The sequence below is a fragment of the Megalops cyprinoides genome, chromosome 12 (assembly GCF_013368585.1).
Source record: "Megalops cyprinoides isolate fMegCyp1 chromosome 12, fMegCyp1.pri, whole genome shotgun sequence".
Taxonomy (NCBI): domain Eukaryota; kingdom Metazoa; phylum Chordata; class Actinopteri; order Elopiformes; family Megalopidae; genus Megalops; species Megalops cyprinoides.
The window spans coordinates 7828863-7898759 of record NC_050594.1 but is presented as its reverse complement, the minus strand read 5'-3'; the positions used below and the strand labels follow the sequence as shown (position 1 = coordinate 7898759).

The 69897-nt window shown below is 46.0% G+C and overlaps 5 protein-coding genes across 7 annotated transcripts in view; 2 read left to right on the top strand and 3 right to left on the bottom strand.

Moving 5' to 3' along the window:
* Window positions 1-3177, bottom strand: part of iars2 (isoleucyl-tRNA synthetase 2, mitochondrial) — a 12114-nt gene extending 8937 nt beyond the window's left edge. For both annotated transcript variants that reach the window (XM_036543061.1, XM_036543062.1), the window contains exons 1-8: window positions 2780-3177; window positions 2331-2453; window positions 1972-2125; window positions 1291-1439; window positions 1002-1051; window positions 743-852; window positions 504-594; window positions 136-251 (exon numbers count right to left, since the gene is read on the bottom strand). In XM_036543061.1, the coding sequence (XP_036398954.1) occupies window positions 136-251; window positions 504-594; window positions 743-852; window positions 1002-1051; window positions 1291-1439; window positions 1972-2125; window positions 2331-2453; window positions 2780-3031 (1045 nt within the window). In that variant the 5' untranslated portion in view covers window positions 3032-3177. The remainder of the gene's footprint in view (window positions 1-135; window positions 252-503; window positions 595-742; window positions 853-1001; window positions 1052-1290; window positions 1440-1971; window positions 2126-2330; window positions 2454-2779) is intronic.
* Window positions 3178-9346: 6169 nt separating this feature from the next.
* On the top strand, window positions 9347-11562 carry LOC118786854 (kazal-type serine protease inhibitor domain-containing protein 1-like). The gene is made up of 4 exons (XM_036542195.1): window positions 9347-9812; window positions 10276-10436; window positions 10579-10726; window positions 11453-11562. Exons 1-4 carry the CDS (start codon window positions 9347-9349, stop codon window positions 11560-11562), a joined length of 885 nt encoding a protein of 294 aa, XP_036398088.1.
* A 4306-nt stretch (window positions 11563-15868) lies between these two features.
* si:ch211-195o20.7 (cytospin-A) lies at window positions 15869-36013 on the bottom strand. The gene is made up of 12 exons (XM_036542193.1): window positions 35632-36013; window positions 30912-31044; window positions 28934-29440; window positions 27473-27546; window positions 21609-22117; window positions 20991-21087; window positions 19759-19825; window positions 19187-19277; window positions 18576-18672; window positions 17632-17748; window positions 17183-17242; window positions 15869-17000 (listed from the first exon to the last, which is right to left on the bottom strand). The coding sequence occupies exons 2-12, from the start codon at window positions 30952-30954 to the stop codon at window positions 16911-16913; spliced, it is 1752 nt and encodes a 583-aa protein (XP_036398086.1). The 5' UTR covers window positions 30955-31044; window positions 35632-36013; the 3' UTR covers window positions 15869-16910.
* A 2041-nt stretch (window positions 36014-38054) lies between these two features.
* Window positions 38055-47083, top strand: polg (polymerase (DNA directed), gamma). Of its 2 annotated transcripts, none has more exons than XM_036542139.1 (23): window positions 38055-38292; window positions 39014-39619; window positions 40447-40642; window positions 40947-41114; window positions 41391-41537; window positions 41642-41721; window positions 41894-42076; window positions 42163-42299; window positions 42540-42666; window positions 43009-43230; window positions 43305-43422; window positions 43534-43614; window positions 43726-43833; window positions 43916-44076; window positions 44214-44267; window positions 44606-44723; window positions 44823-44958; window positions 45045-45291; window positions 45410-45532; window positions 45610-45778; window positions 46099-46307; window positions 46408-46568; window positions 46967-47083. In XM_036542139.1, the coding sequence occupies exons 2-23, from the start codon at window positions 39039-39041 to the stop codon at window positions 47029-47031; spliced, it is 3591 nt and encodes a 1196-aa protein (XP_036398032.1). In that variant the 5' UTR covers window positions 38055-38292; window positions 39014-39038; the 3' UTR covers window positions 47032-47083. The 2 variants fall into 2 exon arrangements, with proteins under 2 accessions (XP_036398032.1, XP_036398033.1); XM_036542140.1 differs by lacking the exon at window positions 38055-38292 and adding an exon at window positions 38391-38457.
* An 11-nt stretch (window positions 47084-47094) lies between these two features.
* Window positions 47095-58554, bottom strand: fanci (FA complementation group I). The gene is made up of 37 exons (XM_036542141.1): window positions 58465-58554; window positions 57986-58058; window positions 57773-57903; window positions 57507-57660; window positions 57219-57276; window positions 57087-57128; window positions 56859-56982; window positions 56621-56706; window positions 56208-56346; window positions 55402-55482; window positions 54816-54952; window positions 54562-54727; window positions 54351-54438; window positions 53978-54108; window positions 53764-53834; window positions 53529-53643; window positions 53085-53207; window positions 52933-53001; window positions 52597-52698; window positions 51709-51879; window positions 51394-51512; window positions 51149-51295; window positions 50839-51018; window positions 50583-50749; window positions 50245-50324; window positions 50043-50159; window positions 49645-49696; window positions 49317-49444; window positions 49164-49229; window positions 48885-48995; window positions 48619-48786; window positions 48456-48512; window positions 48313-48372; window positions 48082-48135; window positions 47770-47865; window positions 47466-47567; window positions 47095-47248 (listed from the first exon to the last, which is right to left on the bottom strand). The coding sequence occupies exons 1-37, from the start codon at window positions 58552-58554 to the stop codon at window positions 47186-47188; spliced, it is 3918 nt and encodes a 1305-aa protein (XP_036398034.1). The 3' UTR covers window positions 47095-47185.
* Window positions 58555-69897: the final 11343 nt, after the last annotated feature.

The following is a 69897-nucleotide window of genomic DNA, read 5'->3' as shown; positions in this document are numbered from 1 at the left end:
AGGTGTTTGGGGATCGGCTCTTTTTTTCCCCGCATTTAAACCATGGAATTACACACCATCTGCTTCCCCTTCCCTGCTGCATTCTTCGTGGTCTATAATCAGGGTAAGAGCAGATCATTCAGAGAGGCAGTTTACCTGTGAAGGAACCCACGGTGTCCAACTGTGTTCCCAGCATTGCAGCAAGGTTTGCAATACGCTCTGTGGCCACTAGGAGGAGTTGTGCATTGTCCCCTCTCTTCACCAAAGAGTATCTGGCAAAGAGGGAAGAGTTTTGATTATTACTCACTGGTGTGTGTGCCAGGCGGGATTACGTGTACTGATTTATGGGACATTCATGTTGCTCCCAAATTAATGCGTGCATTGAGAATGTGATGCGTCAAAGCATTTGTGGTGTCAGCGAGGAGTCTAAATGAGTATACGCGAGTATGCATGTAGAGTGTGTGAGAGTGTGCATAGTGGGTTTGCAGCGAGTGCAACTGTGTGCACAGGGATGCTTGACTCACTGTGAATTAGGCATGTAACAGACAGCCTGATTGGCTGGGAGTGTCCAGGGTTGGGTTGTCCATACCAACACAGCCACGCTGCCCCATTCCTCTGAGAGAGAGAGAGAAACACAGATAGGTCATTTTGCCAGTCAGGCATAACTCACTTTCCCCCAGGTATGTGCAGTGTGTGTGGAGCCTGTGGGAGTGGCTGTGTGAAGTATGGGATGTGTAGACTCTGTAGGAGTGGACTGGCTCACCCGCAGCTGAAGCCAGTTTGGGGGGCGGGGTCTTGACAGGGAAGGTGGCGTAGACTGCCCGGCTCACGTGCTGAGGGTTGTACTCCAACTCAGCCTCAGCCAGGGCTGTTCTGTAAGTGACAGACAGGGGGAGACAGTGAGTTTTGGAGGGAGACAAGCAGACTCCGTCAGAGAGAAAGATAAAGTTAGCGATTACAGGGCTGTTCTATGGGACACAAAAGGGGAGACGGTGAATTTCTGAGACAAACAGAGACCTTACCCAGAAGAGGGAGACCAGAACACTGGCTTATAGTCCTGATAGATCAAACCCTGTCGAGGACAAGAGAGAATCATTTCCATGAGTTAGAGCTTGAGGTCGGTGTATCAGTGACTGCTCAGATACCGGGTTTGTTTGGTGAATCAGTGAGAAGGTCTGGTGCAGACACCATGTTGTTTTGGTGTGTCAGAGTGTGTAGATACTGTTATTGTCCAGTGTACAGTGTGTCAGTGAGTACGTATGTGTTTCTATGGTGGGTGGGCAGCAGTGTGTATGACCCTATGTCACTGACCTTGCTGTGCATCTCCTGGAAGACGCGGAGCTGGCTGGCCTCGTATTCCCCATCAAAGGTGTAGTAGCATTTGTCCCAGTCGGCCATCACACCCCAGCGCTGGAAGGCAGCTCGCTGGCGAGAGATAGCCCCTTCAGCAAACTCCCGAGCTACAGGTGAAATATGAGGGTAACAACTATTGAGCACTTTTGGTAGAGTCAGTTCAATAGCATGCCTCTGTTTTAGATTTGTGTGTGACATCACACATTTATATCATTATATTTATTCATTTGGCAGATGTTTTTATCCAAAGTGACTTACAAGTTAGGCAGAGTACAACACTAGCAAAAAGCCATATAACATCATTCATGTCTTGGTCTTTGGTGTGACACCCTCCCAATTGTAGCATAACTCAGTTTTTGGTGAGTGATGTCAACAAGTCAATGTGGAATTAATGTCTTTGGAGGCATCTGCACTGCTGTAACACAAGTGGGAAAGCTCCATATAAATATTCACGAGTAAAGCTGCATCATTGACTTGTACTGTGGAATGCTGAAAGCCAAGCCCCCACCATCCCACAGAGGTCAATTAGGAAATTGTTTTCACCAATATGGTATTTTAAACCCTTTGGGAACACCAAGGACCAAGGAACACCAAGGAAACAACCCACATTCTTTGTCCCTTGACCCTCGAAACTCTGACCTTTCTGTCTGATCTGAAGAGGGGTCAATCCACTGGTACCCAGGTCCCCCAGGGCCTTGATCTCAATCGGAAGCCCGTGGCAGTCCCAGCCCGGTACGTAGTGGACCTGCCTACCGCGTAGCACCTCAAATCGATTCCGGATATCTTTAAGGATCTGAAATGCACGGTGACAGCACGTTAACAAGCTTAGCGATGACTTTCTGACATAATCAAGTGCTCATTTAGCAACATACACAGGCTATTATGTGATCGCAACCGTTACACTAGGGCCATTTGGTAACATGTGGCTTGGTGGCAAAATAAAGCTAACAGGTTTTGATGAAAAGTCTAAGGAATGAGGAAAGGAAGCTGTCAGCTACCTTGTTCAGAGCGTGCCCGACATGGGGGTCTCCGTTGGCGTAGGGCGGGCCATCGTGGAGGCAGTATTCCTTCTTGGCCTTTCTCTCCCTCTGCCAGGAGTACAGCTCGGGGAACCGACACAGCTGCAAATACACACAAGTTAACTGCCGATTACTTCACCTGCGGTTATCGCCACAGTCCCTTGTCCAACTATTGGAGCATCAGCTCGGTGGGTAATCAGAACTGCTACTGTATTCCATTTCGTTTGCAAATAACTGTGTTGCTGACCCAGGCAAATAGCTATTTAGCTAATATGCAGACTAGTTTTGAGCCAGAAACGTACTGCAAGGCACAGCCGTATAGTCACAAACCGAACACAGCAACCTACATAAATACCTAACATATCAAGACGTCTAGCTCGCTCAGGTATTTCCTCATTCTACAGCAGTTAGCCAAGCTAGCCAGCTACCTGCTGTATCTCCAGTTCTCGGTCAAGAAGTTTCTGTCCTGTTAGTTTCATTGGGAAATCGGTCCGAGGAAGCAGCACGCTATCCTGGTACTTCCCTTCTCCCTGAACGGCTGAAGGCTGTGCGGTCCCACCCGACGACCCAACACTCTGACAGCGGCTCGGGTTGTAAGACAGCCCGGGGTGAAGGACGCCTCTGCGGGAACCCCATCTTGCAACACTACCGCAAACCCCTGCGATCCGGCAAAGCAGCATGGGTGTGTGTAAGACTGTGTTTATTGTGCTCTCCAGACGGTTGAAGTAAACTCTTATGTCAGATTGTTTTGATCATTTACGTAATTAATGTTTATCCTTTAGCTCTGTCCCATGCCAGTCTCGTTAGCCACCACCTCAGTATCTGGCGGAAGAATTTCAGTGTTGCACAAGTACGAAGACTAGTCCAGGACAAACTGAACGAGAGTGTTCGATCGTGCTGTTGGCACGCATCTTGAATACCAGAGTTGAGCGGTAATTTACAAATAAAATGAATTAGATGCAAATGACATCTGATAAATTTGCTGGTTTGAGTTTTCATTCCAACACGCATACAACACACACACTTCAGTAAGGGCCTGTAAATATATAAATCACATTTGCTGTTGTCTTGGTATGGGGTATGCCCCCCTAATCTGTAACTTCTCAGATTCACTGTCCAACCAGTTTTCAGGCTGAGATGGTATGTAGGTGTGTGAGGGCTTGGCTTGCAAATGTGCATGGCCAAAGCTCATCTTCTACATGGTAGTTCTTCATTGTATAAATAAATAAATAATTCTATTGTGACTGAGATGGCTTGAACCGTCAATGGAAGTACATTGCTATCTGTATATAAGGCAGTCCTCATTATTCTGCCACTTCATTATTACTATTATTATTTACACATATTTAAAATGACAAGGTGGCAGTTTTCCGCTAGAGTGCCGTTATAGTCAGAAGTCTCAGTTTGCAGTCTCAGGGTCTATACTGTCATGCAGCCCTGCGGATGCATAAACCAACTGTAAAAGTTGGTTTATTTGTCTGAAGCCATTGGGACCAAGACCTTTGGCTAGCTATATTTTTAAGCCCCGTTCACCCCTGGAGTGAACCACTCTACTGAAATCGCTGCCTTACTAAATTATGATGTATAATTTTGAATGAAAATCAATACACATTTAAACATCAAGGAAATTAAAATCACAAATAAACAGAAACATAATACAATAAGTATAGAAGTATATCAAAAACATATTATAAAACAAAAGGAATTCTGGTTTTCAGCATGTAGGTAATTAGTAGAAGTGCAAAGTGTTGTGATGTCATAAATGACATCACAGTATTGTTATGTTCATGCACAGTGTTTGCAGAATTGTTGCAAAAAAAGCAAGGACAAACAGTCCAAACTCCAGCACAGTGATTGATGAGGCATCATCTCTGAGAAGTTGCAGGAGGCTCCCTCAGCTGCCATGAGCAAGGATAAGAATATTCAGCTGGAAGAACCAATTGTTGAAGAAGGTCCAGGAAAGGCCAAGGCAAAATAAAAGCCAGTGGCAGACATGCAGGATAGGTTCAATGAACCAGCTACAAAAAGGTATAGATGGGGAAGAGGATCAAGCCATCACAAACCCAAAGCTCTATAAGCGTTAGCAGTGTGAGAACACACAGAGTGAGATGCCTCTGTGGAAACTAAAGAAGGAACTGTTGACAATTTCTTGGCTGTCTAGCATTCATGGTATGGATGGCTTCTGACATTCCACTTATGTTAACAAATGGCAATAATGATTTTAAAAGCTGCTTTGTGGATGGCATATCTGCCAACTATTTGATAAACACTATTAAATTCAGTTCTTGTGGAATAGCTTTGATTCCAGCAATTCCGACATCAGGAATCAATTCTAGACTCAACCCCAAAAGGCTTGGAAAAACCCATCTCTGGTCATTACTTTAATTTGTTAACAGCCAACAAAACAGAAGCCATCTATTTTTTGTGTCCCTTTGACTAAAATAGTACCACATTCGTACATGTACATGGATTGCACACGTGGAAATAGATTTGCAGTTAGTGAACTCTGCAGTTAATGAACAGATTTTGCTATTACGGGAATGCAAGAGAGTTTAATGGCCTGAAGTGTTATTAGGGGTACTGTAAGATGTATCTAAAATGCTTTCAAAAGATGATTGATGGTAATAAAGTCAATGTTTGTAAATGCTTAGATTTCAAGAGTGGTGCTTAGAATGTCCATAGTAGTTGCACTCCAAATTTGTGTGATGTCATAAGTAGTGTTGTTATGTCAGTGGGCAGTATAATAATTGTTGCACTTGATCAAGGACAGACAGTTCAGATTGAGTTCTTTATGCACAATTTGCAAAGTGCCGTGACTGGGAATATGGTATCACCTCCTCCCACAATCTCAGCTGCTAAGAGCATGGATAAGAATATCCAACAACTGGAGGTACGACTGGAGATTGAATTAACAACAGGTATTGATCCTGGATTCAGTTCTAAAATGTTTGGATTCACGCAGCTCTTTTGGCTGAACCAGCGTCACTTGTGCATGTGTCATTTAGCAGATGCTCTTAGTCAGATCACATTCATTAGTTGTACAATTATATTATATTTGGAGGCAGACTGTCAGTGTTGTCTTATGATTTGCAGTTGACTACAATATTGCTATTGGGTAAATGAAAGAAGGGCCAATGATCCAAATTGTTGTTAGGAGTAGTGGAAAGTCTGAGATCATTTATGTAGGAAACTTCAATAAGGGCCTATAAAAATACAAATAACATTTTCTGTTGTCTTGGTATGGAGTATGTCCCCCTATTCTGTAACTTCTCAGATTACTGTCTTCACTGTCCAACCAGTTTTCATGCTGAGATGGTACTAGGTGTGTGAGAGCTTGGCTTGCAAGGGTGTGCATGACAAAAGCTCATCTTCTACATGGTAGTTCTACATAAAATCCAAACATCTGAAACATTCAAACATCTAGCTAGCTGCTACTTAATACTGCAGTTGGCAACTAGTATACCAGACATTTTGCAAAACACAATTCACCTTCACAAGCACACAATTAGCAGGCTAACCTAACACAATTCATAGTTATCTAGCTTCTGATTTTAAAAAATCATATTTGAAAGACTATGGATAACATAGCTAGCCCATAGAGATACATTACACAGTGAGGCATGGAAGTCTGGTGCTTAGAATGCTTGTCATAGAATAAAACTCAAAATTGTTGTGATGTCATAAGTATTTTTGTTATACAGTACAGTACAGTATGTACAATATAAGAACTGCTGCACAAGAGCAAGAACAACCGGTTAAGAGGGCACTTCAACAACCTGTGGTTCATAAGGAGTTAAGCTTTTGACATGGCAAGTATGTTATCATATAGCAATAACTGAGTGCATTGTCTACTTTTAGACCTTACAGAAACCAAGCGATGGCGAACATTAACATCATTTATCCGAGCTGTTCTCCAGTAATAAAGGAACAGGTTGTCATTATTTTTTTCCCCTAATTTCATCTGCTATGGCCTCATGCTGACATTCTGTAAAAGGGTTAGAAGTTGACCCTCTTCAGGACACCTGGTAGGTGCGACCTGAGAGGGGAGGCAAGACCCAGCTGAGAACAGAACTCGAGATGCTCATAGCTGCCAAGGTATACAGGAGGACAAGGTGATTTACAATATCAAAGGCCGCAGAGAGGTCTAGGAGGATCAGGACAGCAGATTGGGAGGCAGCTCTTGCAGTGTAAAGGACATTTGTGACAGAAGAAGTGATGCTTCAGCTGAATGCGCAGCCTTGAAACCAGATTCTATGGGATCACACAGACCATTCTGTGTGAGAAAGTCAGACAGCTGGTTCAAAACCACTTCTTCAATGGTTTTGGAAAGGGAAGGGAGAAGGCAGACATGATAGTTTAAAACAGCAGAAGGGTCCAGTGTTCATTTTTTGAGAAGGGGCGTGACACGGGTTTGCTTGAAGATAGAGGGAAAACACCAGGTGGTTAGGGAGTTATTGGTAAGGTAAGAAATGAAGAGGGAAGTAGGTCCAAGGAGCAAGTGGTCGGACGATGAAACATCAGGAGTTGTAGCTTCCACGTGTGTGAGTGGGGAAAATGTGGATAGGGCAGGATGAGCATCAGAGGGCTGGTGGCTGAGTGACTGGGGTTATGGGCTGGTTGAAGGAGGTTTCAATGATGGCAACCTCAGATGACGGCAATCCATGAAAATACTGCATAAAGGCCTCTACAGTGAGACAGGAGGGAGGAGGAGGCTGGGGTGGGAGAAGTAAGGAAAGAAGAAAAGGTGGGGAACACACTTGTGGGGACTGTTGGTGGATAACTACTGGATAATGTTATGAAACTGACATGCTTTAGCAGACGAGAGAGCAAATGAGATGGTTGAAAGAATAGCCCGGTTGGTGGTGAGGTCAGTTGGATTGCCAGATTTTTTACCCTCATTAGTACTGTGAATGGAAAAACTACCAAACAAGCCACTTGGGAGTCAGATTGTGTTTTCATACATTTCAGTGAAAGTTGTACAGTATGCTAGGCTACACCTGTAGATTACAGTAGCAGAGAGCTGTGGAAGCTACTCACTTTTAGGGTAAAGGTGTGCTTTTCAAACTGGTTATGGGAACTGGTGATGTTTTCCTTAGAGCATATGAATGGGTCAGCACTCTACAGGATCAGAGCTCAAGGTGACAGGACGAAATGCAGTTTATTTTGGGGTCAGACCTTGTTTGCTGGGGCAATCCACCCCTAGGTCACACTGGCTAATAGACACAGTTGCCAGCTCGCTGTCAGTATGTAACACATTAATTGGATATGTAGGATTGTAAGATAGGTTTGTAGGATATGGGGTTAATTTCTCCATATTCTACAAACAGTATCCAACATCTCTGTGTACATCTGTTTGTTAGTTTCTGGTAGATGTTGCTCAACAGCTCAGTGAGAGCACAGACAGTGATAATATTCTATCTTTGAAGTTGATTTTTAAGTTAGATTTTGTTATTTGTTGTTTTGTTATACATGATTTTGTATTTGTATTGTTTGGTGTGGTGATCTCACTGTGATCTCTTCATTTGCTTCTTTTTTTGTGATAATGTATTTATTCTTTGGGTATGCCAGGCTTTTCTGAGGAGCCGTGCCTGTCCGCTTGCTTCTCAGTGCATCTGTCTTTGTGAAATGCCAGATTATTACTGGTTGTTAGTACATGATTCACCGTTTCCTCTGGTTCTGTTCTTGTCATTGAATAAGATTATTTCAACTTGGGCAAATTTTTCTGATTCCAGTTAGAAAACCCCCCCATCGCAATAAAAGGAGAAGAAAATTGTCCATGTATTTGGTTTAAGAAACATTTTGATTAAGTCAAGATGAAAAACCCGTGGGTCAAAATACCACATTGCTTGTTTACCATAAATATCGGTCTTTCCAATTTGCCAGGGGAGTCATTGAAAGCTATTCAAGAAGCTCTCTCTCTCCCATTAGAGAAAGTGTGACACACACACACACACACAAACACACACACACAAACACACACAGCAGTGGCAGTGCTGTAAAAAGAAAACATACAAACACACACACAAACGCCCATCCATACCCAGGAATTTCACAGTGCTGCACGAAAAGCCCATAGCTCCACAGAGGAAGAGAGAGGAGGAGACAAAGAAGAAGGAACACCGCGCTCCTTATACCTGGTTCCCATGTAAGTGTTTGCATTTTTCAGTCTATGCATTTGCACATCGGCACGGGGCTGCCGGCCCCTGGGTCGAGCCCATGTGAGATGACGGCCAGACGTGTTTAATGTATGTAAGTGGTGCGGCTGGCATTTTTTTGGGTGCTCTGCCACTTTTGAAACCCCCGTGCCAGTTCTGCTCTGACCACAACCACTGGCGCAAGAAGAAAGAGAGATTGGTTGCAGAAGAGGGGAGGAAAGAGAAAAGAAAGGGGAAGAAGAAAGTACTGGGGAAATTAGTTTCCCTCAATTTTCTATGCAACTTTTTACCTCAACAGTAAAAGAATATGGAACAGATGAAGAGAGGCTGAGTCCATTTAAACAGAAACATGGACTGCCAAAGCATCTGAAGAAAAAGTAAGAGAGAAGGCATTGAAGCATAAGAATTCAATGAAGACAATAGAAAAAAAAAACTGGTTGTGTCATTACAGGGCAAAAGAACTAAACATGAAGCAAGTTTCTCAGATGAACAGGGGGATTGGAGGGTTTTCATAGCTATGTTCTTGCTTGGCGGGGGGGATTGCTGCTGTTAATGCTCTTTGTGTTCCAGGCCTCTCTGAAAAGATCCGGCTGGGGCCAGATTTGATCTTGATCAGCAAGCCTTCTGCAGCCTCCCCTGGTTCTCTGTGAGTCTGTGCATCTCTGTGGGGAAGTTTATCTCCCGTGAGGTGTCTCTCTATCTCTCTCTCTGTGCTAGAGTGTGTCATCTCTCAGAGTAGGATCTAAAGCAAGGTTCAAGGCAGAGATTAAGAGAAAGACTCTGTAGCCTGTTGACCGCGTTTGGGCTTTGCTTCTCGTCGTTGCGCGCACCCCCAGAGGAATGGCCTGGGTCGGGTGCCTGCTGTGTGTCTGCGTGAGCCTCTGCTTTCACCCGTGCCTCGGGGTGCCCCCCCAGCACCGCGGCTGGCTCCGCCTGTGGGAGGAGGGGGAGGGCTGCGGGGAGTGCGAGAGGGACCGCTGCCCTCCGGCGCCCCCTAGCTGCCCGGCGGGGCTGGTGAAGGACAGCTGCGGGTGCTGTGAGCAGTGCGGCAACGCCGAGGGCCAGCCGTGCGACCCGGACGGGGCCCAGGCCTTCTATGGCCACTGCGGGGAGGGGCTGCGCTGCCAGAGGCAAAGGAGGCGAGCCCGCGTGGCGGACGACCCCGAGCCCAAGTGCGTCTGCCTGTCCCAGGGGCCCGTGTGCGGGTCCGACAGACGCACCTACCCCAACCTGTGCCGCCTGCAAGAAGTGGCCAACCAGAAAGACCCCACCCTGCGGTTAGCTGGAGACGGGCCGTGCTACTCTGGTAATTTTTTTTTTCTTGTATATACGTCACTGTTGCATTGCATGTGTGGCATGCAGGCATGAAATGAATTAAGCAAATGAGGTATTAACAAACACTAGAGCAATCTGTCTTCCATTTGTGGAAGACTGTCACCATTTGTATATGTCCTTGGGATCCCTCTGAATTGGGAAACCTGTTAAAACTGTTGTGTACTGATAAGAAAACTTGTCCAGTTAGTAATTTGCAGCACAAAGACACATTCAATATAATGTAATGATGTTATAAACACTTTATGTCAAATAAAGTTTAGAGTGTACGCGTTCTGTCTGGGAACAGAGTGAGAGAGTCTCCCACAAAGCAATGCCATGCTCCCACAAAGCCATTAAAGCAATGCTTACTTCCTGACCCCAGGTGCCAGTGCTGCATTTTCTTCTTGCAGAAGTCGAGTTCCTGCAGTAATCTGTGCTGTCGTTTCTGCCTTCAGTTCCCCGTATCTCCCGAGCCCCGAAGGACATGATAAACCACACAGGAAATGACATCGTGTTCAGCTGTGAAGTCTCTGCCTTCCCCTTGCCTAACCTGAGCTGGAAGAAGCAGGGCAGCGACAACTTCCTGCCGGGAGACGATCCCCACATCTCTGTCCAGGTGTGATCCCAGCTAAAGATCACATTATCCCCATCCCCCGCCTCCTCCAGTTTGCACTGTGAATGCAGTGTAAAGACCAGTGTATTCATCCGGTGTGTGCGTTTCCTCTCATACCCAGACTACCTCCCTCTCACCCTCCCAGGCGCGTGGAGGCCCCGAGAGGTACACGGTGTCCACCTGGCTGCAGATTGAAGGCCTGCGCCTTTCCGACGCCGGGGTCTACTCCTGCATTTCCCACAACGCACTGGGAGAGACCACCGCCTCAGCTCGCCTCACGGTGCTCAGACAGGGTGAGTCAGAGAAGAGGCTTGTGATACACCATGACAGATTGTAAAACCTCCTTTGAGGAAATGCATGTGAAAGATTTTGATGGCACTGACATCGACATGACAATAGTAATTATGACATCACAATACAGCTCTACAATTACATTGTAAGCAGAATTCCACACATCTGATGTGCTACCTCTAGTCTACCTGTCTACATCTGTTAGAAATTAAAGGCTGTGAAATTAAAGGTTGGGGTCACCCTGCACCAAAAGTGTGCTCCTTTTAGGATGTACCAATCACCCTGAGATCTGACTCCTTGAAAACGTTTACTTCTGTCATCTAATCTCAGATGAACAAATAGAATTTGGATGCAGCTTCATATGGCAACTGGCCACTGTCAGGCTGTACAAATGACAAGTATCAAACAATCAGATTTTACTTGTTATAGTACATTTTTATAATCAAGATTGTCACAAACGACTGTACATGTACTATAGTGATTTTTAGAAACCCAGGCCAGGTGGGAAAAAATATTCCCAATGGTAAACTAAAATTATTCCCTGAACCCAGGAAAAGGCAGGTATCTGTTGTGAGGTACAGAATCCTCAAATGCATTTGCTGACAGCGCTTAGCATAAACGTCACCCGTGGATGTACGGAATGTACTCCAAAACACAGATATGGATATATGCAGAGATGGCTTGTTCACACCAAATTCCTCCTTTGTCTGGCTTCCTGTCTCCGACAGTGAAGGAACTGTACGATGGCTACCTGGAACAGGAAGGCGGCTATTTCTATGACGACACCGAGGAGAGCGGCGACGACAGGGAGCCTGAGTCGGGGGACAGCCTTGAATAGAGCATTAGAGCCAGAGGCGGGAAGGGGAGAGGGGGCACATGGGCTGTTTTAGTGCTTCCCTTCTAATCTGTTCAAATGTATACCAGATCAGTAACATTAGTTCTGTGCATCTTGTTTACATTGATATAAAACATACATAAAATCCATGTTGTAGTTGTAGTTCATTCACTAAACTATCTAGAAAACCAAATGTCAGGCTGCTTCATTAAGTGACAAAAACAGTTTTTTTTCCCAAAAGCAAATAAATTGATTAATTGTCGTATTCTGTGTGTATTTATGAGACCACCTGTGACACAACACTTCAGGCCAGCTTAATACATTCTCTCAATATTAATGAGAGAGAGAGAGAGGGAAAGAGAGAGAGAGAGAAAGAGAAAGAGAACGAGAGAGAGAGATAGAGAGAGAGAGAGAGAGGGATAAAGATCTGGGAGAAGGAGGGAGTGGCACATTGTGTCAGCCAAACAATATACATAATCGCACGCACATCAAAAATTGGCTTAAGGTGCGGTACTAAAACATAACAGCAAAAGGAAAAAGAGACCCATACATTACTGTACTGCTCCCAGGTGGTCCTGACAAAGATCTCCAGGAACCCAAATGCTGCCTGTGTTGTCTCTGTGTGCAAACAAAACCACGTGGGATCGCTGGATCAGTGTGCGGGCTGTGTTTCTTGTTTGTACAGTGTGCCAGTCCTCATTCTGCACATCTCTGCGGTGCCAGCCACGGCCCCACGGAACTCCTGAGCTAGAGTGTTAGAAGCAAACAGAAAATCAGATGCTCAAAGAACCAGGGATCCTGCAGGGATAAAACTGACTTCTCGAGTGACATTGTTGTTCTCCTTATTCTCACCGTCGCTAGCATTTCTTATGAAGCAAAAGGGCGCACACAGAGCACCGCCATGTGGCTGCAAAAATAAAACAAGCTTCACCATTCCTTGAAGTTTTTAGCCTTAGTTATAACAGCGCTCACAACAGAATATGACAACAGAAAATGAAATTTTATAGCTTAGAGATTCAAGTCCTTGTTGTGGGATTTTTATTAATACCAGTAAATAAAAATACTGTAGCTGTTTTTTCCAGTAAGAGAACTCATTCATGTGAGCTGCACAAGCATATTATAAAACCTAAAGCATGAAGTGAATACGATAAAGTAATAAAACATAAAGCGTGACAGTCATAAAGTGTAAAAGTCAATTTAAAAACAGTGAGGGTCTTGATCCTAGGCTGGCTGCGTTTGTGAAAATTCTAGTTACTGATTATTTTGCGAGGAAGTGTTAGCTGCTTCCTCAGATACGTTAATGCAATTGACCCTCCAGCCACCAAGAGGGCTTTTGCATACACGCCCTTTCACAGTTATCTACTCATTTCTACTCATGCTCCCAGAATGCAGCCACTGGGGGATAATTTCAGACACTACACTATCATCAGTTTTCAGACACTCTCATCCAGATCAACTTACACAGGTTACATTTTTTACATGCTATCCATTTATGAAGTTGAATATTGCCATCATTGGCAATTTTTTTCCTCACAAGAGGGTGGTAGGAAAGTGCCGTGCTTCATCATGACATTGTTGAACATGTGTCATGACATTAAACGTTGTGACCTAATCACATACATTAGATTATCGGCATTTTGCAGGCGCTCTTATCCAAAGCGACATAGGTTACATTTTTTTACATTATCCATATATACAGCTGGATATTTTCTGAGGCAGTTTTGGATTAAAAGCACCTTGCCCAAGGGTATAACAGCAGTGCCCCATTCGGGAATTGAACCTACAACCTACAACCTTTGGGGTACAAGTCCTGGTCCCTACCACTATGCAACACTGCCACATACACAGCAAGATTTGTCTGTGCAAATGTTAGTCTTGTGTTAGACTGTATTCTATTAGATTTTGATGAGCAGAGGCAGGGTCTGGCCCCAGCGGAGCTGAGCTATGCTAACCATGCAATGACAGCTGATATTGTAAGCAACACAAACCACAATGAATGGCACAGAGGCGATGCGGGGGGGAAATATTCACGCCGTTTCACTTTGGAGATCTCCCAGATTGATGGTAAAAGTGTTTGATTTGTCACTTGGTGCTTTTGGGAAAAGACGGTCTAAAAACTTGATAGATTTAGTGAACTAAGTTGACCACATTGTTCATTTCCCTAAGGCTGATGTGGTACAGTTGGAATAGCCTTTTGTCAGCATAAGGGCACGTGATAACAGTTTTGTACCAGGAAAAACAGGCAAATACTAGAATCTCTGTGAATTATTTTTAAGTTCATAAATGAATAACAAACATACAAGGAGATAATTTCCTTGTACATTATTGAACTAGCCAGTGGCTCCCTACATTAAGCATTGACTGCACAGGGTTACTGAGAAATGCTTGTTGCAGATTCCCAAAGTAGTGATGCTGAGCAGTCAAATGGATCTTGAATCAATTCATTCAATAATTTTTTTTTTTTTTTCAAAACATATTGCGGTCAAACAGTAATGATGTATTGAAGCTCCAGCTCATGGACGACTGTGACCCCAGGCTTAAACACAAGGCAAAACTAAATAGCTGCACATTCACAGAATGAGACCAGGTGATTTTCAAGCTTTGAGACAGACCAGTGATAAAGAAATGAATGTGAGAGTGTGACTTGGTTTGTACAGTGGGTTAGATCTTCCATATAACCCTCAATTTCTTCTGCTCCTTTGAAAGGAGCATTTTGAGAGTTTGTTTTGCCCCATTCACACTCCTCCATAAGCTGTCTTTTTTGCCAGCTTTGGAACACATCCAGCGCCACCTTAACTTCAGTGTGAAATGGTGTCCACACTAGCAAACTTTTTGAAGCAGTCTTTGGTTTGAAGGTGGTTTGTTGCCGTCTCTGATCCACTGTCTGCGGCCGTGTGAACGGAGCTGACGAATTGCCAGAATTTATTTCACACGGAAACATGTTTAAAATGTTTCAAAACACTGGATGACTTTTGGACAGTTTCGGTCGGAGACCACAGGCTGGTCAAACATGCCAGCTCCACAGACAAATAAGGGAATGCCGCCGCTGCCTCAAGTGCTCTTGCTTTGTTCTTTCCACTGGCGCACCTCTTTGCAGTACACTTCAGCGCTAATCTTTTACACTGGTGTTCTCAGTCAAGTGCGTAAAGTAACCATTGCGTTTGCCTTTACAAAACAGCACTGTACAGATCAGTGGCAAGTTCAACAACGGAAAGTGATCACTGTTTGTAATGTCAGTGGAAAGCGGATATCTGCAAACAGACGGTTTGTCTGGATGGCTACAAATGTCTTTTAGTCATGGACAATCACAAGAAGGAAGAGACACAGCCCACGGTTGCCTTCAAATAAGTTCTCTTTAATGTAAGTCTTTGGCACCACAATACATTTCCACTATTTACATACACATTCAAACACTCATTTCTTTTCATATTCAAATTAAAGAACCATGACCTCCAGTGAATCTCCAAATACTTTCGATCCTGGGATCAGAGCGACCACAAGCGTGCATGGCTGTGGTTGTGATGATCTACTGTGTGGCCTCCACCCTCCCGTCCTGTGACAGAAAGAGTCAGTGACAGTCCAGAGCAGGCCTGTCCATCTTGCTCTTCTTCCAGGACGACGTCTTTTCACCCTCTCTTTCACAACCATGTAAATCTTGACAACACTCTGAATCATATACAAAATTTTTCAGCCACTGGGGTAGTTGGTGGGAATAAAAATGATCAATCCCAGTGTGTGCTGGTGAATTCCCTTATAGCAGAGTCTTTTCACCGAACCGCCAACTGTCTAGAATTGTCACACTTCCCCAGGATGCTTCATGCTCTGAGGCATCGAGAAGTATATGTTTTAATCGCTACTGCAGTCTCAGACCACCAGAGGGCAGCATTTCTCCCTAAATCCTCCAAACTTCCATAATAGATGAAAATCTCTGCACGAAATCACACCATATGAAAAGGGGACTGGATGTTGCAGGTTTTACAGAGGTGGTGATGGGAAGTGAAGTCCATAATCGGTATTAACTTGCTCTTAAAACTTTCAGTGCTTTTTGGGACTTCAATGCCCATGAGCACCACTGTGTCATCCGCGTGCCTCTGTGCTTTATGGCATCAGCCAGAGCCTTTACCATACAGAGTCTTAAAGGAAAGGCAACGTTAGCTGTGACTTCACATGTACAGAGATTTTATGCATTTCTCTACTATACTCAACCTCCCCTTTGCTTAAAACATGTGAAGTTCATTTGAAAGTGCATATTTAAAGAGTTTAAAATTAAAAAACACAAACTAAGTTATTACATGCTAACAGTGTGCTACAGAACAGAAGGGGCGTCCCGCTCAGTCAACTGTTGAAAGGGGACACGGCAGAGAAAACAGAATACGGCAAACTGAGATGTGTGTGGGGGGGGGGGAGCAGTGCTTACCCACGACACAATAACTCATGACCAGTGCCCTGCCTTCTACTGGCTAAGATGTGCACATAACAGAATAGAAAGGAGATGGAATGACCTTCACCTACTTTGTTCAGAAAGAAAAAACAAGTACAGACAGTGACCAGCTAAGGACCAGTATGGCAAACAACACATGAGGGTTTCAGCACATAGCATTCGAACTTCAGTATCTGAAATGCACATGTCAGCGACTCCCCTGACAGACATTCAATTGGCATAAAATACTCTTCTACAACAGAAAACAGTGTTATAAGGCAACAGTGTTGAGTAATAGTGAAGTGTGAGGACTATACAGTTGTTGTACCTCTGAGACAAGACAAATATCAGTGGGTAACTTGCAAAATGGGACTCATAAAAGCCAGCATCCCTGAACTACGGCATTAAAAATAACCAGGAGCCAAGCAAACACGTAATGTACAATGGAGAAAATACAGGATTTCTTTCGACGTGGTATCCGTTACCCATTGCTGGCAACCACCAAATGCTGCTGCTGATGTGTAAGCAGTCTTGTCCTGCGTTTTCCACAAAAGGAGTTGAATCGGATCCTTTCAGTTTTTAGGGACCGTTGCTCTTAAGTGCATTCTGGACAGTTAAAATGCATCCATAAAGCCAGGTGATAAAGCTTTGAGAAAAAATGGCTTTGGTTCATGTGTTCAATTACAGCTGGTGATTCTTCAGCTCGGCTGGAAAAAAAAAACACAGCGGGCCTGACAAGGTCATCGTATATAGACGTCCAATGGCAAAACAGCCACTCAGGAGGTGTACATCCATCTCAAGGCCAGTCCGAGGTCTTTTCACAGTGTGGCTGATATCTTCACAGGCTAAGTGCCAGTTTATGTTGCCTCCTGGTGGCAGGTTGGTGTATCCGCCCCCCCCTCCAGCTCGGGCTGTAGATCAAGAGGGTGTGTCACATCTCAAAATGGCGATAGATGCTCTCCACGTATCCCAGAATCCTCTGCCAGTCAGGACCTCCCGCTCTCAGGACCTCCTCTACGGTCTGAAAAGCACACACGTTACTGTACAGCGCACTGTCAGCGCTTCTCCTCTACGGAAACACCACGTACACACCTCCAGCGCTGCGGCTTTGAAGCGGAAGCCTCACCCCTCTGTTTTTAAACCCCTGCAGTTTAACTAATTCAGAGTGGCTGCACTGGCCTTGCTGAAAGCCATGTATCTCACCAGTGAGGCCTTGATTCCCACGCTCTCCCCAGTGCGGAACGCCAGGCTCAGGTTCTCTCTCTGCAGACATAAATAAACAGGCACCATCTTCATCAGGAGGGCTTCACTCACTTGCACACTGTGTAATGGAAACACTTTCACTGCTGAACTGTGTGTGTTGCCCCTACCTCGTCTGCAGGACTCAGGCTGCTAATTTGTGTGTGTGTTTCTCCTACCTTGTCTGCGGGATTCAGGCTGCTAAATTGTGTGTGTGTGTGTGTTTGTGTGTGTGTGTGTGTGTGTGTATGTGTGTGTGCATGTATGTATGTGTTCGTGTGTGTATGTGTGCGTGTGTGTATGTGTGCGTGTGCGTGTATGTATGTGTGTGTGTGTGTGTATGTGTGTGTGTCTGTGTATGTGTGTGTGTGTATGTGTCTGTGTATGTGTGTGTGTTTGTGTGTTGCTCCTACCTTGTCTGCGGGATTCAGGCTGCTGTAGGGGATGTGTGACGGGAGGTAGGAGTGGTACACTGCACAGAAAGCCAGCCCATCTGTCCAGCTGCTGCTGAAGTTGGTGATGTCAATGTTCTGCAGAGGGAAACAGAGGCACCGTCTGACACAGAACTGATCTGGGGAAACTCTTCCAAATGCCAAACGCAACCCAGCCCTCTTGTCACCTCACAGACACCGCTGCACCCCCACCCACAGCTCTGATCACCTCAAACTCGCCTCACAGCTGGGGCGCCCCATACAGGTTCAAACTGACTGCAGAAAAACCTGCCAAACCCAGTCATAAGAATGAGGGTCGTAAAGGTTTCACAAGTGCTGGCAACTACTACAGCCAGAGGAGGAGAGCGAGCTGGGTGTCAGCTTAAGAGAGATAAGCGCTTCAACTACATGTGACCTATGACCCCTGAAAGGAAGAAGCCTGGATCAAAACAAACAGCAAAAAAAAGATGTCATATAGGGCTTGTTGGATATTGGATAGAATAAAAAAGCAATGTGGGTAAAATCTGAGCTATTAACTGTCAGCCATAAAATCTGCTGAGTGCATACAAAAAAGCATTCATCATTTGCCCAGATGGTGAGAAAAAAGCTGCCTTTGACTATTATTTTCACCATATATAGCAAAAAATCTCTCAAAACTAGTGTCTGTTTCTAGCTGGCCAGCTGTTTACACACAAATAAGCAGTTGAACTTGTTGGCAGAAAGTTCACCTAGAGGTCAAACCCGTGATGCTTTTCATCAAAATGCTCTTGAGCACGCTCGGAACCACCTACTTAGGAAGGAAGCTGGTGTTTAGTTTGAAACAACTTCAGGCTTACGCCTATTGAGTTGAGGATTTCCCACTGAAGCGTGTTTATGTTGGCGTGGATCTATACTATGGACAACATGTGAACCCCAAAGCCCATCACCTTGTACCCCTGTGTGCGACTCTGACACCAGCGCAGGAGCGAGTTCCTCTTAGAGCCGCCATGGCGACGCAACAGCGTACTGAAGCCATCCTGATTCCTACAGAGGGAGAAAACAACATCTTCATTTATTCACGTTATTTCATCACATATTATGGGTCTCACTTTGAATGTATTCCTGCTTCTCTACATGTTTATAGGTTGTCTTTAACTCACAGCTAATATTATGTATATTACTGCTTCGGCAACCTTGCTTTTGTTTGTCCAACCAATAAAGCACCACTGAACAGTGTGGTATGGTGGAGTAGGTGGGGCAGGTGAGGCAATGCCCAGGTGAGGCACTCCTGTTGTGGCCTTAAACAATTTATTTTACCGAATCTGCTTCAGCCGATATCCAGCTGGATAAGTGGGTGATATTTAAAATTTGCACTTAGCTCTGGATTGAGGCCTGTGCTGAGAAAATGCTGCTACTTTCTGTCCACTTGGGAGTGCGTGTCTTGACGAAACAAGGGGAACACTGGGACCCTGAGTGAGAGCAGCCTCCCTCACGCAGTGCTGGAGTGGGAGTGATGGCATCACAGAGGGTGGTCACGGAGTTGGCCTCTGCAGCTCACCTGACCGCACTGATGACCTTGTTGGGCGGGTCTGTGGCGTCTGTGGGTGTTGCATTGTGCTGATTGAGTGACGCCACCTCCTCTTGTTTGCCTGTTTGACACAGATGACCAGAAACGTCAGCACATTACTTGGTCTCATAGGGGAAGCAGAGACCTTTACAGCATTAATGGCTGGCCTTGACAAAATGTGAGAGATACACACTAGGCAGAACGATGAGCGTAGTTTGGTATGCCTGCACCTGCTACCATGCTGGAGAAGCCATTACACACAGAGACACACACATGCACACGCACACGTATGTGCACACACACACACACACACACACATGCACACACACATGCACACACACATACACACACACATGCACACACACACGCACACACACACGCACACACACACGCACACACACGCGCACACACACACACACACACACACACACACGCACATATGCGCACACGCACACTCAAACACACGCACGCACACACATATGCACACACATATGCACACACGTACACGCACGCACACACACGTGCATGCACACGCACGTGCATGCACACGCACGCACATGCACCTGTGGACCCGCTTTCTTGCTGTTCTGAGTTCCGGTCAGCTGTCCTCCCTCTGGCTGTGCTTCTGTTCTGAGAACAGGTGGATATAAGAAGCAGAGTCAGGACGGGCCAGCACTGATCCAGGGTAGGATAGGGCACAGTCATCCTAACCAGCGAAGCATCCAGGTCAGTGTTCAAATGATGGGATAAAGTAGAAAAGCATCACTTTGATGTATTCCAGATGTAAAGCTGAACACACACATTACATCTGTGGTACAGTACTTCTTTGGAGATGCTAACCAAAGTGAGACAAACACATATGACTAAAGTGCAGAGCACTGAATGATCAATCTCTGACAGGTCTTCTACACTGGTACACTTTCACACTTCATTACAGAGGAAAAAAGAAACAGGAAAAAAGGGCGTCTGTTTAACACAGCAACCTAACTCAGAATAGCCTTAGAATAGCCTTTTTCAAAATTCCAATATTAAAACCAACATTCAGTATCCAATATCCAATATCTAAAACACCCTCTTTTTAAACCTTTTCACCTTTACCACAAATCATTATGCACATACTCTAAGAAAAACTGATAGATCAACAGCATTCTCACATGTCTAGAGCGGCATGCATTGGATGCCGTGTCACTCTGTAAACGGAGGATCGACAGCAGACCGACATTCTTGGCAATCACCAAGTGATGAAACTGACTACCTTGAAGTAGCACTGTCTTACATATGTGATTTATAATCACATGGTAATACTTTGTTCTTATTTCCTAATGACTACAATTGGTGAGTGTGTGAGTCTGGTGTATGTGAGGTTAGCCACATGATAATGTTGTGTCATGACTGAAAATAATTATGTATAATGTATAACGTGGATAATTATGCCGTGTATGCACAATGTATGTGTTATGCTGAACGCATGTAGTTATGATCTCTGAATACAAGAATATCGGCATGCTTAACACAGCTGAGGGGATTATCAATATGTCTGAATGCTGGAAATTTAAAGAGGGCCACAGAAGCTCTGTCACCATAAGAACAAGGAGCAGGCATCCTAGAGCCACTCTGAACATTAACATGAAGTCCGCTGTGTTATTGACTGTGTCAGCACTGCGGAGACACACAGACAGCCTGACTATTTCTCTAAGCGGGAGAGCCAAATGTCTGGAGTTGGCAGGTTTCGCACATCGCACTGAGGTGCTGAGGCTCACAAGCTGCACAGTTAGAAACACCAGAACATTCCAACCTTGCTGAGGGGTCCGGGCGACGTAGAAGCGGCGGGCTGGGAGCTACCATTCACCACGGAGGGGGAGGTAGAGAACAGCGGGAGTCTGGACAGGCTCCTGTAAAATAACGGAACGAGCTGCAAGGTTAGCGCACAGACACACATCCGCGAGACGGGCCAGTTCTCAGTCCGATCGACATCTGGAAGTGAAATGAGTGGCAAAACAAGGCTAACAGCAAAGGAGCAAAGTAAACTGCCCCCAGCGCGTTCCTAACCTAATGATCTAATGTTCCTCAGGACTATTACATTATGTTACAGTTGCCTGGCTAGCACTCTTATCCAAAGCGACATACATGACACACAATTTTCCACACGCAATCCAAGTTATACAGCTGGATATTTACTGAGGCAGTTTGGGTCAATTACCTTGCCAATGGGTACAACAGCTGTGTCCCACCAGAGAACAGAACTGAAATCCTTTGAGCTACCAACCCTACTGCTTACAAATGCACCAAGAACACACACACAACTGACTAAACTGAATTACTGAGTGTCTGAATCCGAATTAGTGAGGAGGGGCCATTTGTACAGGTACAGTGTATTTGCAAATGAGGAGGCGTGGGTTTGTGTGGAGCTCACCTGGACCTTTCTGTCACCACCACTCCCCTGCGTGACCCCCGCCCCTCCTCCTTCTTCCTCTCCTCGGCCGCCACGCTCTGCAGGTAGCTCTCCGCCACCCCCCTGCCCTCGATCCGCGGCTCCTCGGAGACAGACCCCTCCCCCCTTCCCCTGTTCCTCCCCTCCGTCCTCTCGCCCTCGTCCCGGGGCCTCTCCGTCCCGTCTGCCCCCCTCCCTCCCCGCGTCCCCCCTCGGTCCCTCAGCTTGTCCAGCTCCGCCATGGCCTGCTGGTGGCTCAAAGTCAAGGCGGACAGTTTCCGGCAGGTCTCCTTGCGCTCAGCTCTGAGGGATTCCACCTCCCTGTCCGCCTCCTGCTGCCTCTGCTGCGCCGCGGCCAGCTGCTGCTCCACGTCCCCCTGGGCCCCGCGGAGCATGCTCAGCTCCTCCGCTGCCTCCTGGTGCAGTCGGTCTGCCACCGCTACTGCCACCTGCAGGTCGGACTGGAACTGCAGCCACTCCTTTCTCTCGGCCTGCAGGCAGAGAGAGTGAGTTACAGACAGTCCCCGATTTTGACATAATGCATTAGCAGAAACCATGGACCACAGAGAAAGCTGTCCCATTTTCACATACACTAGAGGCAATGTTGTAAGCAAAAAGTAAAAATAATATGAGAAATATTATATAGGCTATTTTAAGATTTTATTTATCTTAATTAAAAAGAATTATAAGAATTATAATTATAATTATATTAAAAGAATTATAAGAAGAGTAAGAGTTTACAAAACTCAAGTCAAATTATTATATATATATATATATATATATATATATATATATGTGTGTGTGTGTGTATATGTGTGTGTGTGTGTGTGTGCATATATACAGCAGTACACAAACCACAGCCTCCATACCAGCCTGAATTCACAGCATGAACAATACCCAAGCAGACCCAAGACAAAAAAAAAAAAAAAAAAAGGATTTAGAATTAGCTTAAAATACAGCATCATCAAATTCAAGCAAGCTGAACAATTTGTTCAGGCTTTCCACTGGAAGAGGCACCATAAATTAGGATTTTGTGGAGTAAAAAGATTAATAGTGACATTTATGTCAGTGCTATAAATGTCTATTGACCAGAAGTAGGGCCTGTCGGTATCCCAGACAGACACACAAACACACACACACACGGACACACACACACGGACACACACACACGGGGACACACACACGGGGACACACACACACGGGGACACACACACACGGGGACACACACACACGGGGACACACACACACGGACACACACACACGGACACACACACACGGACACACACACACAGAGTAATGCTAGAGAGGGAGGGCAATGACATCACTATATGTGGACATACACCAAGAGGGGGGAATGACATTGTTCACTGGCTTTTGACAGTGGACACAATCATTTCAGGTAATGGATGTTGCTTGGGTCAGTACAGAACACGTCCCCTGGGGCCATGTACCACAACATTGCAACACTCCTCACATATTCTCCCTTCAGCTCAAGTCATTTCTCAGATTAGAACTCAGACGGCAAGCTTTAACAAGTCTGCATAATTTGTAAATTAAATGGAATCGAGGTTGAACCCAGAGCCAAGGGCTACATGAGCGACGTGCCCTGGTTCAGATCCCCCTCTCTCTCGCTCTCTCTCGCTCTCTCTCTCTCTCTCTCTCTCTCTCTCTCTCTCTCTCTCTCTCTCTCTCTCTCTCTCTCTCTCTCTCTCTCTCTCTCTCTCTCTCCCTCTCTCTCCCTCTCTCTCCCTCTCTCTCCCTCTCTCTCCCTCTCTCAAACCCCCAGGCCTGCAGTGCAACCATGCCAAACTTTGCCACCTGCATCCTCAGATTTCCAGGTAAAGTGCAGGATCCCCCTCGCCAGTATATAGGCAAGGCGGAATTCCTGGCCAACATTACCCTGCTGCCTGGCCAACAGAATAGAAAACAACTGAACATGTGTGGCATTCTATTAAAAACCCAAGATAAGACAGAAAACTGGCAACCCACAAAAAATGGTCTCCTCCCTCCAATAGCCTTTCCCACAATGCCACTGCAGCAGTAGGCATTACTCCCAGGTGGATGGTGGCCCCCGTGAGAATGTGACCCAACGGTTTCCACGGCAAATCACGACACAACAGCAGCTCAGCGCTGCCCTACACATGCAGGGTCTAGAACGTCAACCCAACAACATTACAGCTGAAACAGACAGCTAAAAAAAACGAAGTAAATCTGCACTCACTCAACTGGAAAAAAGCATATGAATGAGTCAGGAGCACCTCTAGTATTTGATGTTTATTTTACGTATAGTATTGTGACGTATTTCGGATTCTGCGTTTTAGGGCCTGTTGTATCGTAGTTTACTTGGCTTCCATCAGATTGCACAAGTTAACTTGTGGTAGGGCTTGAATAGTGTTATGCTCACGCTCACTGGTCTGGGAGTGTTGTTAGCTTGGTCTGACACTTGTTCGTTAAATTGAGTGGATATGCTTGCTCTGGATAACATGTAATGTAATGTAATGAGACTACAGTGCTGTGGGTTACTTGCATAGGAGTGCAGAGGTATACCGGGATTTGAGTGCACTGGTATACTGTAAAATGCTTGAAGCATTACCTACTAGCTTTGATGTACTAGGACTGGACCACAGTATTGCGCTGGTGTGGAATGTAGTGGAGTGCTGGGATCATAGTGCTGTAGTGTTCTTGATCTGAAGTGCAGCAGTCTACTATGATCGGAATGTAGTGGTTTACGGGGATCAAAGTGCACTGTTATATAGTGCCTGATGGGCAGCGATGGTTTGCTGGCATTGAAGTGCAACGGTTCACTTGGATTGGGCCGCAGGTATACATACAGCATTTGAAAGATAAATGCCGTGCTGGGGTGGAACGCAGCGGTGTGTTGGGGCTCTAGCACAGTGGAACAGCCTCTGAAGCGTAGCGGTGTGTTGGAATTGGAACGCAGTGGTGGTTTCGTCCTGGAGTCCTGCTAGTTTAGTCTGCTGGTGATGGTCTGGTTTTGGAGAGCAGCCATGGTTTAGATTTTGGCATACTGTGTGAGAACAGCAGAGAGAGAGGACAGCGGAAGCGTGTGGGAGAGATGGAGGGTGGGATAGCTCATTAGATAAAGCTGGGATTGAGGGCGGAGGGCCCAGAGCTGGAGCCAGCCGTTTCCTACAGAGCCTGACCAGACCTCCACGCTACAGCTGGAGACTATTACACTGTCAGAACAGACACACAGAAACTACAGGCCGTCCATCACACACACCCACACCCACACACACATGCACATTACAGGCTGTTTCCTTCTAACACACACAGACAGAAAATCAGATCCCTGACACACCTATTGCATACTTCACCACACACTTTTAAGACTGTCCATCACACAGGCAGACACACATGTACGCGCACGCATGCACACACACACATGCACGCATGCACACAAATTACAAATTAGAGTTGGTCTCCTTCTGACCCACACAGACAGAAAACTGGATCTCTGACATACACCCTGCAGACTCTGACAGGCCATACACACTTTGTAGACTGTCCATCCCACAAGCACACGCACAGGGTGAAAACAGGCCCACAAGCACACGCACAGGGTGAAAACAGACCAGAACAACTACGTTCTGAATAATGGCTCCCACTGCTGCATGTAATAAGCAACCGGCTTCGCAGTGCAGGGAACGTTATCCGAATCCTATCTCCCGATGAAGGCGAGAGGACTGACACGCTGTCGATGAAACCAGAGAGGCCCAAGGAAAACAAGAAGTGGCACGCCTAGCCTCACGCTAGCGAAAGAGAAAGCGATTCCCTTCTCTCAGAGAGACACACAAGCCAGGGGACTGACCCAGATAAGATCAGGACCCTCTCTCTCTCTCCCTCCCTCCTCACACACGCACACTCACACACAGAGTGTGTGTCCTCACAGAGGTCCTGAGATTATTTCATCCGTCAGGAAGTCGGATGTCAGCCACACCTCACTTCATACATGCACCCACCCACTCACTCTCTCACACAGGGGGAGGGGTGTCTCCCCCTAAACCCTGCCTCTCTCCCTTTCTCCCTCACATGAGGTTGGGGGGGGGGGGGTGTCCTCACTCAATGCCCCTCTTCTCTCACACAGGGTGGAAATGTTTCACACCAAATCTCATGGCCTCCTCTTGCACAAGGTGACCAAAGGTGACTGGGGTTCGTGCCAAATCTGCCTCTCTCACATACAGAGGAAGGGGCATCTTTCATGCTAAACCTCGCCTCGCTCTCACACAAGGTGTCCGGGGGGGGGAGGGCTGTCGCTCCTCACTCTGCACTTGCTGTGCCCACTTTTTTCACAGTCACAGAGGCTCTGCAAAACAACCACCGCCAAACGCCTTTCAACTGAGCCGGCGTCCACGTTAGGGCGCATTCACTTTCAGTATCGCGTAATAAAACCTGCAATCCCGAAAATCCCCCCACCCCCCGACCCCACGCATCTGGAACCAATCCCAGCTGTATATGCATGTTTTGAGAAAAAGCAGCTTTGGCCCCGGCCGCAATCCCTTGCACAGACAATGGGCTGCTTGGATCCAGAGAGGCGAGAGAGACGGAAGAATGGAGGAGCGGCAACAGCTGGGAGAGAATTATTCGAGTTTCCATCAGCTGCGAGGAGGGAGGGAGGGATGGACAGACCGGAGGGGCACGGAAGGGCTACTCAGCCACCCACCCACCCCCCCTCACCTCCAAGGACGCCAAGTGTGTCTGTCTGTCTGTGGAGCGCCGGCACACCCACGCAGGGACCGTGACAACGCATCGGTTTTCTCCCCTCGCCGTTAAACCGGCCCCTCGCCTCGACGGCAGAACAGAGCTTTGTTTCCGGACTCTCACAACAGCGCTATGCTTTTTCTTTTTTCTGCTCCAAGCGGCAGCAGAACAGAGGGGACTCAGAGTACAGTGCCTCGTCTTCCCCACGCTCGCATTCCTACTCATTTACTGAAGCCGCGCTCTGCGCCTCACACGTGTTCCGAGCGCGTGGCGTGAGCGGACACCAGCAGCATTCTGCAATGGCCCGGGTCTGTGCCCTGCACAGCCAGGCTTGCCCGTTTCTGCTTCGGTGGACACCTGAAGGAGCCACAGAGGGGTGGGGGGATTAGGGCTGTGGAGCAGATAATGGAAAGAACAAGCCCCTGGGCAGTACACACACAAAAACACACAGATAAACACACACACACACGTGCGCGCGCACACACACACACACAGGGGGTGGGGGGTGGGGTGGAGGCATGATTCGACAGGAAATTACCAAAAAAAAAAAAAAACCCCAAAACAGGAATTTATCTCAACCTCAGTGGAATGCCACAATTGAGCAATGCACAAAGAATTTAAAACTCCTTGTATTCCTGCCTCTCCAGACAGAGAGACCTTTGTAAGGAGAAGAAAAGGGAGCGAATCTAGACGATCTTGGAGCACTTCCCTCCGAGGCTCCTTTTAAGTGGCATCAGGCAGGAAGTAGCTCATTATAACCTAGCCATTTCCCAGCAGACCCTGCTGCCATGTTAAAGGGTGGAGACTAGAGGCCGTTATCTCCTCGCTTGAAGCTGGACTCGCTGAACTTTGCCCTATACATATGACCTACACCTCCGCAGCCGGGTCACTTCCTGTTTTACCTAAACTCCTCCCCATCTCAAAGCTACATTATGATGCCGTTTCCTGATTTGCACACAACCCTGCCACCTTCAAAAGGCGCACATCTTAAACGCGCTTCATCCGACGGTAAGCATTTGAGCATTTGATTCGCCCGATCGGAACGATCTCTGTCACAGTCAGGACAACAGGAAGTGGCAGGGGGTGTCAGGGGAACGGGGTTTCCTGAGGCCCGTGTGGCTCACCCTCATGGTCTCCTTCAGAGTCTGCACCTCCTCCATCAGCCGTTCCCTCTCTGCAAGGACACGTCTCAGCAGATCTAATGCAGAACAAAGACGAAGACAAACAGACGCCAGTCAGACTGGTACAAATCAGCTGTGAGAGTTTCATCAATTTACATTACATTATTGGCATTTAACAGATGCTCTTATCCAGAGCGACTTACATCAGTTACAGTTTTTACAATGTTATCCATTTATACAGCTGGGTTGTATAATTGATAAATGTGGGTCAAGTACTTTGCCCAAGGGTACAGCAGCAGTGCCCCAGCAGGGAATTGAACCGACAACTTTTTGGTTACGAGTCCTGCTCCTTAACCACTATGCTACACTGCCACCCCACACCTTCCTAGATGGTAAGACAGAGCCTGACTGCTTCCGCTAAATGTAATTAATAACAACAGCAATAATCACTAGAAGTTGCAAGAAAGGTTAAAGGGAGCAGTGACTTCCGTACCATGTGATATACAAGCACCATATTCAATCCCCCATAAAGGCTTATTGGCCTGTATTCTAACTTAATGCAGGTATCAAAGTAATTTCAGAACATAATAATGACTCTAACAGGCTTTTGGCAGCCATATTGTTTAACATAGGAGATTATAATGAATAACTTTTTGAAAAGGCTTCAAAAGGGTTTGATTACAAAATGTCAGGCCATTCCCACAAGCAGCCCATGAGAAGATCCTGTTTATGAGTAAGAGTATTAAACAGTAACTCATGGTGGCCATTTTAATGCATCAACATGAAACAGCCTTAGTTGGATGGGTCACAAACCATCTACCACCATTCCCCTTGACAGAACTATTGGTTATCACATTCAAATCAGGAGTACAGTAATGAGTAAACGTCAAAAATGCTTTGGCTTCTGAAGGCCACTCTGATTGGTCTTTGAAAGCCATATTTAATCTTGAAATAAGTCCAAAAGTGAATAATGGAAAACACGCACTTACACGCCTCTTTTTTCAAAATAAAGGCAGAAAGGTCAGCGTGGCAGACACACTTGTACATCACAAAAAAATTCCTTGTAACATGACAAGCATACACAGCAAGATTCAGCCCTGTGCTTCACACTGTTCTATATTGAAAAAAAATCCCTGAAGAAATAAGAAATAACCCACAAAATTGAAAATGACAGCCATATCATGTGAATTATGGGAATCAAAAGGACATTCCCTTACAGTGCTGCCAAGTTTTGAGAAAACCAAACAAACGGTCTGGCTTAAATTTGCACGGCAATAAAAATTACATAATCATCAAAAAATCCGAACCAGAAACGATAGATTTCTAGCACCTTTGGTGCTTGGTCCTCTAATATTAAAAGCATGGAGAAATGACAGGTGCAGTTAATGGAAGTGCTCCCATCAGCCCTTCTGGGCAGTCTGTGCTCCCGTTAAGCTACAGGACAGGGTGACACGCTCCTCCTACCTGCTGCGCTCAATGCTCCGTCCTGCCCAGGACTCAAACCCAGAGAGCTCCTGTACTCCTCCAGCAGCCTCTTTATGGACAACGAGTCCCCATCACTGTCTCTGTCCTCAGCTCCTGGGGACTGCTCAAGCCCGCTGTCCTTCTCCTGCCAGCTCAGCTCTGATTGGGTGCAGGTAGGGGCGGGGCATTCCCCTGGGGATGACGACACAGGGGTTCTGGGTTCACTCAATTGGCTGCTGCGGCCTCCCGGCGACCGCCCGCCGTCTCCATCACTTCCTTTCCTGTTCGACGAGGCGCTGCGGCCTGGACCAATCACGGCCCGCTCTGGGGTCACCGGCAGGGAAGGCTTCTGAATCGATGCTTGACGCTCCTTCTGTGCTCCCCTTGCACCCCCTGCCTTTGACCCATCTGACTGCCCTGGGGCGCTGGCTGGAGGAAAGGGCAGCCCCTGAACATTTGAGCTGAGCGGAGAGGTAGGGGGTGTCTGGAACAAGTCTGAATGGGCCCCTGCATTTAGCGAGACAGACAGACAGACAAACCAATGATCAATTAATGCAATAATCTTTGCACTGATGCAGCTGGTATTACAGCAGTATCCAACTGTGAATGTTAAAAATGTGCAAGTTGCTCTTAACCTTTACTTTGGTACTATCTATTCTATGGTTTCATGACTGTCTCTATGGTAATTGTAATCTCATGCCAACCCCAGAATGCATTTTACACTTGAACAGAAATGCTTGCAGGGGACTACAACCAGACAGAAGCAATAATGGAGTGATTATAATCAGTTTCAGCCAATACCTTTCCAAACAATACAAATATATATTGATCAAATGGTCTTACACAGCCATGTAAACATATTTATAATGGCTCATAACTGAGGTTTGTAAAAATGCGGACTTGCTGCAGGGTGTCTGAATCCACTCAGGGAGCTGTGTATCTATTAATTTCTCAGCTTCCCATGCCCTGGAGTGGGAAAAAGTAGTGCGGTGACACTTTGGAAGGAGAAACTGTAGCTTTGAGGTTTAGAGCTTCTTTAACAGCCCAAAGAAAAGCCTGATGGTATAAAATGGACACAGCTGTTCTTAGTCTGGACTAGGGCATGCTTCGCTTGCCAGGGTACCAATGCTCCTTACGCTTCAGTTTAATGCAGTCGGCAACCCTACAGCTGACCCTTTGTCCTTGTTTGATCGATGCTGACTTGTCGTCTTTCTAGGTCAGGTCTCGGTTTGCGAGACGAGTTTGATTCGCAACGTGACTTCTCGATGTTCCATCGTACCATTGCGAATGTTTTGTTTTTGGTCCCCATACAAGCTTTGAAATGCACGTGCACGCACATGCGCGCACACGCACGCACACACACACACACACACACACATAGTGCCAATATTTGTGCAGGGCCCAGGCCTCTTCACATTTCTTCGCTTGCCCTTGCGCCGAGGCGAAGGATTTTTGCTGACTCATCAGCGGGAGGCAGCCTGTGAAATGAAGCGAGTGTGCGAGGAGGAGCGCGGCGAGGAGTCGGCGAGGGTAGCGGAGCGGCGCCCGATTTGCTCCCAGTCAGCACGGTGACTAAAGGCTGAGCTATGCAGCCCCGGCCCCGGGGCCAGACTGCCTTTGTTCCCGGCGCTCACTAAAGACCCAGAAACACAAGACCATGAGGCGGCACAGCTGGAGAGACAAGACGGGAGGGCACCGGGAGGTGGGGGCGGGGGGTGGAGCCGGGGGCGGGAGGGGCAGGTATTGGGCTGTGCACGCGGTTCCGCAGGCTATAATGAAATTCGTGAAAGTGCAAGTTTTCTCAGCCCCGTTTCAGAATGCAGCTCGACCGGCAGAGCGTCTCTCAAAGGAACACACGGTTCAGTCTGCAAATGCCCCGGTCCTGAGATGTGTGCCTGTGTGCATGCATGACTGTGTGTGTGTGTGTGTGTGTGTGTATGTGTGTGCATGTATCTCTTTGGCTGCGGAGCCAAGTTACCTCCTGCAGGACTGTGACCATCCTTGCTTGCGAAGTTACCCATGGTGCAGTAGGACTGGGGCCGCCAAGCGCCAACTCCTGCCTACTCTCTCTCAGGTCCTCCTGCCCTCTGGCAGCGTGGGACTGGACCAACCTGCTGAGACAGGGAGGAGACTATAGCATCCCGAGAGAATGAGGGCGTGGATGGATCACTCTCTCTAAATACATCACGCCCTGTCAAGCACAACACAAGGCAGTGTTTATGGTAGAAACTCTGCAATCCAATGCAGTCTAATATAATCCAATGTAAACAAAGCAACAGAAAAATCACCAAACATCAGTGTTATAACTGGAATGGCACCATTGAACTAGCCAGGCTAGCTACTTGCATAAGCCCTCTAGCCAGCTTTGGGAATATTCAGATATGCTAGCTACACAAGGTCCCGGGGTGCGTTCCAATACTTTAGAGATGTGTCCTCGCATTTCCTCTTTGTGTCTCTTCCTCAAGTGCTGGGAAACGCCCATTGAGGAGACGGGGAAGAGATGCAAGGAAAAAACAAGGAAGTACCTTACCATACAGTGAGATAATAGGCATGCCCTCATTGACCTCAATTTCATATGATGAATAGTAAGGAATCACTTCCCTCTTCAGGGCAGATTAAAAAACAACAACAACAGAAAGCATGGATGCATGGTTAATTTAACTACTTTTCTAGACAAAGGTTTCATCCATAAAATCAAATTTTGTATAAAAATATAATTTATTTGTATTGTGATTAGTCATTGTTCTCTGGCTGTTTAGAAGTTGTACCTTTTTTGGATTTCTATGGTTACCGTTTATATTTCATTACATTCATTTGAATGAATGTAATGTAATGCTGTCAGAAATAATAAAAAAAGATGAAATGTGAAACATATGGCAGTTTAAGTCATGGATCCTTGGAAAACACTTCTGCATGTGGCCACATTGATGCATCCTCTATTGCAGGAGACAAACAAGGACATGTCTCGCTTCCTTTATGCGTCTCCTACAGAACTGGAGTTGCCCTTAAGGAGACGACCAGTTATTGTTTTCTGGTTCACAGAGGTTACATGGATATAGGAATTAAGGAAAGGATGCAATTTAGTGCTACTGGGATGCAGCTCTGGTTTAAATAAAAACAGGTAAGAAAACTGATGCAGAAAAAGTGCTCAACCACCAAAGACTATGTTTCTACATATCCATTAATTCACTCTGGTCGGGAACTGCAGAGTATTGGTACGGCTTGTGGATTCTCCAAAGTACTGGATGACTGTGAGTGGAGTTTGGAAGAGGCCTAGATCATGCTTAACTCATTTCACCTCAGCATCACCTCTGCAAAGCTACACAAGAAAGGATATTATTACATGCAATACATCTCTCCTACTTGGGCATTGTCTTCACTGGAAATGGCTTTGCACCCTGCCTGACAGCACAAATGGGGGAGGGGTGTTACACAGGTGTGCAACTGCAAATTTGAATACTTTCCATGGAATAAAACTGTATTTGCTTAAAAGGGCAATACCAGGGCATTTGTTCCGGAAGACACTTCTATTCCTGGAAGCAATGGCTCACCTGCAGAAACACAACACCCCATCCTACCCCCTCCCCCCAATGGAACTGGATACTGAAGCAACACTCAGGCAGATGAAACTTACCTTTTTCACTGGGACATGCATTTAGTTCAAGACCAGCGTCAAGCATTTAAACTTGGCTTAGATAAAGATATTCAGAACAGCATGAACAGGAAACCCTTGACACATTTATTGTAAATGGTCAAATTTATTGCAAATGGTCAAAAACTACAACCCCAACATTCCATCTACATTTTCCTCTGACAGGACATTTATGAATCATTGCATCAAGTCTGTGCTGCTCACAGGTGGATGTGGGTTTAGAATCCTTGCTAAGTTAACTACAGCAGTCACAGCTCTAGTTACTCGAACCACGAAATACTTTCTGATCCAAACGCATTAACTGCGTGACACAGTCATGAAACTGTACATGTATTTATGGAATACCTTTGTTGACATTTATGACTTCCACCATACTGGGTTTTGAAAGATCCACACTCAGTGTTTCTGTTGGGAGCTATAATATGCCTAAATCTGACTTGCACACCTGTTGTGATTATCTGGAAAGGAGGCCGACAAATGCTGCCAAGAGACAACACTCGGGACCAATCCACACGGTAACCGAGGGGTCAAAGCCCAGCAGGAACTTACATATTTCAAGCTAACATCACAACACAGTTAGCTAGCACGTTTGTTGAAGTGTTGCTCTTCGGACAGCCAAGGGCCTGCTTTCTGCTGCCCTGCGGCATTCAAAATCAATGATGCGCAGCGCAATCTCATGGCACCCAGGCATGAGTGACGTGTGAAAGTTCCTCAGATTGCGGAGTCAGAGCCTGGTCTGGCATCAGCCAGCAGCTCTACCTCCTCGCAGTGCGCTCTTTAGCACTTCACCTCCCATCAGTAATGAGGTGCCTCAGACTGATCGCTGCAGCAATCTGCCCTGGGAGGATTGTTTACTCGGATGTACCACACTTTTTTTTTTTCTTTTCACTGCCCTTGCAAGAGCCACACTTTTGATCTGCTCTCTGGTATGTCCGACCCAGCACATTCCACGGGCTTATTTTTCAAGCGCTAATTGACTTCCTCATGAAAAAGTTCAAACCAAGTGTGAGCTAAACTTCTGTGTATATGTACACTAAATTTCAATTTTAGTGCACGCGTGTATGCATATAATATAATATACATATATCATTTTTACAGAACCGTTACTGAAGTTTAGCTGCACCTGCGTGGTTTCCTCATGCACTTAGTTAGGGAAAGGGCCTCCTTTAAGAATCACTAGTTATCTTTCATGGGCCTGGAAGATGGATGGCAGGCCGGTTATTCTGGATTATACCTACCATACCACACTTCCCTGCGTTTAATCCTCATATTGTTCTGGGGCTGTGATGTGTGTTAATAGTTTCTCTCATATTTGTTTCTCGGCCCACTTTCAGTATTTGCTCGTATATGCAGCAGACTGTAAAGTATGTGGCCTTTAAAACGGGAGATGGAGACGACAGGGACCACAACCACCTATGTATAACACAGATAGACAGTACCGCATATACAGAGCAATACTGAGCTTGAGAAGGACTATCAGTATCATGTGGGCCCAAATGATTTAAACAGGTGGGCGGTGTCAATGCATTAACCCACCACTAACAATCTGGTTAAGTGTGAAATGAAGGCAGCTGCAAGGCCAGCCGAGTTCACATGGATTTAGCCACATTAAAGGCAAGCCATGCCCAGTTCCCTCGCTGACATCCGCTCTCCTGACCTCCCTGGTGCTTCCCCCAACAGCAAATGCAAGACCCTGTCTGATTTGCTTCAACACAGGCATTCTCTTTCTGTTGACTCTTCTGCCACACACACACACACACACACCACCAATCATTGCATACTCTTGACTGCACGTCCAGACGACCGTACTAGACTGACTGCTCTCCGCTTCACTGAGCTCCATCTCCCAGTTCTGTCAGTCTCATCTGGCCTACAAAATGTAGGCTTACTCAGATCCAGAAAAACTCCCATCCTCGACCTGAGCGTGCTTTACATTGAGGTATTTGGTTTCCATGGCAAGCAAGGCGCAGAACTTCACCACAAGAAAGCTGACACCATAAGGACTAAGGAAACCCACCCTCGTCTGAATACTGTAGCTGGGGAACAGAGTGAAGGGGCTCGGTCTAGAGAAAGTCCTTTTGTGAAGTAATGTGCAGCTGGGAGTGGGTTTGTGCTAACAGAAAGGTACTGTACAAGTATTTCAGTTATTTATATGCTATTTTTGGACCTTGAACATCAGTAATGCAGACAAACACTCCTCTTTGTTGACTAAGACTAGTAAACTCAACAGGACTGGTAAAAAGCTTGACACAGCTGGGACCAAATGTGTTGAATGGACATATATGAACACGAATATGTTCCATAAACACCTTTACATTTTATTAACAGAAACACACCCCCAATATTGCTTTCACTGCGAATTCATAGCAGATGAAGTGTGGAGATGTCGAACCAGGGTCAGTATTCAATTATCGGCCAAAACTGGATTAACTGAGAGCTAAATTGAAACGAGAGTCAGCATATACAGCGAGTCCTTCAGAAGTAGATCTAAGATCTAAGAAACACTGGTTCAGTTGATCCAGTTGCTTAATGACTTGATTAATCCTGTAACCAGATGAAATCTGTTGACTCCGTACTAAATGGTGTCTGGTGTCCTGTTTTTGCACTGTAACCATAACATGGGTCCTACTTTCATGTTACATTCACTTCTTGTTTTGTTAAAATGTCCTGTTTTGTTGAATACGATACATAATATAAAATACTAACACTTTTGCCAATGTTGCAAACATTACATACAAGTTGGTTATCAACCGGTTGCACAAACTACAGCGAGGTTTATAGATCCTCCTATAAACCTCCTTGCGCAAACAGATAACCCGCGTATGAAAATTCAACTTTTAATCGTAGACAACTAAATGCTCATTTTTTAGAGAGAAAGAAAGCATTTGGTCAGTGGTCACTCATCATTAGGTCAACACTGGACAAATCCGTTGTAAAAAATAAAAAGGAAACACAACGCTGAAAACACAGCCACAACGATTTCTCTCCTATACTACAGACACCGCCTTCATCAACCCGATGTAACACGTTTTAAAGCCAGACTCACCTTCTCTGGGTGTTTCTCCTCGGTTTACTGGTGGTGCGATGTGAGTTGGGATAAGTTTATTCCCTGTTGAATGTCCGGCTCCGCTCGCCCTTTCTTCCCACTACATGCCATTCAGACGCGCTCGCAGTGTCGCTCCCTCTCCGGCTCCCGCTCCCACTCTCTCTCTTTCTCTCGCAGGGAGAGTTCGCTTGCAATCGAGGCGGGTGTTTAAAGTAAACTCAGAATTCAGGAATGAAGGAAGCGAGCCCTTCCTCGAGTCCCAGCCCGTGTCCCCTCTGCTCCCCTGTGGTCTTGATGTGGCAACCTGCAAGCAATGATTGAGTTTGCCGCCAGGATCCAACCCGGTTTCACACACGTGAGCCGTTTTAGAAGGAAACGTAAGTCCAGCACTTATTAGAGGCACAGTCACCCTGGGGGTGGTTGCACAATTATAATGATTTCGAACAGGATCATCGCCAGTTTAGGGTTGGGACGAGAAGAAATCCCCAGGGTCCTATTTCCACTAATGTGCTTGAAAATATATAAATAAATCAGTGTTAGTTCAAGTTGCCTGCCCTAAACTATAGAGACTCACTTTCGCTGGTTAACTCCGTTTCGCGACACCTGTTCAACCCTGGCGTGTTAAATCTGACTAAAAGCATGTGTACGCCAAAAAGGGTGGCCAGAACCATCAACCAACGTTTCGCTGATGAAGAGTCAAAAATATCTTCATCTCAACACTTTCTCAAGGATTCTCCACATCTGCCTCCAAAGTAGCCTATCTAGTACTGCGATACATTTAACAAAACAAACAGAATTTTAATAAAACAGCAGTTATATCAGATTTTAACGAGGCGGCCATAGCCTAACATAACTGACAACATTTTGCACATTTTAAAAATAAAATTAATGTTGCATTTTAAAGCTATTAAGCAAACCTACAGTTGTGGTCAGGCCTAGACACATCAGAGTGGGATCAGAAGGTCTCCTCTGACGCAGTGATTTCAAAGAAACCACGTCATCATCGGGAAATGAATCATATATGCACAGAATCTTATAAATAGGGTTAGGTTCCTCAGCATAGGGTAGCCTATAACTAAAATTTACACATGAATTACAATATAAATATTTTGTATTATGACGCGCAGCGCGTGCGGTTTGGAGGTGAAAGGACAGTATTGTGACATTGTGAATGCCTTTCCAACATCTGCTTGGAAATTGCCATACCGGTATTTCCTTCCAACCTGGCAACGCCGTTGGCAACTCAGTAGCCTTTATACGCCTTCTTATCGCTGATTAGTGAATGCGGTTTAAAAGGCAGTGACAGTATCATCTCCAAGTCAAGATTCGAGAAAATTAAGCGATCAATCAAGTTGCTGAAAAAACAAACCGCAAGAAACGATCAAAACCTGAATGCCAAATCGATTAAATGAAGAAGTACTTCAGTAGAACTACGTCAGTTTGAGGGATTTAAAGTATGTATACGCCATCAAAATGTAACGAACATGAACGGGACTGTACTAATGTAGCAACTCATGCTACATACTCATGCTCATATATCGGCATGCGCTGTGCTGACACATTACCCTAACCGTACAATGCAGAAGAAGATTAAAAAAATTAGAGTTCGCGGATGGCTGTTGGAACTGTGAGAGAATCACTGCGTAAGGAAGTGACTTGTCTATGGCAGGGCACTCGCGATAACACAATTATCGTCCTTTCAAATACAGTTGCTAAATATGTCGTGTGTACAGCACATTGATTTACAGTAAGTGTTACATTTGATATGGTTTACTAATAATTCTTCTACTAATAATTTCCTTTAATAATGACTGGAATTTATTATTCTGAATTTAATTAGATCACACAGAAGTGCCGTTTTGCCCAGTGTTACCCTTGTAACTTCTCTCATAGTACCGGTCCAAAGCATGTACAAAACATACAGTCACAGACGGAAAATGTTTGTCAGTGGCCAATAATATTGAAAGACGCAATCAACAGAAATAATACGAACTACTTTATCATAACACAGCATATTGGGACAAGAATACGTGAGGACCAGCACCCAGTTCCAGAAGGCCCTCCCCACCAGTGCGTGTCGCTGTGTTGCGATTTCTTTGTGCAAGTTAGCCATACACTTACTCTGGGGAATTTGTGTTGCCATGTTGGACGAATTATCCCCGCTGATTGGCGTAACGTAGAAGATGGAAAGAAATGATACAGCGTAGCACGTATTTCGGAACAGCGGGGATCACCTAAGAAATGGAAAAGTGCTCTTCTAAGTGAAAAACCGCTTCAATTAAATAGGTACATCTGTTACCTCTGTCTTCCAGCAAGAATTGCTTTGGTTGTAAACACGCTGGCACACTTCATATGCTAAATTCCCTTAATTTAAACTGTGAGTGACGTTTTCAGATAATATGTTCGAGTATTTTCTCTTTCAAGTACAGATTTTTGGTGAGTGGAGACATGGGGAAAATACGTGAAAACATCTTGGGGTGGTACATTTTCTCCACGATAAGAGCGTTTGTTGTGAGATATGGCAACCCTACGTGAAACGCACTTTGAGGACAGCCGTAACGCATGCATATGTCAGAATGTGTTGCTGTCTTGTAAAGTGTAATTTGTCTAATTTCATTATTCCTGGCTCCGTAAATACACCAGCAAAAGTCATTCTAGCCAGTAAGTTGGACATCCAGTTCATTTTTTTGTCGCAAAATAGCTAGGAATCGAGTTCGCTAACCAACTGTTTTATATATTAGCTTCTTGGTTAGCTCACTTGTGTCAACCAAATAATCTATAATTTGAATCTGAACGACTCCATACGTCCAAAACTGGGACGGACAGGTACCGGAAAACCGCGTGTTATGAATTGTTTATTGGCTAAGGTCTTATTTTAAGATAACGTTATCCTGCTACTCCGATGAAAGTTAAGACAGCATCAAGATAGCCTGATAATAGCATAAGTTTACATACTACTCAAACGAGAAAGAATGTCTCTTACATAGCCAGCGGGCTGGTTAACTTGCTCTAGGAAATGCATTTTATTCCTGATAATGAAAAGTGGATGTGGAAATGTAAAGATGAATTTTATACTGTCTGGTATGAGAATTTGTGTAAAACATCTCTAGAACTCATTTTGTTTGTGAAAAAACAATGGATCGTGGTCTTTTTTAGTATCCTTTACTGTTAAATACAAATAAAGCTGAATGACATGTGTCATATATGTATGGAGTGTTTGCTAAATTACACGTCCCCCACACTTCTGTTTAAAGCTAAGTCACACTGTTAGTAAATACCGGTAAGTTGGAAGGTAGAAAGATAGGAGGTAATATTAGTCCAATGGGACGCACTACAAGAGCGTGGCTACGCTACTGATGCGTGTCGTTTGTCTGGCCTGCAGTTTGCCCAGTGGGAGCTACCGAGCGATGCAGCGTGTGCTGGAGCGGCGTGTGCCGAGGCTGCTGCTCTTCTGTCTGCATTGGGGAAGGCCAGTTCGGGGCAGGTGGAGATGTTCCTCAGCTGAGCACCCTGCGCAGACCGAGCCACCTTCCCAGACCAGGCTCAACCCTCTGAACATTCAGATGCTGTCCAGGAACCTGCATGAGCAGATTTTCCGCGGAGCGGTGGAGAGTCATGGGAAGGAAGAGGTGGAGCGCAGCATGAGACATCTGCAGAAGCATGATCTGTGGGGCCGGGAGACGCCGCTGCTGCCTGACGTGGAGCTGCGTCTCCCCCACCTTTACGGCGACAACATTGACGAGCACTTCCGCATCTTGGCGCAGACACAAAGCCTGCCCTACCTAGAGGCAGCCAGTCTGCTCCTGAAGACCCCCCTGCCCCCCCTGCCAGTGGAGTGGGTGTGGGAAGCAGGCTGGACCCGGTATGACCCGGGTATGACGAGCAGGGTGGGATTCCCAGAGGAGCAAGCGCTGGTGTTTGATGTGGAGGTGTGCATGTCACAGGGCCACTGCCCCACTCTGGCTGTAGCCGTTTCACCAACTTCCTGGTAAGAAAGGAGTTCCACACACTGCCTGATGCACATTGTATGTTCATACACATTACAGCTATACGGGAGGTGTTTCTGCTGACCCGCCTTTGCTATGGGTCGGCTGTACCAGAGATGAGCCGAGGCATTTCCTTAGCAGTATGTTAGCCAGTCCCAGTAATGACAGTTTGCTCACCCCTAGCCTGGACAAAACAAGTGGGAGTGTTTATCCTGTCCAAAAGACCACAGACAGAGAGTGTCTTTAGTACTTACTCACCCATCACCTGTAATAGATCATATTAAAAGAAGTCAGGAAGGGGGTAAATACTTTTTCATGGCACTGTATGTGTGGCTCAGTTGTGACCCAAGTGGCTCAGTTAGCTGGGTGCTGACTCTGAGCTAAGGCTGAGTCTTACATCCTAGGATCAAACCTGGCTATTTGCAGATGGTGACTGGGATCGCTTTGATTTTTCAGCCATCTACCAGTTACTTGGATGACGTCAGTTGAGTAGGGCCTATGTTCCAAAAAGTTCCAGTTGCATTGTAGTGCACTGTGTGAGTTGTACAGCAAAATTGTCATTGGCTGCTTCAGCACTCCTGTGGTAATGCAGAAGTTGTGGTGAGACAAGTGTGGAGTAGTTGTTGATTCCAAAATAGGGTTACATGAAGGTGAAACAAAGCTTTGAAAAGAAGGGCACATACGGCTAACGGGTGTCAAGGGAAACGTGCTAAGACTTAGCTGTACATGAATATATTATAGCCCTTAAACACACATTTAAATGTGTACATGTGTTGGTGTTTTATTGTTCTGGTCGTGGTTATCATGCATATCTGTCTTGGTGTGTCAGGTATTCCTGGTGTAGTCGAAGGCTGATCGAGGAGAGATACACCTGGTCCAGTCAGCTGACCCTGGCTGACCTCATTCCCTTGGAAACTCTGCCCAACTCCAGCCGGCCCCCTGGAGGCCAGTGGAAGGAGAGACTGGTGGTGGGACACAATGTCAGCTTCGACCGTGCTCACATCAAGGAGCAGTATCTGCTGAAGGTGAGGGGCACTGCAGGGCTTCTTCCATATGTTGCCTGTCAACAGCAAGGCTTTGTGGGTAATGAGGTGGACTCAAAGGTTGCATGTTGAAATCCCACACGGTTTTGCAGCATGGAGCAGAATATGTAACCGTAACTGCTTCCAGCTGTAAAAATGTATGTAATTATTGGTCATCCGGTAGAAGGCCATTTGGTGAGAAAAGTAGACCTTTTATTTATTTGCTTTTGAGTTAATGCTTTTAGTGTTTGTTCAGGCTGAACGTATAGCATGTCTAACATGCAGCGTATATGACTGTTGGGCGCAGGGTTCCAGAATGCGCTTCCTGGACACGATGAGTCTACACATGGCAATCTCAGGACTGACCGGCTTCCAGCGCTCCCTCTGGATGGCCAGCAAGTATGGCAAGAGGCGGGGCCTGCAGGTGGTCAAAGAGCACATGAAGAGGGCAGGGAGGAGACAGGAGGCCCCAGCAGTAAGTCGTCTGCTGACCGGTGTGTGAGTAGTGTGCATTATATCAGTAACTGAAGATCCAGGAACTTCACTGTGCCTTAAGTGTTCCAAATTGAGTGAAGGTGCAGAAATCAGAGATCATTTGGCGAAAAGTAAGTATTTGCATACTAAAAGGGAAAAATGTGACTGTATTATAAATGAGCAAACATTTTTGGGAGCTACACACCCATGTGCAGGTATTTTTACGTACATCTTTACATATTACATAGATATATATTGTGTCCCTGTGTGTGTGCAGATCGATTCTTGGGACTGGGTGGACATCAGCAGTATTAATAACCTGGCTGACGTGCATGCGCTGTATGTGGGCAAAGCTCCCTTGGAGAAAGAAGCACGAGAGATTTTTGTTAAAGGCAGCATGGCTGACGTCAGAGATAATTTCCAGGTGAGTGGGAGCCCGATACACACCAGCACACTCACTGACACAAAGCCCTGTCTGTTAGAACCCACCAGCCGATCCCTCCTCTGTCTCTGTGCATCTCTCTGCAGGACCTGATGAGGTACTGTGCCCTCGATGTCAAGGCCACACACGAGGTGTTCACAGAGCAGTTGCCCCTCTTCATGGAAAGGTAAAGAACCACAGCTGCACACACCTCTATACCACACCAATTCATCTATACCACACACCTATATATTATACCTGTCCACCACAGTAACCTCCTCTATACCACACACCTCTGTATCGCAGAGCTACTCTGTACCACAAACCCCCTCACAGACACACATATCTGTTCCCCACAGGTGTCCTCACCCTGTGACATTGGCTGGGATGCTGGAGATGAGTGTCTCCTATCTTCCTGTGAATCAGAACTGGGGCCGGTATTTGGAGGAAGCACAGGGCACATTTGAGGAACTGCAGAGGGAGATGAAGAAGTCTCTGATGAACCTGGCAGATGATGCTTGCCAGTTGATCCAGGATGAGAGGTTAGAGAACAGGTCTGCTCCATGGAGCTCAGGAACATTTTCTACAGCACTGTGTATAATCACACTGAAGAGCGTGTGTGTCTCAGCTATAAGGAGGATCCCTGGCTATGGGACCTGGAATGGGATGTCCAGGAGTTTAAACAGAAGAAGTTGTCCGGCAAGAAGAAGTCAAGCAAAGCTAAGAGTCCGGCAGAGAGCAGCACCACAATGGACTGGGATCAAGGTATGACCGCTCCACCCCCCCATTGTCAGAAAACATGCTCTACACTCCCAACAAGGCTCTGCACCTCAACTCTACCATCACCACCGTCACAAAACACACTCTACATCCCACCAGTATGACCACACATGCTGTATGACACCCACCCCAGAACACATGCTCCAAAGCTATGCTAAGCACGGGGCAGGTGGTAGTTGAGTGGTGGGGTGGTTTCTGTGGAATATCAGGATGAGTATTTGTCAGACCCAGGGCCCCCCCCAGAGGAAGAGGATGGCATGGTCCCCCCCTCGAGCAGAGCGTTACTGCAGCAACTCAGAGAGACAGTGAGCTGCCTGCCCAAGAGGAGACAGCACCTGCCTGGGCATCCCATGTGAGTAACACCCCCTGCAGCTGATCCAGAATCAGTCACTATCAGTATCCTGCATGCATAAATATACCTCTTAAACTGATCCAGCATCAGTCAGCGCAGTGTGTTAAAACATAATCGCTCCTATGTCTGCCGAGGGGCCAGTGGGCTTCAAGATCAACAAATATAAATACATACATTCAAGATTAAAAAATAAGATCAGCGGTATTAGTTACATAGCCAAGTGAAAAGAACACATTGACTGCAAGCGTAAAAACTCATAATCTTAGGTTTTAAATATGTATGTAAATGCACATGACGTCTGTACAATAAACACACATGAAACCCCCCCCCCCGCCTCCCCAGATGGTATCGTAAGCTGTGTGAGAGGATGTCGGAGGATGCATGGTCCCCCGGGGCGAGCCTGATAAGCCTGCAGATGAGAGTGACTCCGAAGTTGATGGGACTGCAGTGGGATGGCTTTCCCCTGCACTACACGGAGCAGCACGGATGGGGCTACCTGGTCCCTGGCCGCAGGGATAACCTGATGCATGTGGAGGACAGCGAGGGACCCGTGTGTCCACACAGGTATGTCCAGACACCTGTGGCTCGCAGCAGACCTACCGGGACCAGAGTGACCATTGGGTTGTGGGTCTTTCCAGGGCCATCGAAAGAGCATATAGGGAGCGGTGTGAAGGGCGGGGCCAGGAGGTGCCGGAAAATGAGGACGTGTCGGTCTCAGATGACTTCATGCTGACGGACAGCAACGTGTGGCAGACGGTAGGAAGCACGTGCACTGTGGTGTCTGTGGTCTTTGACTGCTACCTGAAAACGCTCTGTACTGACACGCTGTGCTGCGCTCTGAGATGCCCTTCCTCTCTCTGCATGTAGGTGGAGGAGCTGAGTCGCCTGGACGGAGCGGGTGAGGAGGACGTGGGGGCAAAGAGGAGAGGCAGGAAGACCGCTGTGCAGGTTTACCTGTGTTATATTCATGTCTGTTAGATATATTCATGTCTGTCTGTATGGGGTCTGTTAGGTGTACCAGTTCTGTGCTGTCCAAGCTCTAATGCTGTTCTGTTAAAGGAACCAGAGGTCCCACCTGGTGAGAGCCAGTGTCCCTATCACCATGGTAACGGACCGTACAATGATGTCAACATTCCTGGATGCTGGTTTTTTAAACTCCCTCATAAGGTGAGGCAACACACAGACATACGCACGTACCCACACATAGTTGTGAGAACAGAACTGCATGAATGTTGTGTTTTGGTGCCAGGATGGAAATGCCAACAACGTGGGCAGCCCATTTGCCAAGGATTTCCTGTCCAAAATGGAGGATGGCACCCTGCAGGCTGGTCGCGGCAGTACCAGTGCAGCCAGGGCCCTGGAGATCAACAAGATGATCTCATTCTGGAGAAATGCGCAAAAACGCATTAGGTAGTGTTAACAACCCTCAGTGACTATAGCTTTACAGCGTTTACTGACTGTTCCATCATAGTGCTAAGTGTGTGTTCACTGACAGCGATCTCGCTTTGCTGTGTTCAGTGAACACCTCCTCTCTTTTCTCTGTTAAGCTCACAACAGGTGGTTTGGCTGAGGAAAGGAGAGCTACCACGTGCTGTCAGCAGGTACACTGCAGGACAAGAGGCCTGCTTTAATCTGAGCCTGTTCTCTCTGTTACTGTTACACCTGTACTATAGATGCTGTTCCTTCTCTTACTGTTACACCCGTACTATAGACGCTGTTCCTTCAGTTACTGTTACACCCGTACTATAGACCCTGTTCCTTCTGTTACTGTTACACCCGTACTATAGACCCTGTTCCCTCTGTTACTGTTACACCCGTACTATAGACCCTGTTTCTTCTGTTACTCTTACACTGTCCTGAGCTCTGCAGGTCTGAGTCAGCGTAGTCACTCATAACTTCAGATTGTAACACCAGTCACACATCCTGCCCTGTCTCTCAGACATGTCGATTTTGATGAGGAGGGGCAGTACGGAGCCATCTTGCCCCAGGTCATCACTGCAGGAACAGTCACACGCAGAGCTGTGGAGCCCACCTGGCTGACTGCGAGCAATGCCCGGGTAAGGGGGGGAGGGGCTGCCCCGGGCATTGCCTGAGTGCCTGACTGAGAGCTGGATTGGTGTCTCTAATGGCAGGGTGTTTTCCTGTGCATTTGGCAGAATGACCGTGTTGGCAGTGAGCTGAAGGCGATGGTGCAGGTGCCCCCAGGGTACCACCTCGTGGGGGCAGACGTAGACTCCCAAGAACTATGGATTGCAGCTCTCCTGGGAGAAGCACACTTCACCGGCCTGCACGGTGAGCTGACAGCATCTGACACACAGCTGTGCACTGATGTCACTGACTGTATGACAGACAGCAACGTGGCGAGCGTGTCTCTACAGGCTGCACGGCGTTCGGATGGATGACGCTGCAGGGGAAGAAAAGTCAAGGCACAGATCTGCACAGCCGCACTGCTCAGGCTGTTGGCATCAGCCGTGAACAGGCCAAAGTGTTCAACTACGGAAGAATCTACGGTGCCGGCCAGCCCTTTGCCGAGCGCTTGCTGATGCAGTTCAATCATCGGCTCAGCCAGCCCGACGCTGCGGCCAAAGCTCGCCATATGTACGCCGTCACCAAGGGGCTACGCAGGTATGGTTTGCTGCAGCGAGGCTGGCTCCAGCAGACAGACAGTTAAGCGGGTAGACAGGTGTGCAGACGGATGAACGAACAGACGCACTGGCGCTGACGCTTCCCTGCCTGTGCTCAGGTACCACCTGTCGGAGGAGGGGGAGTGGCTGGTGAGAGAACTGGGGTTGGAGGCGGACTGTGATCAGGATGGCAGTGTGTCCCTGCAGGAGGTCCGCAGGATCCAGCGGCTGGTTTCTCAGAGGTGAGGAACAGTGTGGAGCAGGCCAGCAGGGGGCAGCGTGATACTGGCTAGGAGGTCACTTATGTTTCTTTCACTAGCTCCAGGCGGCGCCAGTGGGAGATAGTGGGGCGGCGGGTTTGGGCAGGGGGCACAGAGTCGGAAATGTTCAACAAACTGGAGAGCATTGCCCATTCGGAAGAGCCCCGCACCCCAGTCCTGGGATGCCGCATCAGCCGTGCCCTGGAGCCGCAGGCAGTGAAGGATGAGGTGAGGAATCCCCCACTCTAGCATCCTCAGGTACCGAAGGCCTGGTGGGACACTCAAGGACACTTTGCAAATGATTCACACCCTTCTGCCTTACTACAAACACTTAAAAACCACATACAAACCTGGTGTGGAGTGTCACTCCACTGTCAGTCTGTGTTTTTATACTTGTTGGTATGCGTTATATTCACATGTAATTAAAATGTATGTATCCTATATGTATGTTTGATTGGATATACATGAGAGTATGTGTATGTGTATGTGTATGTGTGTGATTAGATGTGTATGTTCAAACTGTGTCTGATTAAGTGTTTGTGTCTCAGTTCATCACCAGCCGGGTAAACTGGGTGGTTCAGAGCTCGGCGGTAGACTACCTGCACCTGATGTTAGTGTCCATGAGGTGGCTGCTTGAGGAACATGACATCGATGGGCGGTTCTGCATCAGCATACACGATGAGGTGCGCTATCTGGTCAGGAGCGATGACCGCCATCGAGCCGCACTGGCACTGCAGATCACCAACCTGCTCACACGGTCAGTGTACCCCACAGTGGCTGAGCTCGCTCTCTGGCTGTGTAATGACGGCTCCGTCTCCCCCTGGCTGTGTAATAACTGACAGCTCTGTACTCCGCAGCTGCATGTTTGCATATAAGCTGGGAATGCAAGACCTTCCTCAGTCAGTGGCATTCTTTAGCGCTGTGGACATCGATCTGTGTTTGCGCAAGGAGGTCACCATGGACTGCTGCACCCCCTCCAACCGCACTGGGCTGCAGCGTAGATATGGCCTGCCCCAGGGTGAGTATCTCTACCTGTGCGCACACACACACAGTCTCTAGACACAGCTTACCACAGCTGGAGCATCTCTACCTGCGCACATGCACCATCTCCAGGTGCAGCTTGCCACAGCACGAGTTCTCTCCCACACATCCACGGTGTATACACACCTATGCTGACAGCTCATTTCCTGAAAACAGGTCATCACAAATACTGTACATATAGTAATTTTAATATGTTTTCAAATAACACTTCAACAAACATAAAACTTTTATAAAATGTACAAAGTTGCTAAACATTCATTGCTGAATGTAGTAACTCATCAGTACATGAAAAGCTAAGATAGCATGTAGCGTTGTGTGGCATTGTGTTAAACTGATCCTTAACTTGTTTCCTGGTGGGGTGTCTGTCTCATTCAGGTGAGGCCTTGGACATTTATCAGATCATCGAGATCACCCGTGGTTCTCTGGAGAAGAGCAGATGAGGTGGAGAACCCAGAAAAATCCAAACAAAAGAGCCAATACAAGGGCCCCGCTGACTGAGGACAGGGGATCCAGTGAGAGGGCCTGGGCAGGAATGGACCACGCTCACGGCTCCCGTCTCTTCCTCTGCGATGCCTGGGTAGGAATGGACCACGCTCACGGCTTCCGTCTCTTCCTCTGTGGTGCCTGGGTCTCATTCACCTCTTGAGATTCTGCAGTCTGACACAGACACCCTGCAGTGAGCACAGCTCACTTATCCCCCAGCTGAGTGGCAGAGGACTGCTTGCTGTCAGTTTCACAGCATGTATATGTATCAGATGTTTAAATTATTAAAAAAATGAATAGAAGTTCACTGTATTAGTGAACATTTTCATTAATGGGTATATTGCGGATTTTGCTTTAAGAATTGTTATCACAGCTGTGAATGACCCCGGACCTGCTGGCTCTCCTGCTGTTCTTGCAGAGCGGCCTCCACGGTGGCAGCGTTGATGCGGAAGTCTCGGGAAATGCTCAGCTTCATGTACTGCATCAGATTTACCTGCAGAGGGCAGCACTTCAGTACTCGTCCCATCTCATTTAAACTAGTAAAAATGGAAGCCCCCCGCAGTAATCGCAGTCAGTTACACATGAGACAGAGAATAGTACATCAAATCTAATTGGTACATGCCTTTTACAGCATAATAAATCTCTCCACATCTGGGGTTAGACTTCATTTTGGGTTATTCAAGATTTGGGCGTACCTTTGATTTCTTGGACAGCAGGATAAGAAATCTTTCATACTGCTCAATATTGAAGATCAGGGTGGGAATAGTTTTGGCCTCACGCAGAACTCTGGCCTGTTGAGGAAAGTGTGCTTTGAGTCAGTAAGTTCCACTTCCACACACACATGCATGCATATGCAAACGCATGCTTAGGACAGGCTGACATCTAAAACCAGGAAAAAAAAAACTTTCAGAAGTCCATCTTTTTTGTGCCAAAGTCATACACCGTATCTGCATATACTGATAGAGTCATTAATACCATATAAACTTTATTGGGTAAAAGTGCCATACTGAGGCTGCAGCCATGTCCTCTTTCTTCTGAGCGCCAGCACTTGGGTCCCCATTCTACCAGACAAAAAAAACTCAGTCAGGCACAGGGACATGGCACTGTGTTTGTAACAGCGAGCACTTCAGGCAAATGTGACAAACATACGAAATGACGAAAGGACAATTAAAATCATTACTATACCTCGCCCATGTCAGCGCTAGGAGAAAGGAGGTGGTCCTCCTTTCAGCTCTTACCTGCAAATAGGTGATGAAGGAGTAGCACTGTGGTGTCAGGTGAGACCCAGACAGTTTCACCTGGACAAACAAGTTGGACTGTCAGGATGTGATCAGGACAGGATGTGCATGTGCAGAAAATCCACATCCACCAGCAAACTCACCAGCTTCTCCATTCGAGCAGGAAGTGTAGAGGGCTGGCTGGAACACTGCTGGATGTACTGTAGGGACACACAGGTGAAACTCAGACTCTTTAAAGCGACACTGACTCCTCTATCCCCTTCTATTGAGGCGGCGAGGACGGTGAGGATGGTGTATGGGACTCACGTATTTGGCCAGAGTGGTGAGGACGGTGTAGGTACGGCTCAGGACTCTCAGCAGCGAGTCTGTGCAGGGTCCAGGAGGCAGCGCAGTTTGGACCAGCTCATTGAGCGCTGTCAGCAGAGTCCCCATCTGTAGCGTCATGGCCTTCTCCACTGGATCCTGCTGTCCTCCCTGTGTACCCCTTGCTAGCATGCACACACATAAATGCACATCAACACGCACACACACACACACACACACACACAGTCACTCCGCCCTACGTGTCAGACTGGACAGCAAGTACCTGAGCTAGCTTCCTTGCTACTCTGCTGGCACCTCCTCTTGGCAATCACCCAGTCAACTTCATCCAGGATCCTGCCCACCTGGGTCAGAACCAGCAGCTAGAGAGATGAGGGGTGAAGTAAAGCATTAACTACTTGTTTCTGCATGCGAAACACAGTTACTACTGATCCCTCAGGGAGCAATGGTTGCTACTGATCCCACCAATAATAACCATTTTTAGGGATCTCTGCATCTTTTACAGCTTCCCTGGTAACTGTGGCACTCACTGCAGTGGGCAGAGCAGTCTTGATGTTGATGATGTTAAAGTGAGACTGTTTCTCCACCTCCACTTCCTGTATGGGGACAGAGATAGCAGTGGTGAGGTGGAGCTGTAACGAGGCTGTATCTTGAGGAGGTGGGGGGTGGGGGTGGGGCTCTACCTGGTCGATGTCCCCCAGTTCTCCGTGGATATCCTGGCACAGCTCCCACAGCACAGTCACTGGGCTCTTGTACAGCATGTGCAGCTCAAACAGTAGAGACAGCAGCGCCTTGCAGAATGCCATGTCCTCTGGAGGGAGGAACCAAACACCTCTCAGTCAAACCTGTTTACTAACTGACCTCACCTGCTAGCTCTGAATGTCCTCCAGTCTGGGTGCATTCACCCTCAGCAGTTGTACTGACAAGCCCAGGGGCATCATCAGTAGCCTCCTCCTTACTCCTCTCTTTAAAGGCAGCACATAAAGACAACAAAGCATACTCTTAACTTACTCAGTGCAGTCTCCTTGGTGATTTTAACAGTCCATGTGATCATCTGAACAAACTGCCAATGAGAAGGAATCAGAACATAAGCACAACTCTTTGGGAAAACATGGTGTGAGGTGTACTGTATGAAATTAAAAGTGATTAACACCGGGCGTAGATTGGTGATTTACACAGGTTACTATCATGTTAAAGTCAGGCATTAGTGAATGTATTTTTAAGTTCTGAGTCCACAGTATCCAGAAGACAAGTTCACCTACACTAACGTGTTGCTAAAGATAACCAGAAGGGAAGTTAAATATGATATTGTGATATTTTGGCAACATGCACTAGTTCAGGTTCCAGTTTTTAGTGAGTCAAGCTTGGCTGTGCACACCTTGCTGCAAGCCTTAGGCACTATGCCATACCTGTGGAGATGAGGGGTCCAGCTGGCCTGCCAGCACTCCTAAGATGCTGAGCAGAAGCTGGGCCTCCCTGCTGTTGAAGTTATCTTCCACCCCACTGAGCAGAGACACCAAGGCCCTCTGAGAAGGAAACGCAATCACAAGTCACAGCAACAGACTCTGGGACCCTTGCGATTACCTTCAGCTGCAGAAAGCAGTAGGCTACCTGGAACTGGCGGATGTAGAACGCCGCGCTCTCTGTCACATTGGAAGCTTCTGGTTCTCGTTCCCCTTCCTCAGAGACCTCTGCAGATACCAAACAACAGCCAGCTCAAAGCACACTTGGAACTTTCTATTCTTTAAGAGCCAAGAGAATCCACATCACAATGAAGCAATGTCTTCTAAGGCTTACAAAACGCATGAAAGTAGCCTATATTTTCTAATAGCCCCCAGATTAATATAACCCACTGCCCATTCACTGACTGGGGTACATGCTGCAGAGCGGTTTGGAGGTAACCAATGGGGACACTCCCTTCTGACTGGGATGGAGCCTGTGGGACTCACCTATAGCACTCAGGAAGTTTTTGGCGCGAGTGGGATGCCGCTGCAGCACCAGGCTGAAAGCGCAATGCAGGCCCTCCAAGCACAGCAAAGACACACTCTTGCTCCGATTGTGCCGGCCTGCCTCCTCCACTGCTGACGGGATCCTGGTGTACCTCCACATGAGTGCACTGCATGGGGGACAACACATGTCATGACCACACAGTGCCCCCTACAGACAACCTCCAAAGCCGACATGTTGCATCATGACCTCCTAGACCTGGTTATATCGCAGAGGTGGCGGAAGGTACGCTCCGTGTTATGCCCCTCCAGGCTGTCTGTCTGCCCTGTCTCCTCCAGCTGTTGGACCTTCTGCACAGCCACACCCACAGCATATCGCTGGAACTCCAAGCTGGAGCGCAGGACTGACAGACTCTCCTCCCGGCTTGGTGTGCAGTCTCTAGAACAAGAACATAGACTGCTGTTACCCTCACCTCCCTCAGTATACAGCCTGCTGTTACCCTCACCCCCCTCTGCCCACAGCCTGCCGTTACCCTCACCCCCCTCCCCTATAGTATGCAAACACACACCTGAAGAGAGCGGTCAGCAGAGCAGCCACACAGCCCAGGGAGAGCATGCTGCGGGCCGGCCTGCTCGTCTTGGACTTCTCCCTCAGTATCTCAGACAACTTGTGCAAATGGCCAAAGAGCTGCAGCAGGTCCTCAAAACGAGACTTGCTGTGTGGGAGACAGAAGAGCATGTCATAGAGAAGGCATGTCATAGAGAGAGGGAAAGGTCATGGAAATATGGGCTGTCAGGGTTTCACACAGCATACCTGTAGTTTGCTGTGGTGTAGTTGTACTCAATAAGAACCTCATAAATGCCCATCACCAGCTCAGCGTAAATGCTGTTCTTCACCCCAATGCTGGAGGATGAGAAGTCAGACGATTTATCCTGTGAAGACAAGAAAGGATGTTTTCATTTTGTTCTACTCAACAGGAAGAATTCACAACCCTACGGAGAGAAGCACAGATCCCTACAGGCGCGACAGAAGTACAGAGCCCTACTGGAGTGAGAAAAACGCAGAGCTCTACAGGAGCAAGAGAAACGCAGAACCCCAAAGGAGACAGACAAACGGAGAGCGGCTGACCAGCTCAAAGTCCTCCAGATTGCTCTTCATCATGCGTCTGGTGACACTCTCCAGTATGGTCTGCAGCTCTTCCTCGAACCCGCCTTCCTCCTCCCTCTCCTCGTCTTCCTCTGGCCGCTGGAGATCCTTGCACCACAGCAGGCAGCTCATTGCGCAGCTCACCAGATGGGCCTGTCGAATGGCAGCAGGGCTTTAAGCCTCCCCCAACCAACAAGCTGCGGGCAGCAGCCCGTGCTGCTGAATAACCTGCGGAGCCATCCTTACGGCCTCTCCTGCGCCTGTGAGCTTACAAAGTCGTGGCAAAGTGGTCTTCATCCTCCTGACGCAGCACTCGAGCACCACTCGGGTCTGTGAGAAACCTCTACTGGCTGCTGAAGCTGCACCAATGTATTTAAAGGCGAACCACTGTTAACCTCATCCTGCACTTATTTTATATGAAACATATCCACTGCTCCAACAGGTACACAATCTCAGCCTATATAACCCCAGAAATGCAAAGGATTATACTGAAGATAAAGACGGATTTCCCTGTAATCTGGTAGTTAAATGTTTGCTTTTGCACCTTACCTGCCTTGCTTTTGTTAGGAATTCATACGTGCACATGCACACGCATGTGCACAGAGCACAGAACATGCACATGCACATGCACATGCCTACACACGGACAACTGACTGGAGTTCATCACATCACAGTATTACAAGCTAACTGCGCTGACACTATCACAGGTGTAGATGTGGAGCAGCAGTGTAGATATGGTGATGGAGAGTGTACGGTAGTGTAAATGTGAAGGACCGTAAAGTAGCATAAACGTATAAAGCCGATCTAATGTGGACTGAAGGGTAAATATGTCAAGCTGTGCAAATGCGGAGCAGGGCTATTAGGCAGTACCAGAGGTTCCTGCAGGAAGACAGTCTCTCCCTGAGCACTGATACACTGTTCCAGCTTCACAGGAGGCAGCAGGTCTTGCTCCATGTTATAGTACCGCTTCAGCTGCCAACACACACACACCTGATTAATAACAAGGACCTGAAAACATCCAAAGATCCACCCTTCCTTCACTCAGACAAATTACCATGTATACTGTCTCACACACAACCCCAACTACAAGGCTCCATTTCCCCTTTTTCCTCCCAATTTTAAATTACTACTTGTATCATAAAGAAGGTGCTCATTGCTACAACCCCCGCTATCAATCCAGACACACACACACACACACACACACACCTGTGTGAGAAGAATCTGCATGATAGAGCTGGCCAGCTGGGAGTTGCGGCGCAGGACGTAGGGGAAACCCTGAGAGAAAAAAAAGTAAACACACAGATACAGGAAGGACAGACAGTGACAGACAGTGTGACGGACAGACAGACGGGGCATACCTCATACAGCATGTGTCTCACTTCTGCTTGCTGACTCAGGGAGCGCCTGAGGTTGCCCAGGATCTCCAGGCAGAAGGACTCATTGGCAGCAGAGTTATACCGTGCGTGGACATCCACCTGAAGCTGTCTCACACAGGCACATATTACACACACACACACACACACACACACACACACACAGGCACACAGTTTGAATTAACATCACCCTGAGTACATGCATGTTAGAGACCCAGTGCTGCTGTATGGTCTGAAAGAGTAGCAGTGCCGAGCAATGGGAGGGCATAGAGAGGTGGTGGAGCACAGGGGGATGCTGACAGAGTTCGGAGCATAAGAGGTGCTGTTGAGAAAGGAGTCGAGCATAAAAAGCATAGAGGAGCATAGAAGTTAACAAATTATGAGGTGGTTCTTATAGAGGGGGCAGGGCTGAAAGAATGGCTGTGTCACCTGGCTCGATGAAAATCCCTGGCTTGCTTGACTGCAGGTGATGCTGCCTAGGACCCTGAAGTTCTTCAGCAGCAGCAGGAATCCAGCCACTGCAACCCTGCGGGCGTTGAGCTGGCTGCAGAGGCAGGAACAAGTGGTTACATCACAGTCACGTCTCCATCTACTGTAGACTTCAGACTTCAGCTTCAGAAGAGAAGAGGAAGCAGGGAGCATGGGAGAAAAAGCAAAGCTGTACCTGAAGAACAGAGCCTTTCTCAGCACTAGGATCAAGGCATCTCTCAGGGAGACACTGACTTTCATTAAGGGCTGTGGAGAGAGGAACATCTCACATCAACTGTGTGGGGTATACCAAGATGTGCTGTCTAGGTGTAAGGTATGATGACATGTTCGGTACAAGTGCTCAGTACAGTTGTGAGGTACAGTGAGGTGTTGGGTACAGATGAAATTACCTGTATAACTTGTAGAAGCCCCTGCACAGTGCTGATGGGCAGGTAAGGCAGGTGATCAAAGGTCTCAATCACCTTTGAGGATGACTGCAGGATGATCATGGGAGCCAAAACAGCAATGTCCGAAAACAACTCTGGGGATATCAATGCAGCACCAAGACATTAGGGACATGACCTAACCTGTAGGGAAAGACTCTCTGTGTCCCACTACTTTAGATTGGTGTCCTCTCGTCTCCTCCTCACACCTCTTCATCAAATCCTCTGTGACGCCCATTGAGGAGATGAGAAAGATAAAAAATAAGAAGGTACCTAATGCTGAGAAGGAAATGGAATGGATTTTCATATGACGTTCAGCAGGAGAGTGGCTTCTCCGTACCTATAAAATGTGAGACTTGGGAGGACGTCTTTGTAACCAGTCTGGTCAGGACTTGCTCCAGAATCTCGCCTCTAATTGGCTCGTGCAACTGCAGAAACACAGATTGATGTGACTTTATACATTTGGTCTGTTCTTTTCTGCTCTACTCAGCTCGATTAGGTCGGACTTCACTCCAGAAGCAAATGTCCATTATCCCAAATGCCTGCGTTACCTTGAAGCTGTCCCGGAGGACACGTCTCCCAAGCTGACACGCCTGCTTGACAAGGCTCTTGGCTGCGCTTGCCTTCCCTGATGCTCCTGGCTTGGGTCCAAATGAGTCCATGAGGATGAATCCCAGCTGCACCAGCCCCTGTGTCACATGGTCCCAGCCAAACGCACTGAAACAGCAAGATGCCATGTTCAAATCACATGTTTTCTCTTCAGTTCCCAGCAGAGCAAGCAGAGCTTTCTAACTGGTGCTCTTACCTGTTCCTGACTGTGTCCAAGATCATGTGGGAGACTCCTCTGCCCTGAGGGAGCAGACCCTGCACAAACATGGAGCCGCACCTCATCTGCTTGTCCCTCAAACTTCTCATGACCGCTGTCTTCAGCAGCTCAAAAGCCTGTGCAACACACCACGTTATACCAGAGCTGTCAAGCATGGCTATTATAATGAGTTACAAGCCCAGAGAGAGAGGACAGACTGGGCTAATCAGGAAAGACTGGGCTGCAAGCACAGACAGAAGTGTGTTTTGTTGTGTTGTGATATTGTGTTGTGTTTTTTTGTTTTTTTTTGTTACCGCCTTTATTCTGGCACTCATTTCACTGTTTTGAAGTTGGATCTTGTTAGTTGCCCTATACCCTGTAGTTGTATAAACTAGCTAGTACTGCGTCCTCAATCACTTTCCTCTCAGCTGAGAACTACCGTCTCATTGTGAAACTGTACACATCCTGTCCCCGTACTGTTGCTATACAGTACTAACTGCATGCACTCTTCTACGTCGCTTTGGATAAAAGCGTCTGCTAAATAAATAAATGTAAATGTAAATGTAAATGTAAGTGAGATTCATACCTGCTCCTTGTAGCGCTGGATGCGGGCCACTGACAGGAGCAGGGCAATGCTAAAGGGACACAGGCCACCTTCCTGGCATTCCTGCAAACACACAACATGCACTGAAACAACAGATTACATCCAAATAAAAGGGCCGAAACACTGAACAACAATCTCACGATCAGAGGGACCGAACTCTCTCAGACCACAAGCCCCAGCGGAGACAGAATTAATTGGCGGTGCTACTCCTGGGCTCAATGTACTGTACTTACAAACCAACCAAATTTCAAATTTAATATGAGCAAATGACCTGTTCTTTCTGTCAACCACTAAACAAGGCTGTGGGCCCAGGCAGTCAGCATGACTAAAGCCAAAACTCTGCTATTTCAAAAAGACTGAAATGTCAGGGAATCAAATAGAACACATCTCCATAGGATACCAAAAACTGGAATACTGGAATAGATCAGCAAATCAACAGCTTAGAAGTTCATTCTAATTGATTGTATTCGGTAACTTATCCAGCCCAAAAATTAATACTGAATTGACAGGATTTGACCAGCACTCACCAGGAAAACAATTATTTTCCTCAACCTGGTGGGTTGTTTGTTATTATATTAACCAAAAATATTCATACCTAACAAGTGCTCTACAGTATGTTGCCCCTATGCACAATGAGGGACAGTGGGTGACACAAAAACACAATAAACACCCATTTTATTTGTTGCTGATGAATGTATATGTATCTCAGTGTATACTTTCATGAGAAAAGTGTATAGTTATCATGTCAATAACACTAACTGAACTGAAGATAAATAGACAGGGCAGACCTTGAGGCTTTTCAGCAGTTCTCGGCCCAATTCGTGGTCCAGCTGCACAGCAAATGCCACATGCAGAATGGTGGTGCCTTCCACGTGCCGCAGCTGGTCCTGAGGGACAGACTGCATCTCCACCTCCACGTCTGCACCACTGCAACCATACAGATGCCACTGACTGACCAACCAGCAAGAGAAACATCCCCTCACTGTCCAACTAGCACACACAGATGCCACTCGCTGACCAACCAGCGCACAGAAACATCACTCACTGATCAATCGGAGCAAAGAAACCACCCAGCGACCAATCATTAGAGACACAACTCACTGACTAGCCATCACACAGAGACGGCACTCCTGTATTTATACGCTAGTCACACGAGATAAAGAATTACGGTAAATCAGGGATGGTCCAGTTAGAAACTCACTCGCTGTGCTTCTCTTTGTCTGTCTGACGCTGGTCCAGCTCATTGAAGAAACTGACAAGACCTTCCAGGATGATTTTCTTACAGCCCTGAAGAGACACGACACACGACACACAGACATAACAGACAAGACCTTTACATGCATGTAGCACACACTAAAAAGAAAAGAGAGTAGAGGCAGACATGTATTCACAGACATACATACACACACACACAAGCACACGCACATTTACTCACACACCTTGGCTGACAGCAGCAGCAGCTGATAGGCCAGAGGAGGGATCTCCTGCAGGTCCAGTTCAGAGCACATTCTCAGCACCTTCTCCACCACAAACTGCAGCTCCTCCTTGGAAAGAGGCACATCCCTGCACAACACAAGCATATATCCATGGGGTAAGAGTCACATAAGAAGCCTGTCGGTGTCTGCATGGTGTACGCTCTCAGCTTGCACAGACTTATGGGAACGTACCTGAACATAGAAGTGAGCTGGATCACACAGTGAGGGTCCCACCTGCCAGCACAGAACAGGTGTTTTAAGAGCCAAGCAAAACCGGGTACTATGTTCCATCAGATACACAGATATCTCCACAGACAAACTGACCTGCTGGAGCACAGGCTGTTGATCAGCTGTTTCCTGTACTCATCCCCACGCAGTTCCCCTGAGGAATGAGCCACAAATAATCCACCAATACTCTGCATCAGCCATTTATATACCGACAGAAATTTACAATATGCTCAGCAGCATTTTATGCAAGGCAGCTTTCATGGTTTACATTGAGTATATAGATATATGAGGCTGAGTATTTACAGAAGCAACACCCACGGGTACTGCTATAACACATCAACACCCTTAAAAGTGTGGAAGCGCACAGTGGTAGCCTGTTCGTACCCTTGCCATAGGCCAACGTCTCAGTGGCAGACAGTGCTGTGAGGATGGTGGGAAACAGCTCCAGAGATTTGCCATGGCCCATGGAGCCCACTTTGATGGCTTCAACAAAGAAATGGGCCAATTGTGCCAGTGCAGGGCCAGGAAGTGTGCAAATCTGCAAGAGAAGGAGCAAATGACCGCTCACAGATGCCGAGCACTGAAAGATCACAGATACTGGGCTCGCACAGATCCTTGTACTCTATGCTCAGCCAGGCAACAGCTCTCACCTCTCTCGTAAGAAGTCCAAGGATGTCAGACACCACATCCAGCCGCAGATCCCCAGACTCACAGAGCGGGATGCAGCGTTTGTACAACAGAACTCTGCAAGCAACGCCTTCCGGCGTGCTAGGCGGGGATCCTGACATGACAAAGCACAGACAGGTCAGAGACTGTGTTGTACCTTTCAGTGAGATCAAGCATGTAAACATTCACAAACATACCTTTAAGAATGGCTTTGATCACAGCTCCTGCGTCCTTTCCCCTTTCCGCGCTGTGAGTGATCAGTGCAATGAGCTAATAGAGATTGCACAAGCAATTAAAACACAAGCAATATTACATTATTTAGCTAACGCTCTTCCCCAGAGCAACTTACATAGGTTACAGTTCTTTATAATGGTATTCATTTATACAGCTGGATATTTACTGAGGCGATTGTGGGCTAGGTAGCTTGCCCAAGGGTACAGCAGCAGTGTCCCAGCGGACATCGAACCGGAAACCTTTCGGTTACGAGTCCTGCTCCTTAACCACTATGCTACACTGCTGCCCCAATGAGGATATACGGACTCCCTCATTTTGTACGCGCCATAATGACGGGCATAAAACTGCTGCTAAGACAGCATGCCGTTATTAAAGACGAATTTATTGGTGTTCAGCCATACAATTATCGGAGCCGTACCAGGTGCAAGTTACGGAAGCTCACCTCGTCCTCGGTCAAGGCAGACACAAGCTTCTGTAGCTCTACCCGGTCGTCTCCTTCACATAGAGAAACAAGCCTTTCCACATCGGCCATCACGTTCGCTATAGCTAGGCAAAGAGGGGAAATTGATCGTGTCAGCCCTGATCTTAAACTCAAGTAAGGGAAACTATCTCGATATCTTACTTGCTAAACAATCCTAGACAATGATTAGTTAACTGTACTGTTAGGCTAGATCGTTGGCTGACCATTCTCTATAGGTGAAACATTGGTAAACGTTTCATTATGACAACTTCACGTGCTTGTTCAGTATGTAGCTATTTACAGATACCTGCTGTGCAAGTGTCACCAAGCCATAACTAGGTAACGTTAGCTAATGACTTGTTGGATAGCCCCCTAGCAGGCTGCTAGCTAATGAAACTATTGCTGAAAACTGTTCCTTATAAAATAGGCTGCTAGCGATAATTTCGTGCTATCGCAAATATGCCCTGTTAGTTCATAGCGCGATCTAAAGAATCATTGTAAGTCATACCTTCAGCAACAATAATAAGCCCCAATCTTCAAAGTAGCAACCATGAGCTGCTAGACTCGAGCTTCATTCAAAATAAACGTCGACTCTCCCGCCAGCAGCAGGCAGCCCCGCCTCTTCCTCTTGCAAAGTGCAGAATGAGCACCGTCCTGAGGGAGTTTTCAGTGCAGAACTAGCCAATGAGCGAGGTTAAAGTAAAACCTTACTTTCAAACTTTAAGCGTTTAACCATAATAAACCTGTAACGTTATTAATCTTAGGAAGCAGCCTGTAATGAAGCACAGATCATTAGTAACGTTCGCTTCCGATGCTTGACAAATTAACCTTAGCTAGCTAACTAGTTAACACAGGTTACAACGTCAGCCCATTATTATACCTGATTTTGATAGTGATTAACCAGCTAGCTATTTATCATAGGACCATGGGGCCCTGGGGCACAAACGTAATGATCTATTCCGGCTAAACTTGGCGCTGAACGCGCGGGGCGGGGGCAGGACGGGGTGCTACGGAGGAGCACTAGCGTCGAATGGGACAGACGTTTTTGGTACGTATTTCGTAAGGAAACTCGAAATATTTCGACAAAAGAGGTAATAATATTTCAAGGATAAAGCGGAATAATTTCGAGAAGAGTCGAAAGAGTTCAGCTGCAGCACCTACATAAAGTCTTACAGCTGAAAGCTAACGGCAGTTTTATATTAATACAGTTTACTGTTGAAGTGCCATAATTTTATTCAGTGGTACAGTTGCAAAATGTAGAGGTAACGCAGCACCATATTGTGTTCTAGTAGAAATGTTACATCATTTGTCCACCAAACACCTCTACCCAAAGACACGCACATAACGTATGTATCACCCATTTATATAGCTGCATATTTACTGAAGTAATTCAGGTTAAGTATTCTGATCAAAGGTACAATAGCAGTGCCCCAACTGGGAATCCGATTTTAAGCAGATCCTTAACGTCACACCACAGTTCTGCTCTGATACCCAGGCAACATGAAGTTGTAGAAGGCTGACATCTACAGCTTGCTTTTGGTATTATTTATGGCAATTCACTTCATTCAGGGGATGTCAAGGCTCAAATATATCTCGAATCTTAAAAAAAAAAGTCTAATTCACATAGATAAAACTCGCAGGGTGTGATGTATCAAGCGTTAGCAACGAAATTGTTGTAATTAAGGTAAGTGGGCGAGGAGAGGTCATTTTTTGCTGGTGTATATCATTAATTCCTTTCAGTGTGACAAGCGCAGTGTGTCAAATCTAAATTGCGGGGAGTCTGGAGAGTGTGCAGGCAGGCATTAATTGCGGTACTTGAGATCGATCAGGACCCTTTAAGAGGTTGAGCAGAGGTAGAATTGCAACTGGCTGCATCTGCTAACGCTCTTCCCCAGTTAGACGGTGTGAGACGACCACAAAGTTTGACACCATCACACCAGCCTGTTACATATGTGCTTACCTATGAAAAGTATTATTGACTTAAAATAAATATACAATCACACCTTCATTGTGATGTGTGTTCTCAGTTCATGTCATTCTGCAATCACATTTATTTAATCTACATGGGCAGTGGGCACATACTGTATGTACAGCCTATCATGCATCAGACAGCAGCATTTCGTTGTATCATATAGAAACACAATACGTTTCTAATATTATATTGTATAGCACAATGTCACTATAGAGGTATTCAAAGAAATAACAGTTTTTTACAGTACATAAAATCACACCAAGAAACCACAGAAACACAGGGAGATATACAAATGGTTGTCCAATTTTTTTGCTAAATATGGCAAACAATACAGGTAGAAAAAGAGCGACCATTAATTTAACATGAACATTGAATGAAGCAGGCAAGAAAGGCAAGAAAATCAGGACAGAGCACGAGGCACCACAGTTAAGTATTTAGAGGCAAGAATACAAGGAATTCTGACAATATTCTTTCTCTAAGGGGTCTTTCTTTCTTCCTCCCTGAAATGGCCTAATTATTTAGGCCTGGTCCTATATAGAAAGACATTAATGGCTTGTACTGACTGGTTAAGACTCTATAGATGTTCCTCCACATTGAGATGGAGTAAGACACTGTGCTGCTTGTAACCCAAAACATCAAAGAGGCAGTTGTAAAATTTGGCGATCATATACAGCTGATCTGTTTTCCTGTTGTATGTCCTTCCACAAAAGTGCAGCACACTTGGTGGAACGGTGGATTCACATTACCTTAATGTGTCCCTAGATGGCAACAGAGTGCTGTCGTACAAAGAGACAGACCCAAGGCAGGGCCTGCATCTGAAACGGCTGTTAAATATCAATCTGTGCCTCCCATTATGGTAGACAAAATGGTTGGGTGTGTATCAGGTCTCTTCTCCTTCTCTTCCTCCACAGCATTCAGCTTGACTAGTGGTGTTGGTGGGCCATTGGTGGCAGTTATGTGGCATTCCTTCCTCCGGATCGAGTAAATCCAGGGCCCCATTGCAGTGATGGGGACACTGTGCTGTAGAAGGTAACATCCTTCAGATTAGATTTGGGTTCTGATGCTCAAAAATCTGAGGCCTCTTATCAAAAGGGTATGTGTGTGTACGCTGGTGTCTAAGTCAAAATCTCAAACTAGTTCTCTGCATCTAGCCAAGTATTAATCCCCTTATATTTCACTAGCTATGCAATCTCTTTCATTCCCTTCTGACTTTGATTCCCCACATTGCTATAAATTAGCAGTTAACCTTCCTGTTAAAAAGGTGGGTGAATAAATAAAATTACAGACCCAGACAACCTGACCAATTTTATGGTTCTTTTGGCTGTGGGTCCATTCGTCTGGGCTGTTATGGCCTGTCTGCACTTGTCAGAAGGTCTACCTTTATATTGATGTTTTTGTTAGTTAGGAGACACTCTAATCCAGAGTGAGTAACAAGATTTGAGTACATTTGTACTCCACTGTCATATGCCCAACACAAGTACTGTACCATTCTAACGCAATGCCAACACATACCTTGAAGTAAAACATCCACACAGAATGGGTGGGAGGATGCTAATTAGCATTGTTAATTAGCTGATTAATTGCTGATCAGTTAATTCAATGATGATTGACAATATGTAGCAGTGCCTCACCCAGCGGCCTTCCTCAATCGACTCCCACAGTCCCTTGTCTTTGTACGACCAAATGTTCGTACCATGAGACAGAGAGACAAGGCTGATGCTTCAGCTGCAGAAACACCTAGTTAATGTTCTGCCTGGTTATCGAGCGACGGAGCAGCCAGCTGAGACTGTGAGGCTGAAGCTACCTCTACCTGAGTAATTAGCTGTTAAAATGCACTAACAAAGCCAAAAAATGAAACAACCAATAACTATTGTGATCACTATGCAGTACTAAGTAATTCCCTGCAGTTTTGAGTGGCATTGTTTTCCTGTAATTTAGTAGACATCCAGCATAACTTACAATGTTGTCAATTTATACAGCTAGATATTTACTGAGGCAGCTGTAGGTTAAGTATCTTGCCCAAGGGTATAACAGCAGTGCCTCAGCAGGGATAGAACCAGCAACCTTACAATTACAAGCTCTGCTCCTTACCACTATCCCATACTGCTCTTCATCACTAGACTAACTGTTAAAAATACAACACAACACAATAACAACAAGTTTGAAAAGTGGTTCTTAGTTTAGCCTTGGACAGTCTTGGAGTCTACATGCCTTGGAACAATGGTACTTTGTACCTAAGTAATCATAGAAATAGGAAAAGTAGGGAATGAGTGATTTTTTTTTTTTTCAAAATTGGAGCAAGCATGTGACCACTCCTCCCCCAAAAACGATGCCATATTCACTCCCCAGACACAAATACGTAATGCCACCATGGTATTGTTTGAATGGGAATTTGATGTCAGAACTACTGGTAAGAGAGAGAGGCCAGCAGGAGATCATTTCCATGTGCAACCAAGCAAGAAGGTTTTTCCCGTTGGCAAAGACAGAGGTGGGAGAAGGATCTGCCGTTGCATGCCCAGGAATAATACTGAAACTGGAGCAATGCTTCCAGATGGTAAATGGCCCCCGTGCAGAAAGCCCAGCTCAGATCTGAGGCCGCTTTTGTGGGAAATTGATTTTAAATAAAACGGGAATGCTATGTAATAGATAACATTTTGGGGGAACTGAGTGAATTCTGTTTGCATTTTGACTGAAGTTTTATTGTGGAAGGAAGATTCGACCGTCGATCAAAGTCTCACTTTGCGTGTGCATATAATGGACCGATGCTGAATTTAAAGCAGCCCAAGATCATTCGGATCGAGCGCCAGGCACTGGACTATATGATGCACCAACTGCGAGTTCCACTTCTGTGCGTATTTATGCTGTTATTACTGTGGTACATGTGGACACCAAATGAGCCTTGTATGTCGCTCTGTATAGGAGAATCAGACAAATAATCAGAATCAGGCAAGCAGAACTGAACAGACAAATAAGCAAATAAATGCACAATAAAGAAAGTAAGCTGCAGTTAATGGCAAGATAAGCAAAGATTTATTTTTACTGTGCAATACACAATGTACAATCATAACATCCTGCTGCTGTATAAACAATTGATAATGGTATGATTATTCAGTATTATGTCCACTCTGGAGTGCTTTTATTTTGCATTTTTAAAAAATGAAAAAAACTTAACACAAAAAATCTTTTTGCAAAAAAGTTATTCAGCTGTGGAACTTTTTTTGACCTGTGAGTTATGCTGAAGTATAATACATTGTTCCAACTCATAATCAGCCAGTCAGGATAGATATTACTCAACCTTTTCTATAAACCACAATATTGCAGAATGTCTTATTGTCCCATGCCATAATACAAAAACCACAGAATAGGAGGTTGCTACCTATGAAGTGTTATATTATAGTGCTCGTTTTGCACCTCTGTTTTGGAATTGCCCATTGTATACTGTAGTAGGGTCTTACAATAACCCTACTACAGTAATGAAATGAGATTAATGCAATTCTCCACCACACTTGCACACTGCCAATGGCTATGGCAACTCGAACAGCACACTACAGTGGAGTGGATCCTTTTTGCAGGATAGGTGCTACTTTGCTGCCACACTTGCCGTGTCTGATCATCCAATCATTAATGTCCTGCCATCATCCAAGCAATTTGCAGACAAGCAACCTCTGCCAACATACCCAGTAACCCTATCCCTGGCGAAACAAGCCCAATTTGATCTGCCACTGTGTGCTCCCGGTCCTGGTTGGTTAATGTCACCACTGGGTTCAAGCCTGAGCCGTAGAGCTTAGCTTGCACCCAGTGAGCAACCTAACCACTGAGCCACTCAGGAGCCCCCTGCAAAGCTTTTTTTTTTGAGGGGTGTTGTCAAATTTGCTGCAGCAGACATCACCATGTTGGCAGTCTACTACACGACTGCATCCATATCAATGAAGCATAAAGGAGTGCAGCTGCATATCTATTATCTGTACAACTTTACAAGTGACAGTTCTCTTCTGGGACTTTTTCTGAACCTCGGAGTTCTCAGAAATTGCACCGTCCAACAATGGCAGTTATGTCCCTCATTCATTCCCAAAGGTCCCTTGTGCAACCCTGTGGTCAAGAAAACACACAAAGCCTTTCCTTTCCTATCTATAGTGTGCTGTAACAAGTCGTCCTCAGCATGAAGTTCTGCAAAGACATTTCTTGGCTGAAGGAGTTTGAGGTGTGCCTCTGTTTATAAATCTTCAGTCTGTATTGTCACAGAACCCGTTTCTTTCTCAGAAAGGATTAATGACCCAAGTAATTTTCCTCTAGTAAAAGTCAATTTGGATCAACAGAATATTTACTCGAGTGTTCTGCGCTCGTTAAATCCCAATTAATCTGGCCCTTTGGGTTCATTAACAAAATATATGGTGTATCTCGAAATGGAAATAGGCTCGGTAAAGATGTGCCCACAATACGGAAGTTCATGGACCACAACTAATGTGGTTGATGTGACCGAGGTGTGTTTTATGCTCTGGTTGTAATCAGCCATTCCAAAGAGCCTTGACTGCTGCAGGAATTGTTCAGCCAGAAATATGGTATGAGAAATGTGGTTAGTGTTTGTGCAAGTTTGGCTTAAATGTGAAAGTTTTCTCCGTCTCTGCTCAACAGATTCCACAGCCTTTTGCTACTATTAGGCCTGAACTAAAAATTAATCTGGGTTTTTAAAGCCTTCTAACTGAAGGTAAAGTCTTTCAATGGACATGTGCCAATGCCTTGCTGTTATAAGCATTCAGGACGTGTCTGAATGAGGTGTGCCAGGACCAGTGAAGCATCACATGGGACATCCCATCATGCAGAAAGCAGAAAAAAAGGCTTATACTGTCTGGTCTTTCCCCTGATGTAGATATGAGTGAATCATTGATTTCTGTTCTCTCAAATGACATCTATAAATTGACCAGTTTCTTACCTGAAAACGGCCGATTAGCATTTGTATCAATTTGGACCATGAAATTATTATAGTTCTCTGGAAAATGAACCACAGGTTCAGGTGTTTAGCTGGAAGTTCCAGTCATGTGTTAAGTCAATAGCCTTAACAAAGTTTGCTCATAAATGTCTCGTAAATGTAAACAAATTCTTTCCATGTTTCCATCTTTCCCTTGTAGAAGAACAATTGCAATCTTTTCAGACATTTGTTGGATACATTGTTTTACATACTTTTCTGTAGATATAAATCATAATTTTGTTAAATTGTAAAAACAAATGGACTACAAAGAGCAGCTTTCATTGTGAATCAATTAATTAACAAGTTTGAAGTTCAGAGAGCATATCTGGAAACAATCATTGTTTGATCATTTTCTTTTATTTTCAGTTTCCTTAGTTTTCAGTACATCAACATTACAGACTAGGGCAGTACACTCTGTACAACCAAACAATTTACATCCAATAGTTTGTTAAAAACAGACAGATGTGCAGTTTTTTAAATTGTATGTATTTATGTATTGACTGACAATGAAAGTCAATAAACAATTTTAGGAAAAATTAAAGATCCAGATGCAGTCAAGGACTAGAAAAAAAAACAAGTGAGATGCACCATGACCTTAGACATAATGGAGACTGTTAACACTGTGAATTTTGCAGAACACTGTGGGAGATCCACATGTTTACAGTAAAGACAGAAAGTATGAATGAAAGCAGATGTTGTCTGCTGAATTGATTCTGAACTGAATTCTTTTCTGAGTTTCTTTTCCCTGATACTGAGTACCAAGTACAATAAAAAAAAAAAAAAATCAATGTCCATGCATTCTAATGGAGGACTGCAGGGAGAAGGTGGTGCTTTTTGGAAAAGCCATCCTGATTCTCTAATTGAGTTCAGAAAGCCTTATACCAAATGTGAATCTGTATGGCCTAAGGCTATTCCCATTATACAAACCGTCCAGACAATACACTTATTGGGCCAATATGACCGCCACATAGCCAGAGAGGCAGTTCCAAAAGATGGCTGGCCATAAATACCATACATATTCAAGAACTCAGTTTTGGTTCATACCATAGTAAATCAAAGGACTCAAAAGAGGTGTTTCTGGATTTTTGGCATGATTTTCTGTTATAACACATTTATATTGTTTTCAGTCTTCACATCAGTTAATTCCAGCATGTGGCAATGCTAGTTTCCCCCTAAATATTTTGCACAGCCCTAGGAGATACACTAAGGCCTGGATTCAACCAACACTTGTCCTTGAATTTGGCTAGCAATAAAATTCAAGTGTTACTTCTTCACAAACACAGCCTGGCAAGTTCAGTGATCAAGTTAATTAAAGGTGTTGTGCTTGCATTTAAAAAACCAAATTTAAAGAAAAAAAGTTGACTGAAACGTGCTTCAACTGAAAACCACCAAGGGACACGTCCATGGCTGTTCCATTAGCTTCCTCTCAGCTGTGAAAAGGCAACAGACTGCCCCTGATACAAGCTGGGTCAATAACACATCTGCAGAATGGATTAGGGCCAAGTGCTGCTGACCTGTGTGCGATGCAATCTTGTTTCATTAAAACGTCAGCATCAAAACACATTGGTGGGACCTGGAAGGCCAGCAGGGGGCGCTCCTACTTCGGAGCTTGTTCTGGTGGTTTCATGTAAAAGCGTGCTATTACAGATCGGTAGTATTGCCTTCCCCTCCTCATCTCTCATTTCCTCATTGCCCCTTGACCACAAATTATTATTTTAATAGGACATTGTTGATGTATTAAGCAATAAAAGAATAACGATATAATAAGGATAAAAACATTTATTTCAATTTGTTTGCGAAACAAGTGATGTCAGGAGACCTTTCATAATTAAATCAACAGATTTATTAAATAAATATGCCATACCCTTTCCTGTAATGTGAAGAATGTATACTTGGCTTTTAGCAGGGACTCAGATCATATTGTCTGTCTTTAATACAAAATTATATGATAAGTTATATGATAATTCTACAGAATTTGATCAGGGTCAGGCCTCAGATCAGGGAGAAGATCATCTGTATTCCTTTTCCACTGCCAACACTGTTTTAATGAGATTTAAAAATGACTAAAATACTGTATTTATAGTTTTATTAATATACATATACACATACACAGTATACATAAAGCATATATTTACAATGCAAAAGAGCATTATTTAGATGGCTGTAAATCAGGGTGTATTCATAAAGGTAACAAGGGTTGCAGAGCACAACTGAAGGTCGCAAAGTACTGTTTGATTGCCCCCTCATTCCATCATTGATTCTGAAATTTCAACTGCAGGATATTTCAGTGTGCCTCAGCAGAAAACCTCAAAACATTTTAGTTTACCTCAGCAGACATGTGAAGAAAGGAAAAGAAAAAGTTGACAACAGTTGGAAATGGATGTGACTGAAAATGAGCAAAATGTTGGAGAGCACGGAATCCGTCTGTGAATTTATTAAGCTTGCAGGATGAGTTGCGAAATCACCTCTGTGCACCAGGGGGCGCTCTGAATCACTTTGCTCCCTCTACTCACCTAACGACAGTGAACGCAATGTTAAGGTAATGAATGGATTTGGGTCTTTATTCGTTGACATCAATTGAGGGAGCTGGACGTGCATGAGCTACACCAGCACTTTATCGGTGGCAATCTGCCAAAAGGAAACATGGATGTGGGCCATCTGTACCAGGAGGGCCTTTGCCAACAGCATCTGAGGCTCTGTGAGATTTCACTAGGCTCTACAAGGCACAAGACTGCCTGTCATGTATTTCACTAGAAAAGTCAAAGACACACCCAAGCCTGACACCAAGTGTAAGATATGAATCCAGCATCCCTTACCATTCAGTCAAAATACATGCACAACAATACCTTCTTCTTTGAGTAGATCATCAATTTTTGTGTTTTGTTTTTACTTTAAGTATCATACAATGTAGAATGAATTGCTGTAAAATTGCTATAATCAGGTAAAGGATAGGCCAGACTACACATGGTTAGGCTTGCGGGCCTTTCACATTCAATAATGCGAACAAAACATCTGCATATCACGTAGTCTTGAGGTTCTGGACAAATATGTGTAAAGATGTATAACAGACAGAGACAATTATCCGCACACTCTCTGCTCCCAAAAGCAGTCTAATTTAACAATGCGCACAGGAAATTTTGATCCAAGATGCATCTTCTCGAGGACATCTATAAAAGTGCATGAACTGGTGCATTTGTTTACATGCATGCAACACACGGCGGATCTTTAAGGCATCTGTAACGTTGATGTAACGCATCAGTGGAGGTGGTGTAATATGTTCCTGTGAGGGGGGATGCGTGTCTGTGTGCCTGGACTCTCAGGGTCCCCCCGCCCGCGGCCCACCCAGCTGTCACCCCACCACAGGATGTGGGCGGAGGACTTATGGTGCAGGGCGGGCTGTTGAGAGTCGTGCCCCGGCACGGCCGTGCCCGTCATCCCGAGCACCACGGACAGGCGCGGGATGGCGGCTCTGCCCGTCCCCTCCGCCACTGTCGGTGCAGTCAGAGTCTGCAAGGCAAGAAAAAAACACCCTCACTGACAACTCATATGCAGTCATGTTCCCCAAGATGGAGAGCCAACATAGATTGGGGATGCAAAATCAAGACGTAAATATGGACAGTCTGTGGCTGCCACCACGAGTCCATCAAGACTGTATTTTTTTTTTGTGCACACACAATGACACACACCTGTATCACTGGGAATGACCCACTTGGTGTGGTTATTCCTTTTAAGTGGTTGAAACGGGACAGAGAGAGGACTTGACGAATGTCACTCTTGCTTTGTTGTATTTCCGGTTAAGAGCTGAAATTGTCACATGAATCTGGCTCTGCTTGTTCTTAGGAGAACTGTATGTTCAGAGAACAGAGTTATATTTAGACAGAACCAGAGCTTGCCTCCAATGAAGAGACAGCACAGAACTGTTAGTACATTGCATTAAAATTTTAAGGCCAGACTTTCATTGTTCATCTGTACATGAGCATCAAAGAGAGATCACCCACTGCATCTGCAAGAGGTAACATATTGAAAATCCTTGGTACCTTGGTAATTATTTATGTATATACATGACCTTAAAGGTGCAGCAATAGCTCCTGAGAGTGTGATAAGATACATTTGTCCATTTTTGTAGTGAAAAATATTTGTATTCAGTGTTACACGTGATTTCCTCATATTATGCCGCACTGGCAAATCGTATTATAAAGAACAAATAAAGATTTCAAATACATCATGTACAGTAAATGTGATCCCCCTAATGATTTAATGTAATTTATCAGCCATAATTTTAGAATATATCCTTGGGCAGATTGAGCCAAGCAATCACTCACATGGGGTAAAATACCCTCTTAAAAACAAGAGGAATCAAAATAACAGGTCTCTAGAGAGAGAGAGAGAGAGAGAGGGAGGGAGGGGGCCTACCGTCCTCTCTCACCAGGATATCAGCAGATGAATCAGCCATGCAAAATATGCTTTTCCACCCCAA

Coding starts and splice junctions, on each gene's coding strand:
- LOC118786854 (XM_036542195.1), top strand. CDS start 9,347: ATGGCCTGGGTCGGGTGCCTGCTGTGTGTCTGCGTGAGCCTCTGCTTT. Junction 9,813..10,275: donor AGACGGGCCGTGCTACTCTG/GTAATTTTTTTT, acceptor TTCTGCCTTCAG/TTCCCCGTATCTCCCGAGCC. Junction 10,437..10,578: donor ATCCCCACATCTCTGTCCAG/GTGTGATCCCAG, acceptor TCACCCTCCCAG/GCGCGTGGAGGCCCCGAGAG.
- si:ch211-195o20.7 (XM_036542193.1), bottom strand. CDS start 30,954: ATGGGTAACTTCGCAAGCAAGGATGGTCACAGTCCTGCAGGAG. Junction 27,547..28,933: donor CGGAGCATTGAGCGCAGCAG/GTAGGAGGAGCG, acceptor GTTCTGCATTAG/ATCTGCTGAGACGTGTCCTT. Junction 18,673..19,186: donor AAGGTCATCAGTGCGGTCAG/GTGAGCTGCAGA, acceptor CTCCCTCTGTAG/GAATCAGGATGGCTTCAGTA.
- polg (XM_036542139.1), top strand. CDS start 39,039: ATGCAGCGTGTGCTGGAGCGGCGTGTGCCGAGGCTGCTGCTCTTCTGT. Junction 41,538..41,641: donor ACGTCAGAGATAATTTCCAG/GTGAGTGGGAGC, acceptor ATCTCTCTGCAG/GACCTGATGAGGTACTGTGC. Junction 44,959..45,044: donor ACACTTCACCGGCCTGCACG/GTGAGCTGACAG, acceptor GTGTCTCTACAG/GCTGCACGGCGTTCGGATGG.
- fanci (XM_036542141.1), bottom strand. CDS start 58,554: ATGGCCGATGTGGAAAGGCTTGTTTCTCTATGTGAAGGAGACGACCGG. Junction 53,208..53,528: donor AGGGATTTTCATCGAGCCAG/GTGACACAGCCA, acceptor TGTGTGAGACAG/CTTCAGGTGGATGTCCACGC. Junction 49,697..50,042: donor TGGACCCCTCATCTCCACAG/GTATGGCATAGT, acceptor TCTCATTGGCAG/TTTGTTCAGATGATCACATG.